The 72,089-nt window shown below is 44.5% G+C and overlaps 2 protein-coding genes across 3 annotated transcripts in view; both read right to left on the minus strand.

Annotated features, from left to right (window-relative positions):
• Positions 1 to 11,429: 11,429 nt before the first annotated feature.
• Positions 11,430 to 51,581, minus strand: LOC139391096 (tetraspanin 17). Its single transcript, XM_071138614.1, has 9 exons — positions 51,045 to 51,581; positions 38,662 to 38,712; positions 24,463 to 24,609; positions 23,055 to 23,225; positions 19,802 to 19,927; positions 19,615 to 19,662; positions 16,030 to 16,146; positions 11,712 to 13,814; positions 11,430 to 11,551 (listed from the first exon to the last, which is right to left on the minus strand). Exons 1-8 carry the CDS (start codon positions 51,141 to 51,143, stop codon positions 13,749 to 13,751), a joined length of 825 nt encoding a protein of 274 aa, XP_070994715.1. The 5' UTR covers positions 51,144 to 51,581; the 3' UTR covers positions 11,430 to 11,551; positions 11,712 to 13,748.
• A 5,796-nt stretch (positions 51,582 to 57,377) lies between these two features.
• Positions 57,378 to 72,089, minus strand: part of LOC139390618 (synaptopodin) — an 81,712-nt gene continuing 67,000 nt past the window's right edge. Inside the window, exon 5 of one of the 2 annotated variants that reach the window (XM_071137864.1) lies at positions 57,378 to 60,370. In XM_071137864.1, coding sequence (XP_070993965.1) covers positions 59,492 to 60,370 — 879 coding nt within the window. In that variant the 3' untranslated portion in view covers positions 57,378 to 59,491. The remainder of the gene's footprint in view (positions 60,371 to 72,089) is intronic. The other variant, XM_071137865.1, reaches the window with a different exon arrangement.

Genomic DNA, 72,089 nt, shown 5'->3' on the forward strand with positions numbered 1-72,089 from the left:
GTCTCTCTCAGTGATAGACCATGGTTTATCACATAGTCTATGACGGTGGCTCTTATTTCATCAGTGACAACAGCTCTACTCTCCTTTGAACACCACCACACATTCTTACTCCTCTCCCCCTACCCCTCCTTCTCTTCCCTGGTCCAACTACTCCTCTCCCACTTCTCTCCCTGGTCCAGCTACTCCTCTGCCTGGTCCAACTACTACTAATGTCTTAAATGAGTCAACCTACCCAGAGTCAGGTCAACTTATGGATACCATTTTAATGTCTTAAATGAGTCAAACTATCCAGAGTCAGGTCAACTTATGGATACCATTTTAATGTCTTAAATGAGTCAAACTACCCAGAGTCAGGTCAACTTATGGATCCCATTTTAATGTCTTAAATGAGTCAAACTACCCAGAGTCAGGTCAACTTATGGGATACAATTTTAATGTCTTAAATGAGTCAAACTACCCAGAGTCAGGTCAACTTATGGATACCATTTTAATGTCTTAAATGAGTCAAACTACCCAGAGTCAGGTCAACTTATGGGATATCATTTTAATGTCTTAAATGGGTCATACTGTATTTCTAAAGTATTATGGGAGATCCATTACTTTCTTTTTGGACTATACTCCCTGTCTAAACCCAGAGGAACACGCCGTTCCATAGAAGCCTTTATACTTCCTGTCTAAACCCAGAGGAACACGTCGTTCCATAGAAGCCTTTATACTTCCTGTCTAAACCCAGAGGAACACGCCGTTCCATAGAAGCCTTTATACTTCCTGTCTAAACCCAGAGGAACACGCCGTTCCATAGAAGCCTTTATACTTCCTGTCTAAACCCAGAGGAACACGCCGTTCCATAGAAGCCTTTATACTTCCTGTCTAAACCCAGATGAACACGCCGTTCCATAGAAGCCTTTATACTTCCTGTCTAAACCCAGAAGAAAATGCCGTTCCATAGAAGCCTTTATACTTCCTGTCTAAACCCAGAGGAACACGCCGTTCCATAGAAGCCTTTATACTTCCTGTCTTAACCCAGAGGAACACGGCGTTCCATAGAAGCCTTTATACTTCCTGTCTAAACCCAGAGGAACACGCCGTTCCATAGAAGCCTTTATACTTCCTGTCTAAACCCAGAGGAACACGCCGTTCCATAGAAGCCTTTATACTTCCTGTCTTAACCCAGAGGAACACGGCGTTCCATAGAAGCCTTTATACTTTCTGTCTAAACCCAGAGGAACACGCCGTTCCATAGAAGCCTTTATACTTCCTGTCTAAACCCAGAGGAACACGCCGTTCCATAGAAGCCTTTATACTTCCTGTCTTAACCCAGAGGAACACGCCGTTCCATAGAAGCCTTTATACTTCCTGTCTAAACCCAGGTGAACACACCGTTCCATAGAAGCCTTTATACTTCCTGTCTAAACCCAGAGGAACACGGCGTTCCATAGAAGCCTTTATACTTCCTGTCTTAACCCAGAGGAACACGGCGTTCCATAGAAGCCTTTATACTTCCTGTCTTAACCCAGAGGAACACACCGTTCCATAGAAGCCTTTATACTTCCTGTCTAAACCCAGGTGAACACACCGTTCCATAGAAGCCTTTAAACTTCCTGTCTAAACCCAGAAGAACACAGCGTTCCATAGAAGCCTTTATACTTCCTGTCTAAACCCAGAGGAACACGCCGTTCCATAGAAGCCTTTATACTTCCTGTCTTAACCCAGAGGAACACGGCGTTCCATAGAAGCCTATATACTTCCTGTCTAAACCCAGGTGAACACGGCGTTCCATTCGAAGCCTATATACTTCCTGTCTAAACCCAGGTGAACACACCGTTCCATAGAAGCCTATATACTTCCTGTCTAAACCCAGAGGAACACGCCGTTCCATAGAAGCCTTTATACTTCCTGTCTTAACCCAGAGGAACACGCCGTTCCATAGAAGCCTTTATACTTCCTGTCTAAACCCAGAGGAACACGCCGTTCCATAGAAGCCTATATACTTCCTGTCTTAACCCAGAGGAACACGGCGTTCCATAGAAGCCTTTATACTTCCTGTCTAAACCCAGAGGAACACGCCGTTCCATAGAAGCCTTCATACTTCCTGTCTAAACCCAGAGGAACACGCCGTTCCATAGAAGCCTATATACTTCCTGTCTAAACCCAGATGAACACAGCGTTCCATAGAAGCCTTTATACTTCCTGTCTAAACCCAGAGGAACACGCCTTTCCATAGAAGACCTTTATACTTCCTGTCTTAACCCAGAGGAACACGGCGTTCCATAGAAGCCTATATACTTCCTGTCTAAACCCAGGTGAACACGGCGTTCCATTCGAAGCCTATATACTTCCTGTCTAAACCCAGGTGAACACACCGTTCCATAGAAGCCTATATACTTCCTGTCTAAACCCAGATGAACACGGCGTTCCATTCGAAGCCTTTAGAAGCCATACACTTCCAAATGAGAATGGGGAATTCCATTTGGAACATAATTGAAGTAGATTTGTGTGGATGGAAGCAGCTGAGCTGGAGAGACGGTCTGTATTATAGATCCACCAGCCTTCAGAGGAAGAATAAAACATTTCATCTGATGGATTGACTGGTGGGGAATCAGTATGGAAAGAAAATATATATTTCATTATTTCTCTTGAATGAAAGATGGAACACAGCACTTTCCTGTTAATGTCAGTTGTGATTTATCTTTGGAATCAGTTCTGTAATACCACGCCGATCTAGAATCAAGACCAACACAGGACACTAGCTTTCTCTCCCTCCCGCACAGATGGTCAGGAACGCATTCCAAAGAGGTCCATATTCCCTATTTGGTGCACCGGTTTGTGTCAAGAATTACAAAGCTGCTGGGTTTTTCCACACTTAAGTTTTTTTTGTGTGAATCAAGAATGATCCACCACCCAAAGGACATCCAGCCAACTTAGCACAACTGTGGGAAGCATTGGAGTCAACATGGGCCATGATCCCTGTGGAACGCTTTGACACATTGTAGAACTAAATATGAGGAAGGTGTTCTTAATGTTTTGTACACTCAGTGTATATATGACTTATAGCAGTGCGTGAATACATTTTCCTATGGGTGGCCCTAGCAGAATTTAAACCATCATAGTCGCCTTCTGATTCTGGTAGCCCTACAGAAAATGATCTGCTCTGGACTGGTAGCCCTACAGGAAATGATCTGCTCTGGACTGGTAGCCCTACAGAAAATGATCTGCTCTGGACTGGTAGCCCTACAGAAAATGATCTGCTCTGGACTGGTAGCCCTACAGAAAATGGTCTGCTCTGGACTGGTAGCCCTACAGAAAATGATCTGCTCTGGACTGGTAGCCCTACAGAAAATGATCTGCTCTGGACTGGTAGCCGTACAGAAAATGATCTGCTCTGGACTGGTAGCCCTACAGAAAATGATCTGCTCTGGACTGGTAGCCCTACAAGAAATGATCTGCTCTGGACTGGTAGCCCTACAGGAAATGGTATACTCTGGACTGGTAGCCCTACAGGAAATGATCTGCTCTGGACTGGTAGCCCTACAAGAAATGATCTGCTCTGGACTGGTAGCCCTACAGGAAATGATCTGCTCTGGACTGGTAGCCCTACAAGAAATGATCTGCTCTGGACTGGTAGCCCTACAGGAAATGATCTGCTCTGGACTGGTAGCCCTACAAGAAATGATCTGCTCTGGACTGGTAGCCCTACAGGAAATGATCTGCTCTGGATTGGTAGCCCTACAGGAAATGATCTGCTCTGGACTGGTAGCCCTACAGGAAATGGTCTGCTCTGGACTAGTAGCCCTACAGGAAATGGTCTACTCTGGACTGGTAGCCCTACAAGAAATGATCTGCTCTGGACTGGTAGCCCTACAGGAAATGATCTGCTCTGGACTTGTAGCCCTACAGGAAATGGTATACTCTGGACTGGTAGCCCTACAGGAAATGATCTGCTCTGGACTGGTAGCCCTACAGGAAATTATCTGCTCTGGATTGGTTGGCCAATAGGAAATTATATGTTTTGGACTGGTTGGCCAATAGGAAATGATCTGTTCTGGCTGGCCTATAGGAAGTGATCTGTTCTGGATTGGTTGGCCTATAGGAAATGATATGTTCTGGACTGGTTGGCCTATAGGAAATGAATGTGTATCTCGTGAAAAATATCAATCTGGTCTTTCCAATTCTGAAATGATCTCATGTTGATGTAAGATATAATTGTTGCAGTTCCTCCCGCCTGTATACTTTAGTCAAAGGGCAGGACATCTTGTACATAAACCGTAATAATACTGTGGATGTGTTTGTTAAAGAGAGGCATATCAAATAGGGGTATCTACAGTATGTAACAGGTTAGGTTATGATACCACTTGCCTCTGCAGACAAATGTATTTCCATTGCTTTGTTTATTTACATGACATGAATTAATGCCATTGGCCACGCTTGCAGCAAGGAGATCGCGACTGATATTTCTGGTACCTGTAAGATTATTGGGGAAAAAATAAAAAGATTGTCTCACAGTTAACAACATGAATACCTATATTTCTGAATTGGCAAGTGGAAGCATAACTAACCCTGTTACACCTAGGAACAAACAATAACGTTCATCTACTCAAATACATAAAAAAAAATACAAAAATATAAAGTCTTGAGCCGAGCCTGAGGGAGAGAAGGGAGAAAATGATGCAGGAATGCATGGTGTAGAGGTCAGGTCAGACATGTTAGTTGGGTATCCTGCAGCGTGTTCCATTTTTCCTCACTTTCCACACTTCCAAATGGTGTTCATTCTGGTTCAGATCTGTAATGGCGCTGGAGAGAATGGCTGCCGTTTCATTTGGCTCTTAACCAACCGCGTGGTACTTTTCTTTTCTTTGCTTCCCCCCCCCCCCCCCCCCACATTGTTTGTAACTTATTTTGTACAGAATGTTTCTGCTTACCGTTTCGTTTGACCGAAAAAAGCTTCGGGACAACAGAACAGCTATTACTCGCCTTGAATTGGACAAATCATTGTTCTTTAATGAGTCGGACGAGAGGGACTTACTCCAGACACCAGAACAGGCATTCAACGCCGTCATTAGCATGAGAAAGAGACGTAAAGAGATATCACGGGAGGAGATCGGGGTGACTAGTGAGGATCCGCCGGCGAGTGGCTAATCTGCCTTTTCCATCAGTCCTATTGGCCAACGTACAATCGCTGGATAATAAATTGGACGAACTAAAAGCACTTATATCCTATCAACAAGAAATTAAAAACTGAAATATCTTATGTTTCACCGAGTCGTGGCTGAACGACGACATTACCATACAGCTGGTGGGTTATACACTGCCACGGCAGGATAGAACAGGCTCTGGTAAGACAAGGGGTGGCAGTCTATGTATATTTGTAAAACAGCTGGTGCACGATATCTAAGGAAGTCTCAAGGTTTTGCTCACCTGAGGAATAGTATCTCATGATAAGCTCTAGACCACACTATCTAACTAGAGAGTTTTCATCTGTATTTTTCGTAGCTGTCTACATACCACCACAGACCGAGGCTGGCACTAAAACCGCACTCAATGAGCTGTATTCCACCATAAGCAAACAGGAAAACGCTCATCCAGAGGTGGCGCTCCTAGTGGCCGGGGACTTTAATGCAGAGAAACTTACAGTTGAAGTTGTAAGATCACATACATTTAGGTTGGAGACATTAAAACTCATTTTTCAACCACGCCACAAATGTCTTGTTAACAAACTATAGTTTTGGCAAGTCGGTTAGGACATCTACTTTGTGCATGACACCAGTCATTTTACCAACAATTGTTTATAGACAGATTATTTCACTTATCTGTATCACAAATCAAGTGGGTCAGAAGTTTACATACACTAAGTTGACTGTGCTTTTAAACAGCTTAGAAAATTCTAGAAAAGTATGTCATGGCTTTAGAAGCTTCTGATAGGCTAATTGACATAATTTGAGTCAATTGACGGTGTTCCTGTTGATGTATTTCAAGGCCTACCTTCAAACTCAGTGCCTCTGCTTGACCTAATGGGAAAATCAAAAGAAATCAGCCAAGACCTCAGAAAAACAATTGTAGACCTCCACAAGTCTGGTTCATCCTTGAGAGCAATTTCCAAACGCCTGAAGGTACCACGTGCATCTGTACAAACAATAGTACGCAAGTATAAAAACTATGGGACCAAGTAGCCGTCATACTGCTCAGGAAAGAGACGTGTTCTGTCTCCTAGAGATCAAAGTGCTTTGGTGCGAAAAGTGCAAATCAATCCCAGAACAACAGCAAAGGATCTTGTGAAGATGCTGGAGGAAACAGGTACAAAATAATCTACAGCCACAGTAAAATGAGTCCTATATCGACATACTGTAACCCGAAAGGCCACTCAGCAAGGAAAAAGCCACTGCTCCAAAACCGACATAAAAAAGCCAGACTACGGTTTACAACTGCATATGGGGACAAAGATCGTACTTTTTGGAGAAATGTCCTCTGGCCTGATGAAACAAAAATAGAACTGTTTGGCCATAATGACCATTGCTATGTTCTGAGGAAAAAGGGGGACCCTAGACCCACTCTAATTTGCATACCGCCTCAACAGATCCACAGATGATGCAATCTCTATTGCACTCCACACTGCCCTTTCACACCTGGACTAAAGGAACACCTATGTGAGAATGTTATTCATTGACTACAGCTCAACGTTCAACACCATAGTGCCCTCAAAGCTCACCACTAAGCTAAGGACCCTGGGACTAAACACCTCCCTCTGCAACTGGATCCTGGACTTCCTGACGGGCCGCCCCCAGGTGGTAAGGGTAGGTAACAATACATCCGCCAAGCTGATCCTCAACATGGGGGCCGCTAAGGGGTGAGTGCTCAGTCCCCTCCTGTAGTCCCTATTCACTCATGACTGCACGGCCAGGCACGACTCCAACACCATCATTAAATTTGCCGATGACCCAACAGTTGTAGGCCTGATCACTGACAATGACGAGACAGCCTATAAGGAGGTCAGAAACCTGACCGTGTGGTGCAAGGACAACAACCTCTCCCTCAACGTGATCAAGATAGATGGTTGTGGACAACAGGAAAAGGAGGACCGAGCACACCCCAATTCTCATCGATGGGGCTGTAGTGGAGCAGGTTGAGAGCTTCAAGTTCCTTGGCGTCCACATCACCAACAAACTAACATGGTCCAAACACACCAAGACAGTTGTGAAGAGGGCATGACAAAACCTATTCCCCCTCCGGAGACTGAAAAGATTTGGCATGGGTCCTCAGATCCTCAAAAGTTCTACAGCTGCACCATCAAGAGCATCCTGACTGGTTGCGTCACTGCCTCGTAAGGCAACTGCTTGGCCTCCAACCGCAAGGCACTACAGAGTGTAGTGCATACGGCCTAGTACATCACTGGGGCCAAGTTTCATGCCATCCAGGAACAATTTTTTTGTATTTTTCTTAAAACTGCATTGTTGGTTTAGGGCTTTATGCATTTCACTGTAAGCTCTACACCGGTTGTATTCGGCATATGTGACAAATACAATTTGATTTGCTTTGAATACATGATTGAAAAGACGGGCCAGTAGGAGGCACTCTTTCCTCTGGTCTAAAAAAATATCCCAATGCCCCAGGGCAGTGATTGGGGACACTGTGTAGGGTGCCGTCTTTCGGATGGGACGTTAAAACGGGTGTCCTGACTCTCTGAGGTCATTAAAGAACCCATGGCACTTATCGTAGGAGTAGGGGTGTTAACCCTGGTGTCCTGGCTAAATTCCCAATCTGGTCACCTAATAATCCCCAGTTTACAATTGGCTCATTCATCCCCCTCCTCTCCCCTGTAACTATTCCCCAGGTCGTTGCTGCAAATGAGAACGTGTTCTCAGTCAACTTACCTGGTAAAATAACGGATAATTCTATATTTTTTTTTAAATAAATACATCTCTGTAGTTGTTTTTTTTCTTTAACCTCAAAGTCCTCTTTAATAAAGCATTTTCACACAAACAAACCTACGTGACCAAACAAAGACTGTGTCTGTCAAAAACATTGTTTATATTTCCGCCTTGGCTTAATTTAAAGATCCCTTAGAAACAAACAGTGATCGGACTCTTCTCTATAGAGGCTTTTCTGTTGGATGTGTGCAAAACGCAATGTAACCTCCAAAGACAACCACCCCACAGGTTTCTATTGGGTAGTCTTTGGAGGTTCTATTTGGTAGTCTTTGGAGGTTCTATTTGGTAGTCTTTGGAGGTTCTATTTGGTAGTCTTTGGAGGTCCTATTTGGTAGTCTTTGGAGGTCCTATTTGGTAGTCTTTGGGGGTTATATTTGGTAGTCTTTCGAGGTCCTATTTGGTAGTCTTTGGAGGTTCTATTTGGTAGTCTTTGGAGGTTCTATTTGGTAGTCTTTGGAGGTCCTATTTGGTAGTCTTTGGAGGTCCTATTTGGAAACAGTTAAACACACCCTGTCACAGAATTTAATCCATCAACCTGGTCATTTCACCAAGTGTCATCTTTTCACAGTTTCACCTTATAAAACCCTTTACTAACATCAGCCTCCACATCCTGATTCAGGAACACTTTCACCTGATCAGATTACATGACTGGGGAAGGGAGGACATGGTCCTAGATCAGCACTCCTACTCAAGAGACCTGACGCATACAGTACAACATCAGATGAGCAGAGATATTCTTTACGAGTGTCACCCTCTAGTGGCACAGCTATGACATTTCATTTCAAATAAACCAACCGTCTGGTCAAGACCACCTAGCCTTTCTCTCTTCAAACCAATAAACAGAGAGACAGACATACTGTACATGCATACAGACAGACATAATTTTGTTGACGCATCCAAACTAGCAATTGGAGGCCTGATGTTTTTCATAAGTCCTTTTTATTTAATCTGAAAAATAAGTATATTTGTAACACAATGGTACAGTGTAACAGACCGTGTCCCCCTATCGAAAGGCATCTAACTCGTTTTCAGCATCTCTGTTCAGCAATACTATCCTTTAAGACATTAACATAATGACAATCAAAACATTGCTAAAATAAAATGAATCAATTTTAGAGGTTTGTAAGGACTAACATCATGTTTATTTGTATTTATTTACATTCCAGCTGTATTAATAACAAAATGGAATTCAAGAAATTGAGAGAAATATCATTTTCAAAAATTCTATAAAAAAAATATATAAAAAAAAAAAACGAATGCTACATTAAGAATGTTACATCTTCAAAATAATAATAATAATAATAATAAGAGAAATATAATTTTGAATCATCATTAAAAGGGGAATGGCTATGACAGGCATGGTACTGTCACTGCGGTGGTAGATATTACACAACACCATTTCAAGATCAGGACAAACTTGTCAAAACATTTTGACCAAATGAACCTTAAAATCACCATACTGTAGTGTAGCTTGTCATCAGAATAGAAACTATGCTACGTCCTCAGGAAGTAGAAATAACCCTATAAAATCACCTGTATGTTGTAACTTAAGGACCTACTGTCTTCCTGTCGTGACTCTCTTATAGGTTTTAACAAACAGTAGAGATTCTCTACACCGCTCAGCGTCTTTCTGACGGGCCAAGGAACAAATCCAACCACTAGCTTTTTAAAAAGGACACCTCTCTAAAAATGAGGTAGACTCTGGAAATGTACATGTGGGGAACGTAAAGAAAATATCTTAAAAGGCTTTGAGATAAAATACAAATAAACTTTTTTTTATTTATTTTTTTAAACCCACACCAAACAGGTTAGTTAATAACAGTATGTAACCACAGACATACTTTTCATTTTATAAAACAGAGAAACACTTCAGTCATGTTCTGTGAAACACCAGACACCAGTATGTATTAGAAATCATTGATAAATGCACATGTATGATGTGAACCTAAAACACAGAGACAATGTTGTCTCTCTATAATAGATCAGTATTATCAATGAGAGGATTGTAGCTTACAGCAGGAACTCGGGTAGACCTATAGTACAGCCCCGCCTAGGTACAGTCGTGCTTTGAAATCTAGCAAATCATTCATGAAGCGACGTGGCAAGGTAAAAAATATAGATATATTTTGCAGATTCCTTTTTTTTCCTGAGATGACAATGCATATACACAGGAAGTAACAAAGGAAGTACACTGGAAGTAAAACAGGAACAGGAAGTGAAAGGAAGAAAACCAAGCACCTGAAAATGGAATGGAACTATTTGATTTCGTGTACAAAATACAAAATACAAAATAAATGTAATGATGTAACATAACAGATCTTAGGTTTATTTTTTTCACATTTCTTATTTTCACATCAGATGTGTGTTCATTGCACTGCTAAAGGGTAGTGATGACACGTTAGGGTGAAATGCATTGGAACAGGTCTAAGTAACAGATGGTAACAGACAGGGTGAATCTCAATCTTCCCTTTGGAACTCCTCCTTCAATGTGTTTTGACTGGAGAAGGAGGAGGCAAGGAGAGCGTATGGAAGGAATCAAGGAAATACAATTGAGATTCATCCGTAGGTATACATTCATGATTATGCAGGAGGCTCTGGAATGATGCTCTGGAATGATGCCATCTATCTTAGGGTGTGGCCGAAATAGCACCCTATTCCCTATATAGAGCACAACTTTTGACTAGAGGCTCCACATGGCTCCAGACAGATGCCAAGGCCCACTAAGGTTTATTCTCCACCAAGAGTCTGGATTTTCCTCCTCGATGACTTATTAAATGCAAACACATTCAAACACATTCTGATTGGACCAAGAAACCGATGGGTTGGACCAGAGTTGGCCTGCACGAATAATAAATCACTGAATTTTTTGACATCAGTACAAACGACTCGTGCAAGTTCACACTGTTGTGTGGAGCGATCGATAGAGCAGCGGAATTCAATTAAAGGAGGAAGTGGTCAGGCAAACTGTAATATTGAACAGTGTGATTCTGGGACACAAACCTAGGAGAAAATATGAAACATCACAAGGTATCATGTTGTAAGGCCATCACGATCAAAAGGACAAAACAAACTCAACAACCTATGGCTTTTTGTTTTTTTTAAATACTAAAGCAGAATTTCAAATGAAATGAAAGACCCAGCGTAGTAAAAAGAGTCTGTTTTGGTGGGTTGGCGTTTTGGCCTGCCTGGTGACCAAGAAAGAGTTCCCGAAACTCTCTGCCAATAACAGCTAGTTTTCCGTTTCCCCCTCCACACTCAGACCCAGACAGTCCTAGCTAAATTCTTGCTTGAAAAATTGCTCTTTGCTAAGAAGCATTTTTTTTATATATATATATATATATATATATATATAAAATATATATATATTTTTTAAACAAATTTAATGAAAAACAAAATCACAGTAAGGTATTTCATTTATACCCTGAACTTATTTGACAAGAGATAAAAAAAAAAAACAGCTGAATTAGACCTTTAAAACAAACATCCTGTTCTAATGTCAGAATAATATTTTATTTTTTTTGCATAAAAACCTAGCCTGACACACAAACTGGTTTCTCTCCTATTCAGGCAAACCATCGTTCAAGGCTACTTGACGAACGACGCAAACACCCAGAGCTCATGCTGCTGAACTACAGCATTAAAGAGCTCTGACACGCAGGGTAGTAAAGCCCATGCTGCTGAACCACAGCATTAAAGAGCTCTGACACGCAGGGTAGTAAAGCCCATGCTGCTGAACTACAGCATTAAAGAGCTCTGACACGCAGGGTAGTAAAGCCCATGCTGCTGAACAACAGCATTAAAGAGCTCTGACAAGCAGGGTAGTACATGGTAATACAGCTAAGAATCAAGCCTGTTACTACAACAGCAGCCCAACCAGGAAGGATTCCCCCAAGAGGAGTAACACTACAGCTCCTACACATAGGCCTTGTACACACCACAGGAAGAGCGAGACAGTGGTAAGGTATATATCTAAGGGACCTTAACGAGTGGAGCAATAACTGTGTACAAGAGCTGACATTTTGGAGAGCGGCCAGACAGAAGCTGCAGGGAATATATTCATGCGAGACATAATTTAAAATCCCCAAATCCCAATAAATACAATTCAATTCAAACCATATACTGCTACAAATCTGATAACGTGCTTCAAATGTACTGGTATGCTATGGTGTAAACTCTGTATTGACAAGGTAATAACGCAAGTTAAAAAATAAAAAACATGAATATGGCACAACCACCACTTTATCAGTTCTAATAAAGATCAGAATAATAATATGGATTTAATTTCACCATGTAAGCTTTAGACCTGGTTACAAATAACATACTAATAGATTTGAAAACATTTTGTTAACTTTTTCCCCAAATTCCCAGATTTCCAGAAATCCTGGTTGTGGAAGAGTTCCTAGAAATCAGGAAGGAATAAACAGGAAATACGGAATCCTACAACCAGGATTTCTGGGAAACATGGGAAATGTACCAGGAAGTCTACTTACTCATATCAATCCTCCAAGATACAATGATGAAGCAGCCTTCATGTTATATTGAGAAAATGTGTTACTATTTATACATGAAGATATTAAACAAGTATTTGTTATTCTATACAAACTAGTTAAAAAAAACAGTCCAACTAAGACAGATAGACAACAAACACACCAACAAACACTAGGAGAAAAAAAACTAAGAGAGGAGAAAAGTACAAATCCAGACAGACCAGACAAATCAGACAGATCAGAATAACAACTAGGGTGTCAGGTAATTCAAGCTTCCAAAAGGTAGTGGTGGGAGTCCAGAAGAGAGACAGAATAAACACGTACAAACGTCGCCTCGACGTCAGTATAACGTAGATTTAACGTTAGTATAAGGTTAAAGGTTAGATCAAGTAAAAGCCTACTATCCCCATGTGCTTCAGGGATGCCGGGAGAGAAAAATCCTCTCCGTATGTCTGTCTGTTTGATTAAACTCAAAACATCGACAGACAAAAGAAAATACCATTTTTTTTTATGTTAAAACATGCTGTTCAACAAACAGCTGGTTAAAGACATGCATCTGTAGCAAGGCCTTGCTAACGCCAGACTTGCCATCTTGTGAATTTTCCCCTAACATGAAGAGAGCTTAATGTCTTTCAGTGGTCATAGGATAACGGGAAAGAAATGCCATCCTGTCAGCCAGCCGGTAGGTCAGTCAGCAACCCACTCTATACTGTACAGAAGACAGAAAGGCTGTACAAGTGGGATAGGAGGTATCCAACAAGCAGCCCTGGAAGGTCTTTCTGAAGGGCTGTTTTGAAATCCTAGTGGAAGTAGGGTTGAAAGTGACACCAGGTGAAATAGACGGACGGGCAGGTCCAGAGGTAAACAGCTCTTTGTGTTTTCACCTCTCAGCCTGGCAGGTCCAGAGGTAAACAGCTCTTTGTGTTTTCACCTCTCAGCCTGGCAGGTCCAGAGGTAAACAGCTCTTTGTGTTTTCACCTCTCAGCCTGGCAGGTCCAGAGGTAAACAGCTCTTTGTGTTTTCACCTCTCAGCCTGGCAGGTCCAGAGGTAAACAGCTCTTTGTGTTTTCACCTCTCAGCCTGGCAGGTCCAGAGGTAAACAGCTCTTTGTGTTTTCACCTCTCAGCCTGGCAGGTCCAGAGGTAAACAGCTCTTTGTGTTTTCATCTCTCAGCCTGGCAGGTCCAGAGGTAAACAGCTCTTTGTGTTTTCACCTCTCAGCCTGGCAGGTCCAGAGGTAAACAGCTCTTTGTGTTTTCAGCTCTTATCGGTCAGTGGGAGGTGAGCTGGATGTTGGGGGTCAAAGGTCAGAGTACTCCCTCCCCCTCAGGGTCCTGGCATCACCAGTTGGCCTTCACGGCCTTGACGTCACTCACCAGGTTCTGAGCCAGGCAGATCCCAAATATCTAAACAGGAAATGACATCACAGGTTAGCTCTGACATAAAGCTAACTGACATCTGAAGCATAGGTTCTCTGATTTGGAATGACACTCAAGGAGAAGGATGTAATCAAGATTCTCGCCAGCAGATGGCAGTCTAAACAGTCTAAACTCCAAGCAGGGTTTCCGTTAGGAAAATGTGGTGCAGGACAACATGACCGGGAAGAATTTAATTTAACGGCCATTTGAGAAATTTACCAGACCCATATGCATTGGGTGCATAACCCATTAGGACGTCCAACCACAGTGCCAGAAAAATCACATTTAGATTATGGTAATAGCTCTTAAGAGAATATGCAAATTATGCAATGAAGCAGCCCAATAAAACGTCATTTTCAAACATTTGCCAAAATGATATTCGAGGGAAAACAGCATTCTAAACAGCACACCTGATAGAGGTTCCATATGTGACAGAGATAGAAATCTCTGAGGCAGCAACTAGGACGGGTTGTTGCCAGGCAGCAACTAGGACGGGTTGTTGCCAGGCAGCAACTAGGACGGGTTGTTGCCAGGCAGCAACTAGGACGGGTTGTTGCCAGGCAGCAACTAGGACGGGTTGTTACCAGGCAGCAACTAGGACGGGTTGTTACCAGGCAGCAACTAGGATGGGTTGTTACCAGGCAGCAACTAGGACGGGTTGTTACCAGGCAGCAACTAGGACGGGTTGTTACCAGGCAACAACTAGGACGGGTTGTTGCCAGGAAACAATTAGGATGGGTTGTTAATATGACCAGGATTGTGCCTTTGGCTCCTGGACGACGAAAGAAAGTTGGTATGAAAACCAATAGAACAGGAGAAAATGGCAGAGTGGTGGATCCAATAGGGAAGTAAATGGAAATACATTGGCCACAATGATATCATTACTACTGTCTATACAGAAAGAAACAAAATCATTCACAACACTTCCGGACCCAAAAATAAATCGAGGATCATCATTGTTTAAAAAAATTTGCTGTGGATTGTTTCAAATCACAAGCTCATAGACGTCTCCCTATTGGTCAGCACAAGTGTGCAACGCTGTCATCAAGGCAAAGGGTGGCTACTCTGAAGAATCTCAAATATAAAATATATTTAGATTTATTTAACATTTTTTTGGGTTACTACATGATTCCATATTTGTTATTTCATAGTTTTGATGTCTTCATTATTATTTTACAATGTAGAAAATAGTACAAATAAATAAAAACCCTGGAATGAGTAAGTGTGTCCAAACTTTTGACTGGTACTGTACTTGTGCATTCGGAAAGTATCCAGACCCCTTCACTTTCTACACATGTTGTTGGCTTTACAGCCTTATTCTAAAAACGATTCAACTGTTTTTTTCCCCCCCTCATCAATCTATGACATCACAATACTCCATAATGACATCACAATAATCCATAATGACATCACAATACTCCATAATGAGAAAGCGAAAAGAGGCTAGAGGTTTTTGCAAATTGATTAAAAATACCTTATTTACATAAGTATTAAGACCCTTCGCTATGAGACCCTTTGCTAAATTGATCATCCTTGAGATGTTTCTACAACTTGATTGGAGTCCACTTGTAGTAAATTCAATTGATTGGACATGATTTGGAAAGGCACACACCTGTAAGGTCCCACAGTTCACAGTGCATGTGAGAGCACAAAAACTTGTTTTTGCTTTGTCATTACGAGGTATTATTTTGTAGTACGATAAGGACAATGTTTTATTGAATCCATTTTAGAATAAGGCTGTAACATAACAAAATGTGGAAAAAGTCAAGGGGTCTGAATACCTTCTGAATGCACTGTATTGGCCTATAGAGAGAATCAGCAAACTCGCCCCGTAAAAAGACAAGTCAACAAATAAGATACAAGATAACTAACAAAAATACACACAGGCCAATTTAATTCCAATAAATTATGCATATTAACCTATAGACTAATAAGCATGATGGTCAAATATATTTCCATCGACTGGCATTTCCATCAAATTATAAAAAGCATTATTTGGGGATTTATTTTGTCAGGTCAACAGTTTTATTTATCTGCTTTTCATATAATTTTTTGAGGCCAAAAAGTCGGTAATTGTCGGCTAACGGAAACCCTGACTTCCAGCCATGACGGTGACTGCAAATGCAGACATGATCTGATTCACACAAAAGCTGACTCTCTAAATATACATTTGTTAAATAATGTGTCTGGGGGTCCTCCTTACCTGTAAAAGTGCAATGCCCACAAAGATCCCAGCTACAATGATCAGGTTGTCCTGAAGCCACCTCTCAAACTGACCCACACAACCCTTGGTATGGATGTACTTCTGCTGGTCCAACTCCTGAGAGGATAAATTAGATAAATGTTTTAAATACAGTGTTTCTCCAACCAACAGTTTGGAGAAAAAGCTTTTTTTAAACATTGAGTTAGCCAAACCAGACCAAACCAAGCCAAACCAAACCAAACCAAACCAGACCACTGACTACGACTCATAGAACACGAAGGATAACAAATACCAGATGACTCCCAAATGGCACCCTGTTTCCCATGGGACCTAGTTGAAAGAAGTGCACTATAAAAGGGAATAGGGTGCCATTTAGTTACTGGTTTCTCCTTTTCATTCCCTTTTCATGTATTTCTGGGATGGGGCGGCAGGTAGCCTAGTGGTTAGAGTGTAGAGGCGGCAGGTAGCCTAGTGGCTAGAGTGTAGGGGCGGCAGGTAGCCTTGTGGTTAGAGTGTAGGGGCGGTAGGTAGCCTAGTGGTTAGAGTGTAGGGGGGACAGGTAGCCTAGTGGTTAGAGTGTAGAGGCGGCAGGTAGCTTAGTGGTTAGAGTGTAGGGGAACATCTAGCTGTTTAGCTGCTGGAACATCTAGCTGTTTAGCTGCTGGAACATCTAGCTGTTTAGCCGCTGGAACATCTAGCTGTTTAGCTGCTGGAACATCTAGCTGTTTAGCCGCTGGAACATCTAGCTGTTTAGCCGCTGGAACATCTAGCTGTTTAGCCGCTGGAACATCTAGCTGTTTAGCCGCTGGAACATCTAGCTGTTTAGCCGCTGGAACATCTAGCTGTTTAGCCGCTGGAACATCTAGCTGTTTAGCCGCTGGAACATCTAGCTGTTTAGCCGCTGGAACATCTAGCTGTTTAGCCGCTGGAACATCTAGCTGTTTAGCCGCTGGAACATCTAGCTGTTTAGCCGCTGGAACATCTAGCTGTTTAGCCGCTGGAACATCTAGCTGTTTAGCCGCTGGAACATCTAGCTGTTTAGCTGTTGGAACATCTAGCTGCTGGAACATCTAGCTGTTTAGCTGCTGGAACATCTAGCTGTTTAGCTGCTGGAACATCTAGCTGTTTAGCTGCTGGAACATCAAACGACAGTTGGAAACAAGAGGAAATGTTGACAGTTTAAAATCGAGAGACTAACTTAGATAATTTAGCTATTTGAATTCGAATCTAAGGAACTATTTTAAGTATACACAAAACTACCTTCATACTTCCATACCGCTAGTCACAGTCACTCGCATTTTGTAACAAAGCGCAGCAAGTCTAAGCCCGGCCCGGCACAAATCAATTGAGGTCAGACTCCCTCGAGTCATATGTGTGTGTCTTATTTTTTTCATCAAACATTTCGCTTAAAGCATCAGACGGCTGTGTCTATATATGGAAAAAGAACAGACGACTCTCGGTCGACCATGATTTTGGTTGGTCGGGGACAGCCCTAGTGTGTGTACACTGTGGATGAAGCTGTGTGTGTTTACACTGTGGATGAAGCTGTGTGTGTGTGTGTGTACATTTTGGATGAAGCTGTGTGTGTGTGTGTGTGTGTGTGTGTGTGTGTGTGTGTGTGTGTGTGTGTACACTGTGGATGAAGCTGTGTGTGTGTGTACAGTGTGGATGAAGCTGTGTGTGTGTGTGTACACTGTGGATGAAGCTGTATGTGTGTGTACACTGTGGATGAAGCTGTATGTGTGTGTACACTGTGGATGAAGCTGTGTGTGTGTGTACACTGTGGATGAAGCTGTGTGTGTGTGTACATTGTGGATGAAGCTGTGTGTGTGTGTGTGAACACTGTGGATGAAGCTGTGTGTGTGAACACTGTGGATGAAGCTGTGTGTGTGTGTACACTGTGGATAAAGCTGTGTGTGTGTACACTGTGGATGAAGCTGTGTGTGTGTGTGTATACTGTGGATGAAGCTGTGTGTGTGTACACTGTGGATGAAGCTGTGTGTGTGTACACTGTGGATGAAGCTGTGTGTGTGTGTACACTGTGGATGAAGCTGTGTGTGTGTACACTGTGGATGAAGCTGTGTGTGTGTACACTGTGGATGAAGCTGTGTGTGTGTACACTGTGGATGAAGCTGTGTGTGTGTACACTGTGGATGAAGCTGTGTGTGTGTGTGTACACTGTGGATGAAGCTGTGTGTGTGTGTACACTGTGGATGAAGCTGTGTGTGTGTGTACACTGTGGATAAAGCTGTGTGTGTGTGTACACTGTGGATAAAGCTGTGTGTGTGTGTACACTGTGGATGAAGCTGTGTGTGTGTACACTGTGGATAAAGCTGTGTGTGTGTACACTGTGGATAAAGCAGTGTATTTTGTTCCGTTTCCATATAAAAGTCTACTGAAGGTCCTGTTCAGCTCCAACGACAAAGAGGGTCTGACCCATAAAGGTTGTCTTTTTCTCTCAACAGAGACACTCCACCAAGGATTCCCTTGTTCCAAAGCTAAAACCTGGAAACCAACTCTCCACCAATGGGAGGTAACGGAATCCCTGGCCGTCCAATGAAATGTTTCCGATGGTGACAGTGAACTTCCCCTAGAGCAATTTCCATTTCAGTTTTTTTTTTCTTGATCTCTGCTATTCTCTTCCTCTCTCTTTCCATCTCTCGCTCTCTCCGTCTCTCTCTCCCCCCTCCCACCCCCGAAACACTACACAAACAAAGTACAGCTCATAGCTTGTTTCAATAGATTTTCATAGCAAAGCCTACAAGCCTGTACAGCCTACAAGCCTTGGAAAACTATCAAATGGGGGGGGGGGGCTACGCTACATAACAGTACGCATAGCAACAGTACTCAGAGCAACAGTACGCAGAGCAACAGTACGCAGAGCAACAGTACGCAGAGCAACAGTACGCAGAGCAACAGTACGCAGAGCAACAGTACGCAGAGCAACAGTACGCATAGCAACAGTATGCATAGCAACAGTACGCATAGCAACAGTGCTCTGGTGGAGAGCTGTATGAGTGCACACACCCACACCCCCACACACCCACACACAGGAGGGAGGCATAACCCACTGAATCCCCAATTATAGAGTGTAGTGCTGTGATGCTTCCCAGGGCTATAACTGGAGACTAATCAGCACTGTTAGAGAAACACCCTGTTATTAAGGAAGAGAGGACAGAGGAGAGGAGCCTGAACGCTAGCTAGCTAGGAAGTGTTGAGGACAGGGGAGAGGAGCCTGAACGCTAGCTAGCTAGGAAGAGAGGAGGACAGAGGAGAGGAGCCTGAACGCTAGCTAGCTAGGAAGAGAGGAGGACAGAGGAGAGGAGCCTGAACGCTAGCTAGCTAGGAATAGATGAGGACAGAGGAGAGGAGCCTGAATGCTAGCTAGCTAGGAAAAGAGGAGTAAAAGAGGAGAGGAGCCTGAACGCTAGCTAGCTACTTAACCCCTAACTACCATGCCTGGCTAGATGTTCAGAGGAAAGGTTGAAATGTCCGCCGCCTCTCTCCCTCTCTCTCTGGATAACGACCAGCATGGTTTGAAAGACTGATTGGGTCTGATTGGAAAAACACAAGAGAAAAACCAACCCCTTGAATTCTCACGTCGTAGCCACACTGTGTGTTAAGGACGTCTTCCTGAAACGAATGAAAGCAAAACTATCATGAGAACAGAAGAACGTGGGTTTTCCATTACGATCTGTAGAATATGTTTAATGTGTTAAACTGAATTAAGTCTGAGGTTTATAATGTTCTGTAGCCCAATAAGGCATCTCACGGCAGGGTCTTTGACGCAGCAGGAGAAGGGGACTCCACAGCGCTCTCTACTGGGGTTAAACTCAGTGCAGTTGAAGTAGATATTCAGGTTCCAGTCATTAGGACCGTGGGCTCCACAGCACGACCACTAAAACACACACACACACACACACAGACAGGTATAAGGCTTTATCACATGTTATAAGCATCGTTGAGCCCTTATAAAGTCTTACGACAACCAAGTCTGCTATGATAAAGAGGCTGGCTCTGGTTGGCTTCAGTATATGCACAGTTATCCAATCAAGGTTAAGGCACTAGCTGCCAGTACAGTCCAGTTAAAGGTACGAGACATGCTGCCAGTCCAGTCCAGTTAAAGGTACGAGACATGCTGCCAGTCCAGTTAAAGGTACGAGACATGCTGCCAGTCCAGTTAAAGCTACGAGACATGCTGCCAGTCCAGTCCAGTTAAAGGTACGAGACATGCTGCCAGTACAGTCCAGTTAAAGCTACGAGACATGCTGCCAGTCCAGTCCAGTTAAAGGTACGAGACATGCTGCCAGTCCAGTTAAAGGTACGAGACATGCTGCCAGTCCAGTTAAAGGTACGAGACATGCTGCCAGTCCAGTCCAGTTAAAGGTACGAGACATGCTGCCAGTCCAGTTAAAGCTACGAGACATGCTGCCAGTACAGTCCAGTTAAAGGTACGAGACATGCTGCCAGTACAGTCCAGTTAAAGCTACGAGACATGCTGCCAGTCCAGTTAAAGGTACGAGACATGCTGCCAGTCCAGTCCAGTTAAAGGTACGAGACATGCTGCCAGTCCAGTTAAAGCTACGAGACATGCTGCCAGTCCAGTCCAGTTAAAGCTACGAGACATGCTGCCAGTCCAGTCCAGTTAAAGGTACGAGACATGCTGCCAGTCCAGTCCAGTTAAAGGTACGAGACATGCTGCCAGTCCAGTTAAAGGTACGAGACATGCTGCCAGTCCAGTTAAAGCTACGAGACATGCTGCCAGTACAGTCCAGTTAAAGGTACGAGACATGCTGCCAGTACAGTCCAGTTAAAGCTACGAGACATGCTGCCAGTCCAGTTAAAGCTACGAGACATGCTGCCAGTACAGTCCAGTTAAAGGTACGAGACATGCTGCCAGTCCAGTTAAAGGTACGAGACATGCTGCCAGTCCAGTTAAAGGTACGAGACATGCTGCCAGTCCAGTTAAAGGTACGAGACATGCTGCCAGTACAGTCCAGTTAAAGGTACGAGACATGCTGCCAGTCCAGTTAAAGGTACGAGACATGCTGCCAGTCCAGTTAAAGGTACGAGACATGCTGCCAGTACAGTTAAAAGGTACGAGACATGCTGCCAGTCCAGTTAAAGGTACGAGACATGCTGCCAGTCCAGTTAAAGGTACGAGACATGCTGCCAGTCCAGTTAAAGGTACGAGACATGCTGCCTGTACAGTTAAAAGGTACGAGACATATCATATAGTACTACTGACATATCCCTGTGAACTCTATAACAAATAGTACTACTGACATATCCCTGTTACAGTGCCTTGCGAAAGTATTCGGCCCCCTTGAACTTTGCGACCTTTTGCCACATTTCAGGCTTCAAACATAAAGATATAAAACTGTATTTTTTTGTGAAGAATCAACAACAAGTGGCACACAATCATGAAGTGGAACGACATTTATTGGATATTTCAAACTTTTTTAACAAATCAAAAACTGAAAAATTGGGCGTGCAAAATTATTCAGCCCCTTTACTTTCAGTGCAGCAAACTCTCTCCAGAAGTTCAGTGAGGATCTCTGAATGATCCAATGTTGACCTAAATGACTAATGATGATAAATACAATCCACCTGTGTGTAATCAAGTCTCCGTATAAATGCACCTGCACTGTGATAGTCTCAGAGGTCCGTCAAAAGCGCAGAGAGCATCATGAAGAACAAGGAACACACCAGGCAGGTCCGAGATACTGTTGTGAAGAAGTTTAAAGCCGGATTTGGATACAAAAAGATTTCCCAAGCTTTAAACATCCCAAGGAGCACTGTGCAAGTGATAATATTGAAATGCAAGGAGTATCAGACCACTGCAAATCTACCAAGACCTGGCCGTCCCTCTAAACTTTCAGCTAATACAAGGAGAACACTGATCAGAGATGCAGCCAAGAGGCCCATGATCACTCTGGATGAACTGCAGAGATCTACAGCTGAGGTGGGAGACTCTGTCCATAGGACAACAATCAGTCGTATATTGCACAAATCTGGCCTTTATGGAGGAGTGGCAAGAAGAAAGCCATTTCTTAAAGATATCCATAAAAAGTGTCGTTTAAAGTTTGCCACAAGCCACCTGGGAGACACACCAAACATGTGGAAGAAGGTGCTCTGGTCAGATGAAACCAAAATTGAACTTTTTGGCAACAATGCAAAACGTTATGTTTGGCGTAAAAGCAACACAGCTGAACACACCATCCCCACTGTCAAACATGGTGGTGGCAGCATCATGGTTTGGGCCTGCTTTTCTTCAGCAGGGACAGGGAAGATGGTTAAAATTGATGGGAAGATGGATGGAGCCAAATACAGGACCATTCTGGAAGAAAACCTGATGGAGTCTGCAAAAGACCTGAGACTAGGACGGAGATTTGTCTTCCAACAAGACAATGATCCAAAACATAAAGCAAAATCTATAATGGAATGGTTCAAAAATAAACATATCCAGGTGTTAGAATGGCCAAGTCAAAGTCCAGACCTGAATCCAATCGAGAATCTGTGGAAAGAACTGAAAACTGCTGTTCACAAATGCTCTCCATCCAACCTCACTGAGCTCGAGCTGTTTTGCAAGGAGGAATGGGAAAAAATTTCAGTCTCTCGATGTGCAAAACTGATAGAGACATACCCCAAGCGACTTACAGCTGTAATCGCAGCAAAAGGTGGCACTACAAAGTATTAACTTAAGGGGGCTGAATAATTTTGCACGCCCAATTTTTCAGTTTTTGATTTGTTAAAAAAGTTTGAAATATCCAATAAATGTCGTTCCACTTCATCATTGTGTCCCACTTGTTGTTGATTCTTCACAAAAAAATACAGTTTTATATCTTTATGTTTGAAGCCTGAAATGTGGCAAAAGGTCGCAAAGTTCAAGGGGGCCGAATACTTTCGCAAGGCACTGTAACTCTAAAACATCTAGTACTACTGACATATCCCTGTGTTAACTCTATAACATCTAGTACTACTGACATATCCCTGTGTTAACTCAATAACATAATACTACTCACATATTCCTGTGTGAAGTCTATGAGGTTCTGCAGGTCGATGTCGTCGCGGTAAGCCTTGACGTTGTTGTTGATGAAGAAGTTGAGCTGGTCTTTGATCCAGTCTTTGAACACAAAGGCCAGGATGCCTGCTGTCAGCTCTAAGAAGAAGATCAGACCCAGGAACACTGAGAACTAGAACACAGAGAGAGAACATCAGAACAGGATAGGAGCCAGGAGCCATCCCTTCCCTTTCTCCTCTTCTGTAGGCTGGCCAACCAGGAGCCATCCCTTCCCTTTCTCCTCTTCTGTAGGCTGGCCAACCAGGAGCCATCCCTTCCCTTCCTCCTCTTCTGTAGGCTGGCCAACCAGGAGTCATCCCTTCCCTTTCTCATCTTCTGTAGGCTGGCCAACCAGGAGCCATCCCTTCCCTTTCTCCTCTTCTGTAGGCTGGCCAACCAGGAGTCATCCCTTCCCTTTCTCCTCTTCTGTAGGCTGGCCAACCAGGAGCCATCCCTTCCCTTTCTCCTCTTCTGTAGGCTGGCCAACCAGGAGCCATCCCTTCCCTTTCTCCTCTTCTGTAGGCTGGCCAACCAGGAGCCATCCCTTCCCTTTCTCCTCTTCTGTAGGCTGGCCAACCAGGAGCCATCCCTTCTCTTTCTCCTCTTCTGTAGGCTGGCCAACCAGGAGCCATCCCTTCCCTTTCTCCTCTTCTGTAGGCTGGCCAACCAGGAGCCATCCCTTCCCTTTCTCCTCTTCTGTAGGCTGGCCAACCAGGAGCCATCCCTTCCCTTTCTCCTCTTCTGTAGGCTGGGCAGTCAGGAGTTAATGGACAGAGTAGTGGAGGTAATAGCCACTGAGAGTGACAGCTAACTATGAGGCCCAGTTTGTCTCTGTCACTCAGACTCCATTGTCAAAGTTGAACCTGACATAACTTCTCCGAATGATGTCATTGTTTTTTCCCCCTCCAGATATTTACCCCCATGCTTAGGTTTGTGTACTCAATAATGGATGTGTATAAACGAGTGGTTTATTATTTCCCATCTAGATCAATACCAATCCTAGTTGTTCATTTACAGTAAGTAGCCAACTGCTATGAATGACCTCAACTTTCAGATCAAACGAAGCCAGAGTTATTTTTGTGAATCAAACTAGGATGTACCTCCCTCCCTCCCTCTCCTCTTCCCTCCTCTAAGTAATACCTAAATGAAGACCTAAAAAGGTGTGAACCAAGGTGTAAATTACTGAACTGCAAACCCAAAGGTGTGGATAGCAGAGCAGAAAGTAGAAATGAACCATACGAGGTTTCGATGTGGTATCGTCCAAGGCACACAGTCTCACCACCCCACAGAGAGATTCAACTAAGTAAGCCTGTGTGAGGAAGAAAGAGTTGAACTCTCTTAAGGAGAAATAATATTTATTTCAAACTCACAAATTTGAGTAGCAAGGTGTTTTCCCGTAGCGCTCCGATGCAACCAGCGAATCCCAGGATGAACATGACTCCTCCCACTACGATGAACAGCCACACGGGGTCGAAGCCTCCCAGGTCTGTTATGGAGGCCATGTTGGACAGCACCCCCTGCAGGACAGGAGGACCAAGGTGTTATTACAGATGTACAGCACCCTAACCTCCCAGGTCTGTTATGGAGGCCATGTTGCACAGCACCCCCTGCAGGACAGGAGGACCAAGGTGTTATTACAGATGTACAGACAGACAGCACCCTAACCTCCCAGGTCTGTTATGGAGGCCATGTTGGACAGCACCCCCTAGAGGACAGGAGGACCAAGGTGTTATTACAGATCTACAGCACCCTAACCTCCCAGGTCTGTTATGGAGGCCATGTTGGACAGCACCCCCTGCAGGACAGGAGGACCAAGGTGTTATTACAGATCTACAGCACCCTAACCTCCCAGGTCTGTTATGGAGGCCATGTTGAACTGCACCCCCTAGAGGACAGGAGGACCAATGTGTTATTACAGATGTACAGCACCCTAACCTCCCAGGTCTGTTATGGAGGCCATGTTGGACAGCACCCCCTGCAGGACAGGAGGACCAAGGTGTTATTACAGATGTACAGACAGACAGCACCCTAACCTCCCAGGTCTGTTATGGAGGCCATGTTGGACAGCACCCCCTGCAGGACAGGAGGACCAAGGTGTTATTACAGATCTACAGCACCCTAACCTCCCAGGTCTGTTATGGAGGCCATGTTGGACAGCACCCCCTGCAGGACAGGAGGACCAAGGTGTTATTACAGATGTACAGACAGACAGCACCCTAACCTCCCAGGTCTGTTATGGAGGCCATGTTGGACAGCACCCCCTAGAGGACAGGAGGACCAAGGTGTTATTACAGATCTACAGCACCCTAACCTCCCAGGTCTGTTATGGAGGCCATGTTGGACAGCACCCCCTAGAGGACAGGAGGACCAAGGTGTTATTACAGATCTACAGCACCCTAACCTCCCAGGTCTGTTATGGAGGCCATGTTGGACAGCACCCCCTGCAGGACAGGAGGACCAAGGTGTTATTACAGATCTACAGCACCCTAACCTCCCAGGTCTGTTATGGAGGCCATTTTGAACTGCACCCCCTAGAGGACAGGAGGACCAAGGTGTTATTACAGATGTATAGACAGACAGCACCCTAACCTCCCAGGTCTGTTATGGAGGCCATGTTGAACTGCACCCCCTAGAGGACAGGAGGACCAAGGTGTTATTACAGATGTATAGACAGACAGCACCCTAACCTCCCAGGTCTGTTATGGAGGCCATGTTGGACAGCACCCCCTGCAGGACAGGAGGAACAAGGTGTTATTACAGATCTACAGCACCCTAACCTCCCAGGTCTGTTATGGAGGCCATGTTGGACAGCACCCCCTGCAGGACAGGAGGACCAAGGTGTTATTACAGATGTACAGCACCCTAACCTCCCAGGTCTGTTATGGAGGCCATGTTGGACAGCACCCCCTGCAGGACAGGAGGAACAAGGTGTTATTACAGATCTACAGCACCCTAACCTCCCAGGTCTGTAATGGAGGCCATGTTGGACAGCACCCCCTGCAGGACAGGAGGACCAAGGTGTTATTACAGATGTACAGACAGACAGCACCTAACCTCCCAAGTCTGTTATGGAGGCCATGTTGGACAGCACCCCCTGCAGGACAGGAGGACCAAGGTGTTATTACAGATGTACAGCACCCTAACCTCCCAGGTCTGTTATGGAGGCCATGTTGGACAGCACCCCCTGCAGGACAGGAGGACCAAGGTGTTATTACAGATGTACAGACAGACAGCACCCTAACCTCCCAGGTCTGTTATGGAGGCCATGTTGGACAGCACCCCCTGCAGGACAGGAGGAACAAGGTGTTATTACAGATCTACAGCACCCTAACCTCCCAGGTCTGTTATGGAGGCCATGTTGAACTGCACCGCCTAGAGGACAGGAGGACCAAGTTGTTATTACAGATGTACAGACAGACAGCACCCTAACCTCCCAGGTCTGTTATGGAGGCCATGTTGGACAGCACCCCCTGAAGGACAGGAGGACCAAGGTGTTATTACAGATGTACAGACAGACAGCACCCTAACCTCCCAGGTCTGTTATGGAGGCCATGTTGGACAGCACCCCCTGCAGGACAGGAGGACCAAGGTGTTATTACAGATATACAGCACCCTAACCTCCCAGGTCTGTTATGGAGGCCATGTTGGACAGCACCCCCTGCAGGACAGGAGGACCAAGGTGTTATTACAGATGTATAAACAGACAGCACCCTAACCTCCCAGGTCTGTTATGGAGGCCATGTTGAACTGCACCCCCTAGAGGACAGGAGGACCAAGGTGTTATTACAGATGTACAGACAGACAGCACCCTAACCTCCCAGGTCTGTTATGGAGGCCATGTTGAACTGCACCCCCTCGTGGACAGGAGGACCAAGGTGTTATTACAGATCTACAGCACCCTAACCTCCCAGGTCTGTTAGCGACACCATGTTGAACTGCACCCCCTAGAGGACAGGAGGACCATGAGGTTAATTCATATGTGTTTTTTTACCACTGAAAGCATAAGACCCCAAAAGTAAAAAGTAAGAAATGGCGGTGATAGATCTGTAAGAAAGCTGTGTTGTGCAACGTCTTCTTTGGCATGATATAATACAATACAACACCACACCTTACTGTCGGAGAGACACTAGGCATTCCACTGCCTTTCCCTTCCAGGACAATAAACACAGACAGACAGCCCTCCCCCTGCTTCCCCCTAAAACCCTGCTTTCCCCTAACACCCTGTTTCCCCCTAACACCCTGCTTCCCCTAACACTCTGCTTCCCCCTAACACTCTGCTTCCCCCTAACACTCTGCTTCCTGCTTCCCCCTAACTTCCTGCTTCCCGCTAACACCCTGCTTCCCCCTAACACCCTGCTTCCCCCTAACACTCTGCTTCCCCCTAACACTCTGCTTCCCCCTAACACCCTGCTTCCCCCTAACACTCTGCTTCCTTCTTCCCCCTAACACTCTGCTTCCCCCTAACACTCTGCTTCCCCCTAACACTCTGCTTCCCCCTAACACTCTGCTTCCTGCTTCCCCCTAACTTCCTGCTTCCCCCTAACACCCTGCTTCCCCCTAACACCCTGCTTCCCCCTAACACTCTGCTTCCCCCTAACACTCTGCTTCCCCCTAACACCCTGCTTCCCCCTAACACCCTGCTTCCCCCTAACACTCTGCTTCCCCCTAACACTCTGCTTCCCCCTAACACTCTGCTTCCCCCTAACACTCTGCTTCCCCCTAACACTCTGCTTCCCCCTAACACTCTGCTTCCTGCTTCCCCCTAACACCCTGCTTCCCCCTAACACCCTGCTTCCCCCTAACACTCTGCTTCCTGCTTCCCCCTAACACTCTGCTTCCTGCTTCCCCCTAACACCCTGCTTCCCCCTAACACCCTGCTTCCCCCTAACACTCTGCTTCCTGCTTCCCCCTAACACCCTGCTTCCCCCTAACACCCTGCTTCCCCCTAACACTCTGCTTCCCCCTAACACCCTGCTTCCCCCTAACACCCTGCTTCCCCCTAACACTCTGCTTCCCCCTAACACTCTGCTTCCCCCTAACACTCTGCTTCCCCCTAACACTCTGCTTCCCCTAACACCCTGCTTCCCCCTAACACTCTGCTTCCTGCTTCCCCCTAACACCCTGCTTCCCCCTAACACTCTGCTTCCTACTTCCCCCTAACACCCTGCTTCCCCCTAACACTCTGCTTCCTACTAACACTCTGCTTCCCCCTAACACTCTGCTTCCCCCTAACACTCTGCTTCCCCCTAACACTCTGCTTCCCCCTAACACTCTGCTTCCCCCTAACACTCTGCTTCCCCCTAACACTCTGCTTCCCCCTAACACCCTGCTTCCCCCTAACACCCTGCTTCCCCCTCTAAACCCTGTGGCTGGGTACTGGTCAACTTCAGGTGACATCCTCTCTCACTCTAGCTGCCCAATTCACATTCTGCCCTGAAGACATCCTTTCTCTTTCCCCTGAATTTATGCTGCAGTAGTTTGTGTCAGGGGTCAAGGGTCAGTCGGTTATTTCTGGAGAATTTCTCCTGTCTTACCCGGTGTCCTGTGTGAATTGAAGTATGCTCCCTCTCTTTCTCGCTCACTCTTTTTTGGGACAATGCCTCAGGACTACCTGGCATGATGACTCCTTGCTGTCCCCAGGCCACCTGGCCGTGCTGCTGATCCAGAATCAACTGTTCTGCCTGCGGCTATGGAATCCTGACCTGTTCACCGGACGTGCTACCTGTCCCTCCAGACGTGCTACCTGTCCCAGACATGCTGTTTTCAACTCTCTAGAGACAGCAGGAGTGGTAGAGATACTCTTAATGATCGGCTATGAAAAACCAACTGACATTTACTCCTGAGGTGCTGACTTGCTGCACCCTCGACAACCACTGTGATTATTATTATTTTACCATGCTGGTCATTTATGAACGTTTGAATATCTTGGCCATGTTCTGTTATAATCTCCACCCGGCACAGCCAGAAGAGGACTGGCCACCCCTCAGAGCTCGGTTCCTCTCTAGGTTTCTTCCTAAGTTCTTGTCTTTCTAGGGAGTTTTTCCTAGCCACCGTGCTTCTTCTACACCTGCATTGCTTGCTGTTTGGGGTTTTAGGCTGGGTTTCTGTACAGCACTTTGAGATATCAGCTGATGTACGAAGGGCTTTATAAATACATTTGATTGATTGATTGATTGATTGACATTGGAATTTGGCTGCTGGTGGCATTCTGAGCTCTAGTTTCTCCATTCTGTAGCCTTCTCAGGTGTTGTGTAATCCAAAAAAGAAACTGGGCCATGATCCTTGACCTCAACCTGAGGCTACGGCACCACAGAATCATCTATGGCACAGATTCCTCTTGTGGTTCATATGATCCTTTTATGTTGTGGTTACACAGGAAACTGGAGACCTTCTACAAAAGGCTCTTTGTTGTCAAGCTAACCTTGACCTACAAAATACTGTAGTATGACTTAGATCTTATGCATGACTTAATGTATTAAGAAAAAGCAACCTGTTGGAACATGAATTCAGTATGAATCCTAACATCATCCTAACAGCATTACAAAACAGCAGACCGTTTCCACATTGGCAATTAACATCTTGACTGGTCCATTTCCAGCTAATTAATGACCTAATTGACCATTTAGGAATTGTTAACCTGTAATGAGGTTCTGAATGTATCCCACTTTCAACACATCACAGAACAACATCTTCTACCTGACCTTCAGTTTATTGGGATTGACAGAAAGAGAGAGGGGGGGGGGGGGTGTAGAGCGAGGGAGAAGAAAGAGAGACGGGGGGTGTAGAGAGAAGAAGATTGAGAGAGCGAGAGATGAAGGTAGAGGTAGACAGAGAGAGAGCAGAGGACAGAAAGAGAGACTGAGGTTAGAGACAGAGAGGGGCAAAGAAATGTTATTACCCAGACTGACATTAAAATATGTCATCTAATCTGTAGTTACAGTGCCTTGCGAAAGTATTCGGCCCCCTTGAACTTTGCGACCTTTTGCCACATTTCAGGCTTCAAACATAAAGATATAAAACTGTATTTTTTTGTGAAGAATCAACAACAAGTGGGACACAATCATGAAGTGGAACGACATTTATTGGATATTTCAAACTTTTTTAACAAATCAAAAACTGAAAAATTGGGCGTGCAAAATTATTCAGCCCCCTTAAGTTAATACTTTGTAGCGCCACCTTTTGCTGCGATTACAGCTGTAAGTCACTTGGGGTATGTCTCTATCAGTTTTGCACAAAACAGCTCGAGCTCAGTGAGGTTGGATGGAGAGCATTTGTGAACAGCAGTTTTCAGTTCTTTCCACAGATTCTCGATTGGATTCAGGTCTGGACTTTGACTTGGCCATTCTAACACCTGGATATGTTTATTTTTGAACCATTCCATTGTAGATTTTGCTTTATGTTTTGGATCTTTGTCTTGTTGGAAGACAAATCTCCGTCCCAGTCTCAGGTCTTTTGCAGACTCCATCAGGTTTTCTTCCAGAATGGTCCTGTATTTGGCTCCATCTATCTTCCCATCAATTTTAACCATCTTCCCTGTCCCTGCTGAAGAAAAGCAGGCCCAAACCATGATGCTGCCACCACCATGTTTGACAGTGGGGATGGTGTGTTCAGCTGTGTTGCTTTTACACCAAACATAACATTTTGCATTGTTGCCAAAAAGTTCAATTTTGGTTTCATCTGACCAGAGCACCTTCTTCCACATGTTTGGTGTGTCTCCCAGGTGGCTTGTGGCAAACTTTAAACAACACTTTTTATGGATATCTTTAAGAAATGGCTTTCTTCTTGCCACTCTTCCATAAAGGCCAGATTTGTGCAATATACGACTGATTGTTGTCCTATGGACAGAGTCTCCCACCTCAGCTGTAGATCTCTGCAGTTCATCCAGAGTGATCATGGGCCTCTTGGCTGCATCTCTGATCAGTCTTCTACTTGTATGAGCTGAAAGTTTAGAGGGACGGCCAGGTCTTGGTAGATTTGCAGTGGTCTGATACTCCATCCATTTCAATATTATCGCTTGCACAGTGCTCCTTGGGATGTTTAAAGCTTGGAAAATCTTTTTGTATCCAAATCCGGCTTTAAACTTCTTCACAACAGTATCTCGGACCTGCCTGGTGTGTTCCTTGTTCTTCATGATGCTCTCTGCGCTTTTAACGGACCTCTGAGACTATCACAGTGCAGGTGCATTTATACGGAGACTTGATTACACACAGGTGGATTGTATTTATCATCATTAGTCATTTAGGTCAACATTGGATCATTCAGAGATCCTCACTGAACTTCTGGAGAGAGTTTGCTGCACTGAAAGTAAAGGGGCTGAATAATTTTGCACGCCCAATTTTTCAGTTTTTGATTTGTTAAAAAAGTTTGAAATATCCAATAAATGTCGTTCCACTTCATGATTGCGTCCCACTTGTTGTTGATTCTTCACAAAAAAATACAGTTTTATATCTTTATGTTTGAAGCCTGAAATGTGGCAAAAGGTCGCAAAGTTCAAGGGGGCCGAATACTTTCGCAAGGCACTGTATCTGCTGTCAGACATACCGCGTCCTAGATACAAAGACATAACTAATATGTCTGATGGTGATCGCTGTCTCTCAAATGTAAAGCATATGGTTTCTCATTGTGGTAGTGGTTGTTGTGTGAGGGTCCGGTACACACAATGACAATTCCCCATATTTTAAAAGTAATGTCATTGTAATCTAAATGTAAAATTAGACTTTTCTATTTAGCCAGCCGTAGCTGTTAACTAACAAGGTTCTTTATTATTGAGGGAAAACAGGGTAAAGTCACAGTGCTGGGCTGAAGGGAGGTCAGGGTAAAGTCACAGTGCTGGGCTGAAGGGAGATCAGGGTAAAGTCACAGTGCTGGGCTGAAGGGAGGTCAGGGTAAAGTCACAGTGCTGGGCTGAAGGGAGGTCAGGGTAAAGTCACAGTGCTGGGCTGAAGGGAGATCAGGGTAAAGTCACAGTGCTGAAGGAAGATCAGGGTAAAGTCACAGTGCTGGGCTGAAGGGAGTTCAGGGTAAAGTCACAGTGCTGGGCTGAAGGGAGTTTAGGGTAAAGTCACAGTGCTGGGCTGAAGGGAGTTTAGGGTAAAGTCACAGTCCTGGGCTGAAAGGAGATCAGGGTAAAGTCACAGTGCTGGGCTGAAGGGAGGTCAGGGTAAAGTCACAGTGCTGGGCTGAAGGGAGATCAGGGTAAAGTCACAGTGCTGGGCTGAAGGGAGATCAGGGTAAAGTCACAGTCCTGGACTGAAGATGATATCAGGGTAAAGTCACAGTGCTGGGCTGAAGATGAGATCAGGGTAAAGTCACAGTGCTGGGCTGAAGATGATATCAGGGTAAAGTCACAGTGCTGGGCTGAAGATGATATCAGGGTAAAGTCACAGGGCTGGGCTGAAGATGATATCAGGGTAAAGTCACAGTGCTGGGCTGAAGGGAGGTCAGGGTAAAGTCACAGTGCTGGGCTGAAAGGAGATCAGGGTAAAGTCACAGTGCTGGGCTGAAGGGAGATCAGGGTAAAGTCACAGTGCTGGGCTGAAGGGAGATCGGGGTAAAGTCCCAGTGCTGGGCTGAAGGGAGATCAGGGTAAAGTCACAGTGCTGGGCTGAAGGGAGGTCAGGGTAAAGTCACAGTGCTGGGCTGAAGGGAGATCAGGGTAAAGTCACAGTGCTGGGCTGAAAGGAGATCAGGGTAAAGTCACAGTGCTGGGCTGAAAGGAGATCGGGGTAAAGTCCCAGTGCTGGGCTGAAGGGAGATCAGGGTAAAGTCACAGTGCTGGGCTGAAGGGAGGTCAGGGTAAAGTCACAGTGCTGGGCTGAAGGGAGATCAGGGTAAAGTCACAGTGCTGGGCTGAAAGGAGATCAGGGTAAAGTCACAGTGCTGGGCTGAAAGGAGATCAGGGTAAAGTCACAGTGCTGGGCTGAAGGGTTACAAAAGCAGCCCGACTCTGATTCATTTTCAACTAATTGGTCTTTTGACCAACAAGATCAGGTCTTTTGGGGAACATATGAATATTGGGCTGCCTGTGTAAACGCAGCCTTGGACACACAGATACCTCTGCAGTAGGAGCTGAAGAAATATATGTCCATGTATATACACAGCTCTGGATAGTATACCACTACATGGGCATGGATAATCCAATGCCTGAAGACATGTAAGCATTAAAATAGATTTTTCCAATCTCTCAGGTAGCCTCTCAAAAAAAACATAGGCCTATTTTAAGTCTAAATTAAATTATCTGGTGACATTTCTCAATACAATGATATACTATGACATTTGAAATTCCTAAAATATATATATTTTTTAAACATTTGACTGTAGTTTTGGTGTCTTGAGCTACTACTGTCTACTGCTGCCTATTATTCCCCCCAGGCTACCCTGACGTCAGTATGTATCTAACCCCCCAGGCTACCCTGACATCAGTATGTATCTAACCCCCCAGGCTACCCTGACATCAGTATGTATTATTCCCTCCAGGCTACCCTGACATCAGTATGTATTATTCCCTCCAGGCTACCCTGACATCAGTATGTATCTAACCCCCCAGGCTACCCTGACATCAGTATGTATCTAACCCCCCAGGCTACCCTGACATCAGTATGTATTATTCCCTCCAGGCTACCCTGACATCAGTATGTATCTAACCCCCCAGGCTACCCTGACATCAGTATGTATTATTCCCTCCAGGCTACCCTGACATCAGTATGTATTATTCCCTCCAGGCTACCCTGACATCAGTATGTATCTAACCCCCCAGGCTACCCTGACATCAGTATGTATTATTCCCTCCAGGCTACCCTGACATCAGTATGTATCTAACCCCCCAGGCTACCCTGACATCAGTATGTATCTAACCCTCCAGGCTACCCTGACATCAGTATGTATCTAACCCTCCAGGCTACCCTGACATCAGTATGTATCTAACCCTCCAGGCTACCCTGACATCAGTATGTATCTAACCCTCCAGGCTACCCTGACATCAGTATGTATCTAACCCTCCAGGATACCCTGACGTCAGTATGTATCTAACCCCCCAGGCTACCCTGACATCAGTATGTATTATTCCCCCCAGGCTACCCTGACATCAGTATGTATTATTCCCTCCAGGCTACCCTGACATCAGTATGTATTATTCCCCCCAGGCTACCCTGACATCAGTATGTATTATTCCCTCCAGGCTACCCTGACATCAGTATGTATTATTCCCTCCAGGCTACCCTGACGTCAGTATGTATTTAACCCTCCAGGCTACCCTGACATCAGTATGTATCTAACCCTCCAGGCTACCCTGACATCAGTATGTATCTAACCCTCCAGGCTACCCTGACATCAGTATGTATTATTCCCTCCAGGCTACCCTGACATCAGTATGTATTATTCCCTCCAGGCTACCCTGACATCAGTATGTATTATTCCCCCCAGGCTACCCTGACGTCAGTATGTATTTAACCCTCCAGGCTACCCTGACATCAGTATGTATTATTCCCCCCAGGCTACCCTGACATCAGTATGTATTTAACCCTCCAGGCTACCCTGACATCAGTATGTATCTAACCCTCCAGGATACCCTGACGTCAGTATGTATCTAACCCTCCAGGCTAACCTGACATCAGTATGTATTATTCCATCCAGGCTACCCTGACATCAGTATGTATTATTCCCCCCAGGCTACCCTGACGTCAGTATGTATCTAACCCTCCAGGCTACCCTGACATCAGTATGTATCTAACCCTCCAGGCTACCCTGACATCAGTATGTATTTAACCCTCCAGGCTACCCTGACGTCAGTATGTATTATTCCCTCCAGGCTACCCTGACATCAGTATGTATTATTCCCTCCAGGCTACCCTGACATCAGTATGTATTTAACCCTCCAGGCTACCCTGACGTCAGTATGTATTATTCCCTCCAGGCTACCCTGACATCAGTATGTATTATTCCCTCCAGGCTACCCTGACGTCAGTATGTATCTAACCCTCCAGGCTACCCTGATATCAGTATGTATTTAACCCTCCAGGCTACCCTGACATCAGTATGTATTATTCCATCCAGGCTACCCTGACATCAGTATGTATTATTCCCTCCAGGCTACCCTGACATCAGTATGTATTATTCCCTCCAGGCTACCCTGACATCAGTATGTATCTAACCCTCCAGGCTACCCTGACATCAGTATGTATTATTCCCTCCAGGCTACCCTGACATCAGTATGTATTTAACCCTCCAGGCTACCCTGACGTCAGTATGTATTATTCCCTCCAGGCTACCCTGACATCAGTATGTATTATTCCCTCCAGGCTACCCTGACGTCAGTATGTATCTAACCCTCCAGGCTACCCTGACGTCAGTATGTATCTAACCCTCCAGGCTACCCTGACATCAGTATGTATTATTCCCTCCAGGCTACCCTGACATCAGTATGTATTATTCCCTCCAGGCTACCCTGACATCAGTATGTATCTAACCCTCCAGGCTACCCTGACGTCAGTATGTATTTAACCCTCCAGGCTACCCTGACATCAGTATGTATCTAACCCTCCAGGCTACCCTGACATCAGTATGTATTATTCCCTCCAGGCTACCCTGACATCAGTATGTATTATTCCATCCAGGCTACCCTGACGTCAGTATGTATTATTCCCCCCAGGCTACCCTGACATCAGTATGTATTATTCCCCCCAGGCTACCCTGACATCAGTATGTATTTAACCCTCCAGGCTACCCTGACATCAGTATGTATTATTCCCTCCAGGCTACCCTGACATCAGTATGTATTTAACCCTCCAGGCTACCCTGACATCAGTATGTATTATTCCCCCCAGGCTACCCTGACATCAGTATGTATCTAACCCTCCAGGCTACCCTGACATCAGTATGTATTATTCCCTCCAGGCTACCCTGACATCAGTATGTATTATTCCCCCCAGGCTACCCTGACATCAGTATGTATCTAACCCCCCAGGCTACCCTGACATCAGTATGTATTATTCCCTCCAGGCTACCCTGACATCAGTATGTATTATTCCCTCCAGGCTACCCTGACATCAGTATGTATCTAACCCTCCAGGCTACCCTGACATCAGTATGTATTATTCCCTCCAGGCTACCCTGACATCAGTATGTATCTAACCCCCCAGGCTACCCTGACATCAGTATGTATTTAACCCTCCAGGCTACCCTGACATCAGTATGTATTATTCCCTCCAGGCTACCCTGACATCAGTATGTATCTAACTCTCCAGGCTACCCTGACGTCAGTATGTATCTAACCCTCCAGGCTACCCTGACATCAGTATGTATCTAACCCTCCAGGCTACCCTGACATCAGCATGTATCTAACCCTCCAGGCTACCCTGACATCAGTATGTATCTAACCCTCCAGGCTACCCTGACATCAGTATGTATTATTCCCTCCAGGCTACCCTGACATCAGTATGTATCTAACCCTCCAGGCTACCCTGACATCAGTATGTATTATTCCATCCAGGCTACCCTGACATCAGTATGTATCTAACCCTCCAGGCTACCCTGACATCAGTATGTATTATTCCCTCCAGGCTACCCTGACATCAGTATGTATTATTCCCTCCAGGCTACCCTGACATCAGTATGTATTATTCCCTCCAGAATACCCTGACATCAGTATGTATCTAACCCTCCAGGATACCCTGACATCAGTATGTATTTAACCCTCCAGGCTACCCTGACATCAGTATGTATCTAACCCTCCAGGCTACCCTGACATCAGTATGTATTATTCCCTCCAGGCTACCCTGACATCAGTATGTATTATTCCCTCCAGGCTACCCTGACATCAGTATGTATCTAACCCTCCAGGATACCCTGACATCAGTATGTATCTAACCCTCCAGGCTACCCTGACATCAGTATGTATCTAACCCTCCAGGCTACCCTGACATCAGTATGTATCTAACCCTCCAGGCTACCCTGACATCAGCATGTATCTAACCCCCCAGGCTACCCTGACATCAGTATGTATCTAACCCCCCAGGCTACCCTGACATCAGTATGTATCTAACCCTCCAGGATACCCTGACATCAGTATGTATCTAACCCTCCAGGCTACCCTGACATCAGTATGTATCTAACCCTCCAGGCTACCCTGACATCAGTATGTATCTAACCCTCCAGGCTACCCTGACGTCAGTATGTATTATTCCCTCCAGGCTACCCTGACATCAGTATGTATTATTCCCTCCAGGCTACCCTGACATCAGTATGTATCTAACCCCCCAGGCTACCCTGACATCAGTATGTATTTAACCCTCCAGGCTACCCTGACATCAGTATGTATTATTCCCTCCAGGCTACCCTGACATCAGTATGTATTATTCCCTCCAGGCTACCCTGACATCAGTATGTATTATTCCCTCCAGGCTACCCTGACATCAGTATGTATTATTCCCTCCAGGCTACCCTGACATCAGTATGTATCTAACCCTCCAGGCTACCCTGACATCAGTATGTATCTAACCCTCCAGGCTACCCTGACATCAGTATGTATTATTCCATCCAGGCTACCCTGACATCAGTATGTATCTAACCCTCCAGGCTACCCTGACATCAGTATGTATTATTCCCTCCAGGCTACCCTGACATCAGTATGTATTATTCCCCCCAGGCTACCCTGACATCAGTATGTATCTAACCCTCCAGGCTACCCTGACATCAGTATGTATTATTCCATCCAGGCTACCCTGACATCAGTATGTATTATTCCCTCCAGGCTACCCTGACATCAGTATGTATTATTCCCCCCAGGCTACCCTGACATCAGTATGTATCTAACCCCCCAGGCTACCCTGACATCAGTATGTATTATTCCCTCCAGGCTACCCTGACATCAGTATGTATTATTCCATCCAGGCTACCCTGACATCAGTATGTATCTAACCCCCCAGGCTACCCTGACATCAGTATGTATTATTCCCTCCAGGCTACCCTGACATCAGTATGTATTATTCCCTCCAGGCTACCCTGACATCAGTATGTATTATTCCCTCCAGGCTACCCTGACATCAGTATGTATCTAACCCTCCAGGCTACCCTGACATCAGTATGTATTATTCCCTCCAGGCTACCCTGACGTCAGTATGTATTATTCCCTCCAGGCTACCCTGACATCAGTATGTATTATTCCCTCCAGGCTACCCTGACGTCAGTATGTATCTAACCCTCCAGGCTACCCTGACATCAGTATGTATCTAACCCCCCAGGCTACCCTGACATCAGTATGTATTATTCCATCCAGGCTACCCTGACATCAGCATGCTATTCCCCCAATTCAAATAGCATCTACAGGTGCTCAGATAAGAGAGTTTCAACAATACCTGACACAGATCAATGCAAAATATTCACCAGAAAAGCCATGACCAGTTCGATCACGGTGAAAAATCAGACTTATCTTCTGCTGTTAGCCAAACAACCAGATAAAAGCAGCATGTTTGCTTTTACTTTTTATTTTTTTAAAGATATTTTGTTTAGAATTTGGACTATCCGGATACCTGAAAAAATGTCATGAAAATATTTGCATAATAAATGTTTCTTACCTTCTCGGCCCATGCCCACAGTCCTATGCCCAGGAAGGCTGCTCCCAGTAGCTGTTGAATAAAACACAGAAAGTTACCTGACATACAAACACTACACATATTCCATCACAGTAAACTGACTGTACACATAACCACTACATTAGCAAAAGTATGTGGACACCTGCTCGTCAAACATTTAATTCTAAAATCATGGGCATTAATAAGGAGTTATTAATGGTCCCCCCTTTGCTGCTATAACAGCCTCCACTCTTCTGGGAAGGTTTTCCTCTAGATGTTGGAACATTGCTGCTATAACAGCCTCCACTCTTCTGGGATGTCTTTCCACTAGATGTTGGAACATTGCTGTGGGGACTTGCTTTCATTCAGCCATGAACATTAGTGAGGTCGGGCACTGATGTTGGGTGATGAAGCCTGGCTCGCAGTTGGCTTTCCAATTCATCGCAAAGGTGTTCGATGGGGTTGAGGTCAGGGCTCTGTGGAGGCAGTCAAGTTCTTCCACAAAACCATTTCCGTACAGACCTCGGTTTGTGCACGGAGGCATTGTTATTCTGAAACAGGAAAGGGCCTTGCACAAACAGTTTTCACAAAGTCGTCTAGAATGTCATTGTATGTTGGGCGCAGGTAGCATTCTCCTGGCATCTGCCAAACTCAGATTCGTCCATTGGATTGTCAGATGGTGAAGCATGATTCATCACTCCATAATCCAATGGCGGTGAGTTTTACACCAGTCTAGCCGATGCTTGGCATTGAGCATGGTGATCTTAGGCTTGTGTGTGGCTGCTCGGCCATGGAAACCCATTTCATGAAGCTTCAGACAAACAGTTCTTGAGCTGACGTTGCTTCCAGAGGCAGTTTGGACCTCAGTAGTGAGTGTTACAACCGAATATAGAAGATTTTTACGCTCTTCAGCACTCGGCGGTCCTGTTATGTGAGGTTATGTAGCCTACCACCTCTCGGCTGAGCCGTTGTTGCTCCTACATGTTTGCAATTCGTAATAACAGCACTTACAGTTGACCGGGGCAGGTCTAACAGGGAAGACATTTTGCAAACTGACTTGTTGGAAAAGTGGCATCCTATGATGGTGCAACGTTGAAAGTTACTGAGCTCTTCAGTAAGGCCATTCTACAGCCAATGTTTGTCTATGGAGATTGCATGGCAGTGTGCTCAATTGTATACACTTGTCAGCAACAGGTGTGGCTGAAATAGACAAATACACTAATTTGAAAGGGGTGTCCATATACTTTTGTATATATAGTTGTTAGCAGTTGATGTTACTCTTCAGTAACACAGACCCCAAAGAAAAATAGGTTTATTCAAAGAGAACAGTACAGTACAGTATAGTTCAGTACCGTAGAGTCCGATACAGTACAGTATAGTTCAGTACCGTAGAGTCCAATACAGGACAGTATAGTTCAGTACCGTAGAGTCCGATACAGTACAGTATAGTATAGTTCAGTACCGTAGAGTCCAATACAGTACAGTATAGTATAGTTCAGTACCGTATAGTTCAGTACCGTAGAGTCCGATACAGTACAGTATAGTTCAGTACCGTAGAGTCCAATACAGGACAGTATAGTTCAGTACCGTAGAGTCCAATACAGTACAGTACAGTATAGTTCAGTACCGTAGAGTCCAATACAGTACAGTATAGTATAGTTCAGTACCGTATAGTTCAGTACCGTAGAGTCCGATACAGTACAGTATAGTTCAGTACCGTAGAGTCCAATACAGGACAGTATAGTTCAGTACCGTAGAGTCCAATACAGTACAGTACAGTATAGTTCAGTACCGTATAGTTCAGTACCGTAGAGTCCGATACAGTACAGTTCAGTACCGTAGAGTCCAATACAGGACAGTATAGTTCAGTACCGTAGAGTCCAATACAGGACAGTGTAGTTCAGTACCGTAGAGTCCAATACAGTATAGTATAGTTCAGTACCGTAGAGTTCGGTACACTACAGTAAAGTATAGTTCAGTACCCTAGAGTCCGATACAGTACAGTAAAGTATAGTTCAGTACCGTAGAGTCCAATACAGGACAGTATAGTTCAGTATCGTAGAGTTCAGTACACTACAGTAAAGTATAGTTCAGTACCGTAGAGTCCAATACAGGACAGTATAGTTCAGTACCGTAGAGTCCAATACAGGACAGCATAGTTCAGTACCGTAGAGTTCGGTACACTACAGTAAAGTATAGTTCAGTACCGTAGAGTCCAATACAGGACAGTATAGTTCAGTACCGTAGAGTTCGGTACACTACAGTAAAGTATAGTTCAGTACCGTAGAGTCCGATACAGTACAGTATAGTTCAGTACCGTAGAGTTCGGTACACTACAGTAAAGTATAGTTCAGTACCGTAGAGTCCAATACAGGACAGTATAGTTCAGTACCGTAGAGTTCGGTACACTACAGTAAAGTATAGTTCAGTACCGTAGAGTCCGATACAGTACAGTATAGTTCAGTACCGTAGAGTTCGGTACACTACAGTAAAGTATAGTTCAGTACCGTAGAGTCCAATACAGGACAGTATAGTTCAGTACCGTAGAGTCCAATACAGTATAGTATAGTTCAGTACCGTAGAGTTCGGTACACTACAGTAAAGTATAGTTCAGTACCGTAGAGTCCAATACAGGACAGTATAGTTCAGTACCGTAGAGTCCAATACAGTATAGTATAGTTCAGTACCGTAGAGTCCAATACAGTACAGTATAGTTCAGTACCGTAGAGTCCAATACAGTACAGTATAGTTCAGTATCGTAGAGTCCGATACAGTACAGTACAGTATAGTTCAATACCGTAGAGTCCAATACAGTAGAGTATAGTTCAGTACCGTAGAGTCCAATACAGTATAGTATAGTTCAGTACCGTAGAGTTCGGTACACTACAGTAAAGTATAGTTCAGTACCGTAGAGTCCAATACAGGACAGTATAGTTCAGTACCGTAGAGTCCAATACAGTATAGTATAGTTCAGTACCGTAGAGTCCAATACAGTACAGTATAGTTCAGTACCGTAGAGTCCAATACAGTATAGTATAGTTCAGTACCGTAGAGTCCAATACAGTAGAGTATAGTTCAGTACCGTAGAGTCCGATACAGTACAGTAGAGTATAGTTCAGTACCGTAGAGTCCGATACAGTACAGTATAGTTCAGTACCGTAGAGTCCGATACAGTAGAGTATAGTTCAGTACCGTAGAGTCCGATACAGTACAGTATAGTTCAGTACCGTAGAGTCCAATACAGTACAGTATAGTTCAGTACCGTAGAGTCCAATACAGTATAGTATAGTTCAGTACCGTAGAGTCCAATACAGGACAGTATAGTTCAGTACCGTAGAGTCCAATACAGTATAGTATAGTTCAGTACCGTAGAGTTCGGTACACTACAGTAAAGTATAGTTCAGTACCGTAGAGTCCAATACAGGACAGTATAGTTCAGTACCGTAGAGTTCGGTACACTACAGTAAAGTATAGTTCAGTACCGTAGAGTCCGATACAGTACAGTATAGTTCAGTACCGTAGAGTTCGGTACACTACAGTAAAGTATAGTTCAGTACCGTAGAGTCCAATACAGGACAGTATAGTTCAGTACCGTAGAGTCCAATACAGTATAGTATAGTTCAGTACCGTAGAGTTCGGTACACTACAGTAAAGTATAGTTCAGTACCGTAGAGTCCAATACAGGACAGTATAGTTCAGTACCGTAGAGTCCAATACAGTATAGTATAGTTCAGTACCGTAGAGTCCAATACAGTACAGTATAGTTCAGTACCGTAGAGTCCAATACAGTACAGTATAGTTCAGTACCGTAGAGTCCGATACAGTAGAGTATAGTTCAATACCGTAGAGTCCGATACAGTAGAGTATAGTTCAATACCGTAGAGTCCAATACAGTAGAGTATAGTTCAATACCGTAGAGTCCGATACAGTAGAGTATAGTTCAATACCGTAGAGTCCGATACAGTACAGTATAGTTCAGTACCGTAGAGTCCGATACAGTACAGTAGAGTATAGTTCAGTACCGTAGACTCCGATACAGTACAGTATAGTTCAGTACCGTAGAGTCCGATACAGTAGGGTATAGTTCAGTATCGTAGAGTCCGATACAGTACAGTATAGTTCAGTACCGTAGAGTCCGATACAGTACAGCAGAGTATAGTTCAGTACCGTAGAGTCCGATAGAAGTACAGTAGAGTATAGTTCAGTACCCTAGAGTCCGATACAGTAGAGTATAGTTCAGTACCGTAGAGTCCAATACAGGACAGTATAGTTCAGTACCGTAGAGTTCGGTACACTACAGTAAAGTATAGTTCAGTACCGTAGAGTCCAATACAGTATAGTATAGTTCAGTACCGTAGAGTTCGGTACACTACAGTAAAGTATAGTTCAGTACCGTAGAGTCCAATACAGGACAGTATAGTTCAGTACCGTAGAGTCCAATACAGTATAGTATAGTTCAGTACCGTAGAGTCCGATACAGTACAGTATAGTTCAGTACCGTAGAGTCCAATACAGTACAGTATAGTTCAGTACCGTAGAGTCCGATACAGTACAGTACAGTATAGTTCAGTACCGTAGAGTCCGATACAGTACAGTATAGTTCAGTACCGTAGAGTCCGATACAGTAGAGTATAGTTCAGTACCGTAGAGTCCAATACAGGACAGTATGGTTCAGTACCGTAGAGTCCAATACAGTACAGTATAGTTCAGTACCGTAGAGTCCAATACAGTATAGTATAGTTCAGTACCGTAGAGTCCAATACAGGACAGTATGGTTCAGTACCGTAGAGTCCAATACAGTATAGTATAGTTCAGTACCGTAGAGTTCGGTACACTACAGTAAAGTATAGTTCAGTACCGTAGAGTCCAATACAGTATAGTATAGTTCAGTACCGTAGAGTCCAATACAGTATAGTATAGTTCAGTACCGTAGAGTTCGGTACACTACAGTAAAGTATAGTTCAGTACCGTAGAGTCCAATACAGGACAGTATAGTTCAGTACCGTAGAGTCCAATACAGTATAGTATAGTTCAGTACCGTAGAGTCCAATACAGCACAGTATAGTTCAGTACCGTAGAGTCCAATACAGTAGAGTATAGTTCAATACCGTAGAGTCCGATACAGTACAGTATAGTTCAGTACCGTAGAGTCCGATACAGTACAGTAGAGTATAGTTCAGTACCGTAGAGTCCGATACAGTACAGTATAGTTCAGTACCGTAGAGTCCGATACAGTAGAGTATAGTTCAGTACCGTAGAGTCCGATACAGTACAGTATAGTTCAGTACCGTAGAGTCCGATACAGTACAGCAGAGTATAGTTCAGTACCGTAGAGTCCGATACAGTACAGTACAGTATAGTTCAGTACCGTAGAGTCCGATAGAAGTACAGTAGAGTATAGTTCAGTACCCTAGAGTCCGATACAGTACAGTATAGTTCAGTACCGTAGAGTCCGATACAGTACAGTACCGTAGAGTTTAATACAGTACAGTATAGTTCAGTACCGTAGAGTCCGATACAGTACAGTAGAGTATAGTTCAGTACCGTAGAGTTTAATACAGTACAGTATAGTTCAGTACCCTAGAGTCCGATACAGTACAGTATAGTTCAGTACGGTAGAGTCCGATACTGTACAGTACAGTATAGGTCAGTACCGTAGAGTTTAATACAGTACAGTATAGTGGGCAAAAAACACACATTTCTTCACACAGGGTCGTGGGGTGAGACAGGGATGCAGCTTAAGCCCCACCCTCTTCAATATATATATCAACGAATTGGCGCCTGACAAGGCTAAATAGATTTTTATTGATGTATTATATTAAGTTAAAATAAGTGTTAATTCAGTATTGTTGTCATTATTACAAATAATAAAAAATAAAAATTATTTTTTTTATTTTTTTAAAATCGGCAGATTAATCGGTATCGGCTTTTTTGGTCCTCCAATAATCGGTATCGGTGTTGAAAAATCATGATCGGTCGACCTCTACTCGGGAGTACACCAGAGTGAGTCCAGGTGAGGTATTAGCTGGAGATCAGATGTTAGTGTAGTCCCATCAAACTAATCCAGTTGGATTAGCGGGATAGAGAGCAGTTGAGTGAGCGTTTCTCTCTCTCTACATCGCTCTCTCCCTCCATCTCTCTCGCACTCCCCCATCTCTCTCTCTCTCTCTCTCGCTCTCCCTCCATCTCTCTCTCGCTCTCCCTCCCTCCATCTCTCTCTCGCTCTCCCTCCATCTCTCTCTCTCTCTCTCCCCCCATCTCTCTCGCTCTCCCTCCATCTCTCTCTCTCTCTCTCTCCCTCCATCTCTCTCTCTCTCCCTCCATCTCTCCCTCCCTCCATCTCTCTCTCTCTCGCGCTCCCTCCTCTCTCGCGCTCCCTCCTCTCTCACGCTCCCTCCATCTCTCCACCTCTCTTTCCATCTCTCATGTTTGGGTGTATGTATCATAATCACACTGCGGCTAGGGATTCCATCCTATCTCCATGTGGACAGTAGGATTATAGACAGTTGGGGGAGAAGCTCTCCTTTAATCCATATGATCCTGTTATCCTACGCCTCAGAGTGTGAGTGTGTGTTAACCTCAGTTTACCCAACCTTAACCCTAGGCTACACAACCAGTCCCATGCTCATCTCAGTGCTTTAAATAAACTAGGGAAGGGCCTACATACTAGACACTTTCAGCAACAGATGAATGAATGACCTTTCAAAGCCAACCACTTTCATTGGTTATATACTCTGCTGGTGATACGACACACACACAAAAAGATTCAAACATTCCCAATTCACCACATCTCATACTGTGTAATCAACGTAGTGGATGTGTTGTGTGGTTTGTTGCAACAAACCACACAACTGCCTTTCCCAGGGACTAGACTACATTAAGATATTTACAGAGTTGTATAATGTTATAGTAGAGACCTGATATTTACAGAGTTGTATAATGTTATAGTAGAGACCTGATATTTACAGAGTTGTGTAATGTTACAGTAGAGACCTGATATTTACAGAGTTGTGTAATGTTACAGTAGAGACCATAAGGTTCATGCAGATAACATTCAGGCTGCTCAGAAACTCTGAGCCTCCATCTTCTTAATCATCTGGTAATTACAACCCTGTAAGGTTCGCAGAACATCTGAGAAGTGGAGTGAAAAACGTGATTAATTACGACGTGGATAAGAGACAGTCGGCTAATTATGTTTACAAGCTAGATGAGTGGTTCTCAACTGGTTTATCCTCGGCACCCAAAATACAATCTGGAGAAAACGCTTTTAGTTACGCTACATTGATAGTAAATGTAGCAATTACATAACAACAAGGGAACAACATTCTCACCTCTTTCATTGTCAATAATAAAATGTTGCCCAAATTCTTGCCGAAGAATATTAAACTCACTGGCTTGAGACCAAAAAAATAAAAAATCTACCAAAATACCCTTGCCGATAGTTCTGTTTGAAGACAATTTGTTCCGAGATGAAATGATTTACAATCGTAAATTAACAATTATACACACTAACTTCATCATTCAAACAAATGTTATGTTTTTACTCAAAAAAACGCGACCCACCAGCTGAGAATCGCTGAGCTAGACAGGTAGGTGTTATTTCTGGAAGTCAACAACTAACCAAAATGACCATTAGAAAGAAATCTGGAGGCCTAGTAGGTCTCAAGTTAGCTAGCCTACTTCCTTATAGGTCTAGCAGTTAGCCTAGCAGCATATTGGAGGACTGTCGTTCATATTCCATTCACCCAGTTCAATGTAACATTGATAAGTTTAGGATACTAAATTATACTTTAATGTTCCCTATACCCATAAGGTTGCTACAACCTAGACTACAAAAGGAGTTTCTATTGGACAAATTCAAAGATGTCCCGTCTCCTTCTGTTTAAGAAACATTTGCAATAAAAATCAGAGGAATGAATGCACCCCTGAAGCAACGCACACACAGTTCAAATCAAATTGTATTGGTCACATGCGCCGAATGCAACAGGTGTAGCCTCTACAGTGAAATGCTAACTTACGTCCCAACAAAGCAGAGCTGAAAAAAATATACATTCTTTGAGTTAAAAGGAAATAGTATAAAAATAACATGGCTATATACAGGAAGTACCAGGTAATAACAAGGTTATATACAGGGAGTACCAGGTAATAAAAAGGTTATATACAGGGAGTACCAGGTAATAACATGGCTATATACAGGAAGTACCAGTACCTAGTCAATGTTCAGGGGTACGAGGTAGTTGAGGTACATGTGGGAAGGGGTAAGTGACTAGGCAATCAGGATAGACAATAAAAAGAGTAGCAGCAGTGTATGAAAGACTGTCTATGTGTGAGTGTGTGTGTCGTCAAAATGCATGTGTGTGTGTGTGTGTGTGTCACAGGAGGTTGGTGGCACCTTAATTGGGGAGGATGAGCTCGTGGTAATGGCTGGAGAGGAATTAGGGGAATGGTATCAAATGCATTAAAAAAAAAATGGTTTCCATGTATTTGACGCCAATCTATTTGCTTCGTTCCAGACATTATTATGAGCCGCCCTTCCCTTAGCAGCCTCCACTGCTGTGTGTTTGCATGTATGTGTGTGTAGGTAGAGTCTAGTGAGTGTGTGGGTAGAGTCCAGTGAGTGTGTGGGTAGAGTCTAGTGAGTGTGTAGGTAGAGTCTAGTGAGTGTGTAGGTAGAGTCCAGTGAGTGTGTAGGTAGAGTCTAGTGAGTGTGTAGGTAGAGTCCAGTGAGTGTGTGGGTAGAGTCTAGTGAGTGTGTGGGTAGAGTCTAGTGAGTGTGTAGGTAGAGTCTAGTGAGTGTGTAGGTAGAGTCTAGTGAGTGTGTAGGTAGAGTCTAGTGAGTGTGTGGGTAGAGTCTAGTGAGTGTGTGGGTAGAGTCTAGTGAGTGTGTGGGTAGAGTCTAGTGAGTGTGTGGGTAGAGTCTAGTGAGTGTGTGGGTAGAGTCTAGTGAGTGTGTAGGTAGAGTCTAGTGAGTGTGTGGGTAGAGTCTAGTGAGTGTGTGGGTAGAGTCTAGTGAGTGTGTGGGTAGAGTCTAGTGAGTGTGTGGGTAGAGTCTAGTGAGTGTGTGGGTAGAGTCTAGTGAGTGTGTAGGTAGAGTCTAGTGAGTGTGTAGGTAGAGTCTAGTGAGTGTGTGGGTAGAGTCTAGTGAGTGTGTGGGTACAGTCCAGTGAGTGTGTAGGTAGAGTCCAGTGAGTGTGTAGGTAGAGTCTAGTGAGTGTGTGGGTAGAGTCTAGTGAGTGTGTAGGTAGAGTCTAGTGAGTGTGTGGGTAGAGTCTAGTGAGTGTGTAGGTAGAGTCTAGTGAGTGTGTGGGTAGAGTCTAGTGAGTGTGTAGGTAGAGTCTAGTGAGTGTGTAGGTAGAGTCTAGTGAGTGTGTGGGTAGAGTCTAGTGAGTGTGTGGGTAGAGTCCAGTGAGTGTGTAGGTAGAGTCCAGTGAGTGTGTAGGTAGAGTCTAGTGAGTGTGTGGGTAGAGTCTAGTGAGTGTGTAGGTAGAGTCTAGTGAGTGTGTGGGTAGAGTCTAGTGAGTGTGTAGGTAGAGTCTAGTGAGTGTGTGGGTAGAGTCTAGTGAGTGTGTAGGTAGAGTCCAGTGAGTGTATGGGTAGAGTCCAGTGAGTGTGTGGGTAGAGTCCAGTGAGTGTGTGGGTAGAGTCCAGTGAGTGTGTAGGTAGAGTCTAGTGAGTGTGTGGGTAGAGTCCAGTGAGTGTGTGGGTAGAGTCTAGTGAGTGTGTAGGTAGAGTCTAGTGAGTGTGTGGGTAGAGTCTAGTGAGTGTGTGGGTAGAGTCTAGTGAGTGTGTAGGTAGAGTCTAGTGAGTGTGTGGGTAGAGTCTAGTGAGTGTGTGGGTAGAGTCTAGTGAGTGTGTGGGTAGAGTCTAGTGAGTGTGTAGGTAGAGTCTAGTGAGTGTGTAGGTAGAGTCTAGTGAGTGTGTGGGTAGAGTCTAGTGAGTGTGTGGGTAGAGTCTAGTGAGTGTGTGGGTAGAGTCTAGTGAGTGTGTAGGTAGAGTCTAGTGAGTGTGTGGGTAGAGTCTAGTGAGTGTGTGGGTAGAGTCTAGTGAGTGTGTAGGTAGAGTCTAGTGAGTGTGTGGGTAGAGTCTAGTGAGTGTGTGGGTAGAGTCTAGTGAGTGTGTGGGTAGAGTCTAGTGAGTGTGTGGGTAGAGTCTAGTGAGTGTGTGGGTAGAGTCTAGTGAGTGTGTGGGTAGAGTCTAGTGAGTGTGTGGGTAGAGTCTAGTGAGTGTGTGGGTAGAGTCTAGTGAGTGTGTGGGTAGAGTCTAGTGAGTGTGTGGGTAGAGTCTAGTGAGTGTGTGGGTAGAGTCTAGTGAGTGTGTAGGTAGAGTCTAGTGAGTGTGTGGGTAGAGTCTAGTGAGTGTGTGGGTAGAGTCTAGTGAGTGTGTGGGTAGAGTCTAGTGAGTGTGTGGGTAGAGTCTAGTGAGTGTGTAGGTAGAGTCTAGTGAGTGTGTGGGTAGAGTCTAGTGAGTGTGTAGGTAGAGTCTAGAGAGTGTGTAGGTAGAGTCTAGTGAGTGTGTGGGTAGAGTCTAGTGAGTGTGTGGGTAGAGTCTAGTGAGTGTGTGGGTAGAGTCTAGTGAGTGTGTAGGTAGAGTCTAGTGAGTGTGTGGGTAGAGTCTAGTGAGTGTGTGGGTAGAGTCTAGTGAGTGTGTAGGTAGAGTCTAGTGAGTGTGTGGGTAGAGTCTAGTGAGTGTGTGGGTAGAGTCTAGTGAGTGTGTGGGTAGAGTCTAGTGAGTGTGTGGGTAGAGTCTAGTGAGTGTGTAGGTAGAGTCTAGTGAGTGTGTGGGTAGAGTCTAGTGAGTGTGTGGGTAGAGTCTAGTGAGTGTGTGGGTAGAGTCTAGTGAGTGTGTGGGTAGAGTCTAGTGAGTGTGTGGGTAGAGTCTAGTGAGTGTGTGGGTAGAGTCTAGTGAGTGTGTGGGTAGAGTCTAGTGAGTGTGTGGGTAGAGTCTAGTGAGTGTGTAGGTAGAGTCTAGTGAGTGTGTGGGTAGAGTCTAGTGAGTGTGTGGGTAGAGTCTAGTGAGTGTGTGGGTAGAGTCTAGTGAGTGTGTGGGTAGAGTCTAGTGAGTGTGTGGGTAGAGTCTAGTGAGTGTGTAGGTAGAGTCCAGTGAGTGTGTGGGTAGACATTGTAACATTGCAAAAATCTGAAACTTTCTGTCCAAAAATGATGACGTTCATATTTGCACGGCACGGTGGAGATCACACAAAAAACTAAACATTTTCCACAGGTCAGAGAGGCAGACTGCAAAGTTTAGACAAACCCCAAATGTTGCAAACCAAATCCTAGTCTAATAGCATGGGGAAATATTATCTAGACACGTTTTACTATGGGAGATTAAGTTTATAAATTGACTGGCTGGAATGTGGGACAGTGGAATAGAATTATTAAATCTAATAGAACTGTTCACAGGTATTACCTGAATAATTCAGGGATTGTGGCACTATAACTCCCTGCTATCACCCAATCAGCACCCAAACAACCAGTTTTATAATTACTACTTAGGCTTGCAACATGAAATAATGTCCCTGGCTAGTAGCCTATCAGCTCTTTGTGTGTGACCATGACAGTGTTGCTGACAATGGACTCAGTGGCTACTGTGTACTGTACACTAGCTCACTGTCTAAGCGATGCTTTAAGAGGTGTGTATGGGCGGAGTAGGTTAGCTCAGAGTGAGAGTGGCTATTGTATGAGGTTAACAGTCACGGATAGGACAGGCATTAAGGCAGTAGAGTACAGAGACAGTTAGCTAGCTGTCTGACTCCAATAGCCCAACACACATAGGCCTATACACACCCAAACCTACCCTACAAACAGCTATTCATCAGAACTATGGGGAGCACCCACCCACAGTGTAAGTTACTACCTACTATTGTTGGCATTCTGCTGTCCTACATTACTATCACATTAGGGCTGCTGGGAACCACACAATATACTTCACACAAAAAGGCACAATAATGCCCAATGAGTCAAATATTAGCAGATGGATGATTGATCATAAAACAGTTATATATATATATATATATATATGAGAGAGAGAGAGAGGAAATTGGAAAATTGACCGTTTCAAATTAACAAATCACTCATAATGGTGGGATGCATACATTACGTATGACACATTCACCTGGCAGATGATCACTGTCAAGAAAGGTAGCTAGCATCACCAAATTAATAATAGGAAATGATCTAAAGTGATCACTATCTAATGGGACTAACTTACTGAACAGTATTTTAGGATTTATTCGATAAAGAACATCGGAATATAGTTTTAGGGCTAGGCGATCGAGCATAGTTTTAACTTGTTTAGTTCATTTGTCTCTTTCGGGCAGCACTAGAAAAACTCTTGTTTAGAATAATTACATGCAGGTGTGAAATACAAAAATGTCAGCTACTTACCCAAAATATGATGTTAAATCCAAACAAGAAGTATTTGACACTGCAGCTCACTTCGGCTCCTTTAAAATGCTGGCGTTTTTGACTGCTAACGTTACTCATCCTGTAAACGTCGAGGCTAACTAGCTAGCTAGCCAACAATGTAGACGCCACTGGTTAGTTAGCTAACCTACAATCACGACAATGACAAACGAACTACTATTTGTGTAACACACAAGCTAACTATCTCCATAAAACAACTTTGAGAAGAAAGAAAATTCAGCTAGCTAGCCAGCCAAATCACAAATACATCGCCGGCTAGCTAGTTAGCCTACTAGCTAACAACAGATCCAAAAACACTTTTGGATGTGTAAACAAAATACACATTCACCTGCGGTTCAACGTACAACGTTACTCTCCATAACTAAACAAAGCTGGAAATAAAAATAAATCCAAAGAATTACTTTGTTTTGTTGATGATATAAATATAGTCGATTTCTCCCGTTCATAGCATTTGGTTGTTTTACATTTCACCTTTTCTTGTTGACAACAACCGTCGTTGTCATATGAACTGAGCTGAAGAAACCCATCTGGACAAGTTGTATATCTAGAGCGAGACCTGCACTGGGGTTATTCGGGGAACAGCACTGCTGCTTTTCCCCCCCACTGGTGCAGTACACAGACCAAACAGAACAATGGTGAATAATGAACAGACCCCTCTGAAAACAATTTAGCTATTTGTACAACATAAATAACGTACCAATAATAATATGTACCAAGTAAGAGGCACTGGTAATTCTTGCATTTGTTATTTGACAGTTTAAAATGTTACTTAAAAAAAAAAATCATGACATGTAAACCTTGTACAACTACTAAACTAAAACAACAAAAAATTAAGCAATACATAATAAGACAAAAATGTGCAGCTATTAACAACTTTAAATATATGTTGTGTGGGGGGGGGGGGATTGTGCTGTGGCTGTGAGCCTATCAGTGATAGTCTGGCTAACACTTAACACGGGGTCTGGAAGGAATGGCTCTTTGACCTTGTCGGCACAATGCATCTATAATGAAGGGGGATGTGATTTTACTGCTTGGCTCTCTGTGTTTATTCTCACTCAAACACCCACAAAGCACAGCCACACACAGTCCCCCGCTTCCAAACACAGCCGCACACAGTCCCCCGCTTCCAAACACAGCCACACACAGTCCCCCGCTTCCAAACACAGCCACACACAGTCCCCCGCTTCCATAACAACGGTTGGATATTTTTTCAAACCCCCCCCCCCCCCAAAAAAAAATGTATTTGATTTGAAACAACAAGTCTCAATCCCTTGAGGCAAAGAAAACATTTGAGAGAACCAATCAAACCCGTCGATCAATTTCTGAGCGTTGATTGCATTTAACAAATGGCCTCCATTCCAGAGTGTCACAGCTTTCCCAGTGCTGTGAGTCACTGTGGGTTGTGTCAGCCAGTCAGTGTCACAGCTTTCCCAGTGCTGTGAGTCACTGTGGGTTGTGTCAGCCAGTCAGTGTCACAGCTTTCCCAGTGCTGTGAGTCACTGTGGGTTGTGTCAGCCAGTCAGTGTCACAGCTTTCCCAGTGCTGTGAGTCACTGTGGGTTGTGTCAGCCAGTCAGTGTCACAGCTTTCCCAGTGCTGTGAGTTACTGTGGGTTGTGTCAGCCAGGCTATATCAGTGATTCCTGACCTGTCCATATCTGACCTGTGTTGTACTGCAACCTGGTGTTATGTTAGATTACTACAGATGGAGATACTGGACATTAAAACTCCCCTCTTTAGTCCTACAGATGGCAGTCTATGCATGTCTTTAAATCACCAATAATTATACCTCCTTTCAGTTGCATGTGTATAGCTGCCCAATATGTAGGCTACATCAAATCAAATTTCCATACGTCAGTATCCCCAAGATGATGTGTAGCTACTGTCTGGCTATGTTCTCATGACAAAATGAGTTATTAAAATAGACACAGCAATACTCTAGGATTTCCTGAGGCTAACTTTGGGCTCCCGAGTGGCACAGTGGTCTAAGGCACTGTATCTCAGTGCTAGAGGCATCACTACGGACATCCTGGTTGGAATCCAGTCTTAATCACAACCGGCTGTGATTGGTAGTATAGGGCGGCGAGTCCCATAGGGTGGAGAGTACCATAGGGTGGAGAGTCCCATAGGGTGGAGAGTCCCATAGGGTGGAGAGTACCATAGGGTGGAGAGTCCCATAGGGTGGAGAGTCCCATAGGGTGGAGAGTCCCATAGGGTGGAGAGTCCCATAGGGTGGAGAGTCCCATAGCGTGGAGAGTACCATAAGATGGAGAGTCCCATAGGGTGGAGAGTCCCATAGGGTGGAGAGTCCCATAGGGCGGAGAGTCCCATAGGGTGGAGAGTACCATAGGGTGGAGAGTACCATAGGGTGGAGAGTCCCATAGGGCGGCGAGTCCCATAGGGTGGAGAGTCGCATAGGGTGGAGAGTCCCATAGGGTGGAGAGTCCCATAGGGCGGCGAATCTCATAGGGTGGAGAGTCCCATAGGGTGGAGAGTACCATAGGGTGGAGAGTACCATAGGGTGGAGAGTACCATAGGGTGGAGAGTCCCATAGGGTGGAGAGTCCCATAGGGTGGAGAGTCCCATAGGGTGGAGAGTACCATAGGGTGGAGAGTACCATAGGGTGGAGAGTCGCATAGGGTGGAGAGTCCCATAGGGTGGAGAGTCCCATAGGGCGGCGAATCCCATAGGGTGGAGAGTACCATAGGGTGGAGAGTACCATAGGGTGGAGAGTACCATAGGGTGGAGAGTCCCATAGGGTGGAGAGTCGCATAGGGTGGAGAGTACCATAGGGTGGAGAGTCCCATAGGGTGGAGAGTCCCATAGGGTGGAGAGTCCCACAGGGTGGAGAGTCCCATAAGGTGGAGAGTCCAATAGGGTGGAGAGTCCCATAGGGTGGAGAGTCCCATAGGGCGGCGATTCCCATAGGGTGGAGAGTCCCACAGGGCGGCGAGTCCCATAGGGTGGAGAGTCCCATAGGGTGGAGAGTACCATAGGGTGGAGAGTACCATAGGGTGGAGAGTCCCATAGGGTGGAGAGTCCCATAGGGTGGAGAGTCCAATAGGGTGGAGAGTCCAATAGGGTGGAGAGTCCCATAGGGTGGAGAGTCCCATAGGGTGGAGAGTCCCACAGGGTGGAGAGTCCCATAGGGTGGAGAGTCCGATAGTGTGGAGAGTCCCACAGGGCGGCAAGTCCCACAGGGTGGAGAGTCCCATAGGGTGGAGAGTCCCATAGGGCGGCGAGTCCCACAGGGTGGAGAGTCCCACGGGGCTGCGAGTCCCACAGGGTGGCGCACAATTGTCTGGGTAGGCTGTCATTGTAAATAAGAATTTGTTCTTAAAAACCTACTGTGTAGTTCTTGAAATGTGAATAAAGTCAGTGGATGTTTAACTCTAGAATCAATATAGTTTGTTGTCACTAGCTGGCTGTGCGAATGAAAGATTTCCCTCATGAATACATTCACCTGCGTCCCAAATGACATTCTCTATTCCCTATATGGTGCACTGCTTTAGACCAGAAATCTACGGGTCATGGCCAAAAGTAGTGCACTATTTAGGAAATAGGGTTATATTTAAGATGCAGAAAATATGATCTCTTATAGACACCAGTGAGATAGCTGAAGGGGCGCAGAAAGCCCAGTGGTCTGCCGGACAGACTTGCGTTTGCTTGTTATCTGCTATCTGTATTGATTTTCTCTTGGTGGCTGCTGGTGTGCTGAATTAAATGATTCTGAGTTAGTATGTCGTCATAGTCCTTTTCCCCTGTCATATACTATAAAAGACTATGAGCATGGATATGAACCGTGGTAACTGTGTAGCATTATGTGTCGTTACAGAACACCATGAATTTAGGTATTCCCAGATTAGCCTGTTCAAAATCTACATAGTCTTCTTCCTGTTGTAACATCCCAGATTAGCCTCTACCACATCTACATAGGCCCTTCCTGTTGTAACATCCCAGATTAGCCTCTACCACATCTACATAGGCCCTTCCTACTGCTGTCATGTAACTGAAGAGTTTAGTGAGCTGAAGTGGAAAGAGACAGAGATACAGAGACCACACACACAACATTGATATAATTAGTGTCAGCACTTTTATTGTGTTGTGTGTTCCGTTATTTAAATAACACAGAATTAAGGAGGGGTACATGAGACCTATTTTTGATACACACACAAACACAACATCATTGATTGTTAATCATATTACTAAACCTGTGTCCCAAACTCAAGAACCCCCCCCCCCCCCTTTTGTTAAAATACTAATTACAATCAACACTTGGGATTGGGGGGGGGGGGCTCTCAGGGGAGGGGGGTTTACTCAAGGCTGAAACAAACCCACAGTGGCTCCTGTGTTGATTGGCAGGAGGGAGACTCTCAGGGGAGGGGGGTTTACTCAAGGCTGAAACAAACCCACAGTGGCTCCTGTGTTGATTGGCAGGAGGGAGACTCTCAGGGGAGGGGGGTTTACTCAAGGCTGAAGCAAACCCACAGTGGCTCCTGTGTTGATTGGCAGGAGAGACACTCTCAGGGGAGGGGGGGTTTACTCAAGGCTGAAGCAAACCCACAGTGGCTCCTGTGTTGATTGGCAGGAGAGAGACTCTCAGGGGAGGGGGGGTTTACTCAAGGCTGAAACAAACCCACAGTGGCTCCTGTGTTGATTGGCAGGAGGGAGACTCTCAGGGGAGGGGGGTTTACTCAAGGCTGAAACAAACCCACAGTGGCTCCTGTGTTGATTGGCAGGAGGGAGACTCTCAGGGGAGGGGGGTTTACTCAAGGCTGAAACAAACCCACAGTGGCTCCTGTGTTGATTGGCAGGGGGGGAGACACTCAGGGGAGGGGGGTTTACTCAAGGCTGAAACAAACCCACAGTGGCTCCTGTGTTGATTGGCAGGAGAGAGACTCTCAGGGGAGGGGGGTTTACTCAAGGCTGAAACAAACCCACAGTGGCTGCATCAGAAATGCCACCATAGCTCTATATTGTGTTGTTGATATATTGTTGATTTTTCACCGTTCGTAGCATTTGGATGTTTTTTGCATTTCACCTTTCCTGTTGTGAATGTTCTGACGACAATCTTCGCCGTCACAAGGAAAACCAAGTAGCTAAATGCTAAATGTGTTTACTCTGAATAGGGTGCCATTTAAGACAAATACATGTCAGTGAGAAGGTTATTCCTGCTTACCCAAGGTGCCAAGTCTCCATAATACCAGCTGTTCCTGTCAGTCAGAGATTCAACACACAAGGGTCATATTCATTAGAGCACACTGTAGCAAAACGCTGTGCAATGGAAAACAAATCCTTATTGGACAAGCTCAGGTAGTCAGTCCCTTTTTTTCTTCTGTTTGGGTGTCTAATGAATGCAGCCCACATGTGACGAGTCAGTAATCTGCTGATGCAGCGGTCACATAGAGTCCAATGTGTTTAGGGGACCGGGATACAAGTCCAACACTCTAACCACTAGGCTACCCTGTGTTTAGGGGACCGGGATACAAGTCCAACACTCTAACCACTAGGCTACCCTGTGTTTAGGGGACCGGGATACAAGTCCAACACTCTAACCACTAGGCTACCCTGTGTTTAGGGGACCGGGATACAAGTCCAACACTCTAACCACTAGGCTACCCTGTGTTTAGGGGACAAGGATACAAGTCCAACACTCTAACCACTAGGCTACCCTGTGTTTAGGGGACAAGGATAGAACCACTCCTGTATTTCCTGTGGTCCTGTTCTGTTTGTGATCCGCTACGGGGCCGGAGGGAGAGATGTGGAATGACGTCGGTGGCCTTGGTGACCCCCCCCCCTCCACCACCCACCCCCGCCTGCCTTGAAATACAATGCCTCCAGAGGGTTGAAGTGGAACGTTTACATTTACTGATAAAACATTTTTGTTATAACTGTATAACATAAACAGGCTATTACAATGTGTTGTGTTTAGCGTGTGGCGGCGGTCTCAGACTGTTACTATGACATTTATGGAGAACAGCGTGGTGTCGTGTGTGAATGACACCTGTTTCAGCCAATCAAAGTCAGTCCAATACGGTGTGTGCCAATAGGAACGTGGAATGAATCAAAGAAGTGCAAAATCAAGTGAAACTTGATTAAATACAAAAATCTAAAGCAAACTGAAATGTGCACGTGCATTTAGAGTATTGTATGCGGAATACAGGGCCTTGCTTCAGCAAGAGTTTGGTCACTTAAACAAACCTACTCTTATCGTCCGATCTCAACCTAACATCTAACATCAACATTCTCTCAACCATCTCTTGTGGAATGCCTTCTTTTTTAAAATTAATCTTTCCTATTGGCTACCTTGATCGTTGTGGTACGCACAGATGTTTGTCCCTACAACATTAGTGACAACAAAACCTTGGTTTCCTATCGATCTCTCCGAAGGTAGTATTTCTAAATACTGTATTTGTTGTCATTTTGATGTCCCCAGCCATTGTTCGTTTTGTTTTCGGTGCCCGGACAGTAGACATATCAGTATTAGAAACGATAACATTGTGTCCCATTGGTTAACTTATACTGTAAACCTACACAAACTTCCTCTTTTGTCTGTCTCTGTCTCTCTTCTACCTTTCTACCTGCCAATCTGTACATTAATTTGAAACAAAGCTGTACACAAAACAACATACAGTAACTGTATATATAGTATATAGAGGGGATAGATGCATTATTGCACTGCGATAGATAAAGACTGCATAGGAAGTTTTGTTGTTTTCCTGTTCACTAAAAAGGATGTACTGTAGTGTACGTTTGTTGTTTCCCTGTTCACTAAAAAGGATGTACTGTAGTGTACGTTTGTTGTTTCCCTGTTCACTAAAAAGGATGTACTGTAGTGTACGTTTGTTGTTTCCCTGTTCACTAAAAAGGATGTACTGTAGTGTACGTTTGTTGTTTCCCTGTTCACTAAAAAGGATGTACTTGTAGTGTAGTGTATGTTTTTTGGGCCATTTATGATGCTATCAATATCACAATTAACACCAATGTTCCTTAACTCTTTGCATAGTAATGTTATGGAATGGTAGAGAAACTACAATGTACCCAGAACCATCTATAAAATGTAAATATATGGCTCTGACTGTACCCATTCTATCTCTACGTACTCATTCAGAGGGAAGAGTATAGTCCATCTTTGTTTTCAAAAATCTACTAACTATCAAGCCAACATTCAAAGGGATTTGTTTGATGAAAGCATAGTCCAGCAAACTGTAATATTATATTACAAAACTCCTATACCTGCCTCCCTGTAGACACTACTACTACGGTACTGAAACTGACCCATCAATAATCTCTGTCTATATCCCAAATGACACTCTATTCCCTATACAGTGCACTACTTTCGACCAGGTTCCATAATGCTCGGGTCAAAATTAGTGCACTATATACTGTAGAGAATAGGGTTCCATTTTGAATTACAGTCTCTCTCTCTCTCTCTCCCCAGTTTGACCTGTGTCAGATCTGCAAACATCATGTGGTTTAACTGCATTCCTTTCTACTCCAATGTATACCCTGCAATATTAAAACACATGTATATATATATACGGAATAACTGCAAAGGGCCTATCTACGCCCTCACAATATTAATGTCTTATGTGGGGGATGAAAAGTGTAACACTGTTTGAAAACACTGCATCATTCCAGATATTATCTTTGGTATTTTTCTTCTATCCCTTAGATTTTATTATAGGGGGGGGTACAAATTAGAATAAACTATTATTTAGAGTAAACATATGTAAGCTACTGTAATAATTGTATTTTTCATGGAACGTTTGTCGTAGTCAAATGCAAGTAAGCTAGTTTTACATTTCAGCAATTCCTGAATAAAATACATTTAGTTTTTTCAACGACAAGGTCCAAATATAAAATTGTAGACAGGTCGCTTTGGATTTTAGAATTACTTAAATGTACTTTTTTTTGTGAAATAAATGTATAAAGTATTTTTATAAAACGTAAGAATGAGAGGCAGAGGCAACAGTGAATTGTCCCTTCTATCTCCTCTCAGTAATCCCACTGTTGAGCTAGCTCTGAGCTTGATGGTTCTGGACTCTATAGCCAGCCAGCCAAATCAGTGGGTTTTAGTTGACTTTAGAATCACCAGACAGGTTGCTTCTATGTCCCAGCTGCATTGTAAAGGCATCAGGTTCTTTACTGTGTGGTCACCATTATTTTCCCTTACTCCTGGATGCTCTAAAGCAACAAACACACAAGATCAGTTCCTTTAAAAGTCCTTTCCATATCTCACCTGAGGCAAGCTCTGAGCCCTCCATCTTAGATGCTCCTATACATCAATGAAATTAAAAATTACCCAAAACCCACCAGTCCCCGTATCAATGTCCTCTCTGGGTTTTCTTCTTCTCTTATTGGGTAAGCTCAGTGGTCCTTTCTCTTGACCCTCTCTCCCCGGCTCCCCCTATAGGTCGGTGCCAACACTACCCCTCTTCACCCTCAGGCTGCCGCCCCAGCCCCGGGGACAGGTGTTGTGGGTACGCTGCAGTCCTGGAGACCTCAGCCCAGAGTCCTCCGACTCCACCGAAGCATCCGAGTCAGTGAGGGACCTGGTGTTGTAGAGCCTTACTGGGGACCGGATCACCCCTGTAGGGGTGGGAGGAGGGCTGGCGAAGGGGGGAGACTGGCACCCCATGGCCCTGGGCTGGTAGGGGCTGAAGGGGGGTTTGGAGCTGCTGTAGTGGTGCTGGTGGTCGTAGCCCTGGTGGTGCTGGTGGGTGGTGTTGTCACCTAGTGGGGAGATTGGGAGGTTGTGGCCGCTCAGAGCACCTGGTGACGGGCTGTTTTTACGTTTGGCGGCGTTGATGATGTTCTTGGCTAACAGGCGATGGTTTGCCTTGGAGTTGTTGGGGCTGACGATGGGAGACTGGCATCTGGAACCCCAGGGAGGGGATAGGGGTGAGGGGGAGAGAGGAGAGGTGATGGTGCCTTGGTGAGAGGGTCTGGAAGAGGAAGAGTTGGGGATGGTGGTGGAGAAAGGCTTGGTTGTCTGGTTGATGTTAGGGGATTGACAGCGGGACCCCCAGGGAGGTACAGACGATATAGGTGAGGTGGTAGTGGCTGGTTTAGGCCTGGATAAAGAGGCTGTGGAGAAGGGTTTGGTGGTTTGGTTGACTACCGTGGGTGACTTGCACCTTGTCTCCCACGGTGGGGAGGCAGGGGAGGTGGCTGTCGCCTGGTGGGGCCTGGAAGTGGGGGGTCCCTCTGGGCTGCTGAACCGACGGGTGAACTGCGGTGTCCTGGTGGGGGTGGTGGTGGGGGTCGGAGGGGACTCCTTCCTCATCTGTGGAGAGAGATTAAAAGTACAGAAACATGAATGGGAGACACCCTAGATTAACATTATCATGGTAAAGAGATATGAATGTGAGGCACCATGATAATGTTAATCTAGATTAAAGAGACATGAATGTGAGACTCCATGATAATGTTAATCTAGATTAAAGAGACATGAATGGGAGACACCATGATAATGTTAATCTAGATTAAAGAGACATGAATGGGAGACACCATGATAATGTTAATCTAGATTAAAGAGACATGAATCTAAGGCACCATGATAATGTTAATCTAGATTAAAGAGTCATGAATGTAAGGCACCATGATAATGTTAATCTAGGGTATAAGGCACCATAATAATGTTAATCTAGGGTATAGAGGCATTAATGTAAGGCACCATGATAATGTTAATCTAGGGTATAGAGGCATTAATGTAAGACACTATGATAATGTTAAATGAGGGAAGAGGTGTTTTTTGATTGACAGGGCAGTAAGAAGTTAAATCTACAACAGACCAAACAAAACAGCACCGGTAACACTTAGTGTGTAGGCTACAGAATGACCTCAGAACATTGTTGTATTCTTGTTGTATTTATTAAGGATCCCCAGGGGAGCCCCGGGGGGTTAAGGATCCCAAGGGGAGCACCGGGGGGTTAAGGATCCCCAGGGGAGCACCGGGGGGTTAAGGATCCCCAGGGGAGCCCCGGGGGGTTAAGGATCCCCAGGGGAGCACCGGGGGGTTAAGGATCCCCAGGGGAGCACCGGGGGGTTAAGGATCCCCAGGGGAGAACCGGGGGGTTAAGGATCCCCAGGGGAGCCCGGGGGGTTAAGGATCCCCAGGGGAGCCCCGGGGGTTAAGGATCCCCAGGGGAGCACCGGGGGGTTAAGGATCCCCAAGGGAGCCCCGGGGGGTTAAGGATCCCCAGGGGAGCCCCGTGGGGTTAAGGATCCCCAGGGGAGCCCCGGGGGGTTAAGTATCCCCAGGGGAGCCCCGGGGGGTTAAGGATCCCCAGGGGAGCACCGGGGGGTTAAGGATCCCCAAGGGAGCACCGGGGGGTTAAGGATCCCCAAGGGAGCCCCGGGGGGTTAAGGATCCCCAAGGGAGCACCGGGGGGTTAAGGATCCCCAAGGGAGCCCCGGGGGGTTAAGGATCCCCAAGGGAGCACCGGGGGGTTAAGGATCCCCAAGGGAGCACCGGGTGGTTAAGGATCCCCAGGGGAGCACCGGGGGGTTAAGGATCCCCAGGGGAGCACCGGGGGGGTTAAGGATCCCCAGGGGAGCACCGGGGGGTTAAGGATCCCCAGGGGAGCCCGGGGGGTTAAGGATCCCCAGGGGAGCCCCGGGGGGTTAAGGATCCCCAGGGGAGCACCGGGGGGTTAAGGATCCCCAAGGGAGCCCCGGGGGGTGAAGGATCCCCAGGGGAGCCCCGTGGGGTTAAGGATCCCCAGGGGAGCCCCGGGGGGTTAAGGATCCCCAGGGGAGCCCCGGGGGGTTAAGGATCCCCAGGGGAGCACCGGGGGGTTAAGGATCCCCAAGGGAGCACCGGGGGGGGTTAAGGATCCCCAAGGGAGCCCCGGGGGGTTAAGGATCCCCAAGGGAGCACCGGGGGGTTAAGGATCCCCAAGGGAGCCCCGGGGGGTTAAGGATCCCCAAGGGAGCACCGGGTGGTTAAGGATCCCCAGGGGAGCACCGGGGGGTTAAGGATCCCCAGGGGAGCACCGGGGGGGGGGGTCAAGGATCCCCAGGGGAGCACCGGGGGGTCAAGGATCCCCAAGGGAGCACCGGGGGGTTAAGGATCCCCAGGGGAGCACCGGGGGGTTAAGGATCCCCAAGGGAGCACCGGGTGGTTAAGGATCCCCAGGGTTAAGGATCCCAGGGGATCCAGCAACAGTAATAGAGTTAAATGCATGGTGTTGTACAGCTTGGTGATACACATTTCATGAGAGAAGCCTTTCACAAGAGCTCCTTGCACATACTGCAACATATGGTATACACACGTGGTGTATACAGTGGTGTAAAGTACTTAAGTAAAAATACTTTAAAGTAGTACTTAAGTCATTTTTTGGGGTATCTGTACTTTACTTTATATTCTTGACAACTTTTACTTCACTACATTCCTAAAGAAAATAATGTACTTTTTATTCCATTCATTTTCCCTGACACCCAACAGTACTCGTTACATTTTGAAAGGAAAATGGTCCAATTCACACACTTATCAAGAGAACATCCCTGGTCATCCCTAATGCCTGATCTGGAGGACTCACTAAACAGAGAACATCCCTGGTCATCCCTACTGCCTCTGATCTGGCGGACTCACTAAACAGAGAACATCCCTGGTCATCCCTACTGTCTGATCTGGAGGACTCACTAAACACAAATGATTAGTTTGTAAATTATGTCTGAGTGTTGGAGCGTGCCCCTGGCTATCCGTGAATAAAAACATCTAAATAAATTGTGCCATCTGGTTTACTTAATATAAGGAATTGTAAATGGTTTATACTTTAACTTTTGATACTTAAGTACATTTTAGTAGTATATTTAAAGTATATATTAAAACCAAATACCTGTAGACTTTTACTCAAGTAGTATTTTACTGGGTGACTTTCACTTTTATTTGAGTCATTTTGTATTAAGGATATCTTTACTTTTACTCAAGTATGACAATTGAGTACTTTTTCTACCACCGGGTCTATTTAAGGAATATATAGTGAACTCTCCATTTAAAACGTTTGAATATATTGATCATGATCTACGGAGGAATTTAGCTCTATTCATTCAGCTCACAAGCTTGGCTACCTAACTGTTTTCAACAATGCTACATGGTTTCCTTGACATGAAAACAACAAGTCGGGCTGAAAACAGACTGCATAGCAACCCAGACTATCAGCTCAAATCTGTGTGTGTGTGTGAGCTTCCTTATTAACCAAACAGGATACCTGGTCTCCAGTGTCCCTCTCACGTTACCACAGTTTGGCCAAGCTGAGGTGACTAACCTTTATGGAGATCTGCTGCTCTCTAGGCTCCTGAAGAGCTTGGTAGATATCCTGTTCTCTAGGCTCCTGAAGAGCTTGGTAGGTCTGCTGTTGTCTAGGCTCCTGAAGAGCTTGGTAGGTCTGCTGTTGTCTAGGCTCCTGAAGAGCTTGGTAGATATGCTGTTCTCTAGGCTCCTGAAGAGCGTGGTAGGTCTACTGTTCCCTAGACTCCTGAAGAGCTTGGTAGATATGCTGTTCCCTAGGCTCCTGAAGAGCGTGGTACTCTAGGTCTGCTGTTCCCTAGGCTCCTGAAGAACATGGAACTCTAGGTCTGCTGTTTCCTAGACTCCTGAAGAGCGTGGTAGACTCCTGAAGAGCGTGGTAGGTCTGCTGTTCCCTAGGCTCCTGAAGAGCGTGGTACTGTAGGTCTGCTGTTCTCTAGGCTCCTGAAGAGCGTGGTACTGTAGGTCTGCTGTTCTCTAGGCTCCTGAAGAGCGTAGTACTCTAGGTCTGCTGTTCTCTAGGCTCCTGAAGAGCGTGGTAGGTCTGCTGTTCTCTAGACCTATGTTGGCTTTGGTACTGTAGGTCTGCTTTTACAAGAGAGTTTCTTATAATGTTATGGTCTCACAGGCTTTGCTGATACCTGGCAAAGACTCCTGGGGAGCCTTCTTTTCACCTTGAACTAGTGTTGATCAGATTCAGAGTACGACACTGATCTACGGTCAGTATTGTACTTTTCAACCCCTACTGGTTATATTTAGTATTTGGCATGGGCAGGCTGATCCTAGATCTGTGCCTATTTTGCCCTAAGGACAACATGAACTTTGAGCAAATGTTATCTGGATGTGCTGTTACCCTGCCTAGGCTCTTCGGGAGCTTTGTTTTACCCTTGAACCAGTGTAACTCTGAAGTCACCCCCTATACAAATCAAATTGAATCTAAATGTATTTATCGCATACACGTTTTTGCTTATGTTATTGCCGGTGCAGCAAATTGCTTATGTTTCCAGCTCCAAAAGTGCAGTAATATCTAGCAAAACAATAACAATACACAGATCATCCATACGTTTAAAAAGACAAATCAGAAAGAGCAATGTCAGAGTCAAGAATATTAATACATGTACAGTGCATTGCAAAAGTATTCATCCCCCTTGGCATTGTTACCATTTTGTTTCATTACAACCTGTAATTTAAATAGATTTTTAATTGGATTTCATGTAATGGACACAAACTAGTCCAAATTGGTGAAGTGAAATTTTAAAAAAGAACTGCATATGTAATTCACCCCCTTTGCTATGAAGCCCCTGAATAAGATCTGGTGCAACCAATTACCTTCAGAAGTCACATCATTAGTTAAATAAAGTCCACCTGTGGGAAATCTTAGTGTCACATGATCTGTCACATGATCTCAGTATAGAGATATATATATATATATATACACCTGTTCTGAAAGGTCCCAGAGTCTGCAACACCACTAAGCAAGGGGCACCACCAAGCAAGCGGCACCATGAAGACCAAGGAGCTCTCCAAACAGGTCAGGGACAAAGTTGTGGATAAGTACAGATCAGGGTTGGGTTATAAAAGAATATCAGAAACTTTGAACATCCCACGGAGCACCATTAAATCCATTATTAAAAAATGGAAAGAATATGGCACCACAACAAACCTGCCAAGAGAAGGCCGCCCACCAAAACTCACAGACCAGGCAAGGAGGGCATTAATCAGAGAGGCAACAAAGAGCCCAAAGATAACCCTGAAGGAGCTGCAAAGCTCCACAGCGGAGATTGGAGTATCTGTCCATAGGACCATTTTAAGTTGTACACTCCACAGAACTGTGCTTTACGGAAGAGTGGCCAGAAAAAAAAGCCATTGCTTAAAGAAAAAAATAAGCAAACACATTTGGTGTTCGACAAAAGGCATGAGGAAGACTCCCCAAACATATAGAAGAAGGTACTCTGGTCAGATGAGACAGAAATGTTGCTTTTTAGCCATCAAGGAAAACGCTATGTCTGGCGCAAACCCAACACCTCTCATCACCGCCAGAACAACATCCCCAGTGAAGCATGGTGGTGGCAGCATCATGCTGTGGGGATGTTTTTCATCGGCAGGGACTAGGAAACTGGTCAGAATTGAAGGAATGATGGATGGCGCTAAATACAGGGAAATGTACAGGACAATGACCCTAAGCACACTGCTAAAGCAACACTCGAGTGGTTTAAGGGGAAACATTTAAGTGTCTTGGAATGGCCTAGTCAAAGCCCAGACCTCAATCCAATTGAGAATCTGTGGTAGGACTTAAAGATTGAAGTACCCCAGTAGACTGTACACCAGCGGAACCCATCCAACTTGAAGGAGCTGGAGCAGTTTTGCCTTGAGGAATGAGAAAAAATTCCAGTGGCTAGATGTGCCAAGCTTATAGAGACATACCCCAAGAGACTTGCAGCTGTAATTGCTGCAAAAGGTGGCTCTACAAAGTATTGACTTTGGAGGGGGGGGGGGGGTGAATAAGGTTATGCATGCTCAAGTTTTCTGTTTTTCTGTCTTATTTCTTGGTTGTTTCACAATAAAAAAATATTTTGCATCTTCAAAGTGGAAGGCATGTTGTATAAATCAAATGATACAAACCCCCCCCAAAAAATCTATTTTAATTCCAGTTTTAAGGCAACAAAATAGGAAAAATGCCAGGGGGTGAATACTTTCGCAAGCCACCCACCGTATGTGAATGGTGTGTATAGACAGGATAGACTGATCTCAGGACAGTTTTGACTGTTTGCGTTCTACTCCATCATGGTGAAGGTTAGGATTTGGAAAGAGTAGGCTGATCCTAGATCTGTACCTAGGCCCTAAGGGTAACTCTTGCAGAAAGATTGTAGCTTCCATCAATGTAATTGTCTGCATAATTTCCAATCACTCATATTTTTTTTGTAAATATATCAAATATATATTTTTAAGTATATTTTCTATTATTATTTTCCCCTAACCCTACCACCCTCCCCTAATTGGAGTAAACTAATGGACAACAACACTTAGGCTTCTACTTCCAGCTTCTACATATTATACTGAATAAAAATATAAACGCAACATATAAAGTGTTGGTCCCGTGTTTCACGAGCTGAAATAAAAAGATCCTCAGAAATGTTCCATACTGCACAAAAAAACGTATTTATCTTACATTTTGTGCACAAATGTGTTTACATCCCTGTTAGTGAGCATTTCCCCTTTGCCAAGATAATCCATCCACCTGACCAGGTGTGTCACGTCAAGAAGCTGATTAAACGGCACGATCGTTACACAGGTGGCAGACAGTGTGTATTAGTGTGGGTTTGCTGATGTCAGTCAATGTTGTGAACAGATGGCGGTGGGGTTATGATGTGGACATTGTGTGACCAACAGAAATCCATTGATCAGGGCCTAATCAATTGATTTCAATTTATGGATTTTCTTTTATGAACTGTAACTCGGTCAAATCTTTGACATTTTTTTTTGCATATTACGTTTAAATATTGTTTTCCGGTGTATGTACATTTTACGGACACAGTAGATTTTTACATTAGTTAGTTATCATTAGTTAGTTATTAGTTAGTTATTAGTTCTCTTTCGTGTGTTTTTAAGTCCCATCCTATAGCTTCACTCAACCCCTCTCATAGATCTCTGAACACCATCCAGTATTGATTTCTATTTTGCCACGTATAGTTCCTCTGTCAAGTACTTTTGCTTCCTCTTTCAAAACAGTGTTCGTCTTTATGTACAGCTGTTCATTTTACATTATTAATAGGAGGAAAATCCTTACGATTAACTTCGGTTAGTGGAGATGGAGGAGACTGAAATGAAAACTTGACTCCATTTGTAACATGTTTCAGTAAAAATAATTTGGTTTCTATGTTGAAGATTAGAACCATTTTTGGTGCATTTTCGCACATATTCCATCCATTACTTACTCTGTGTCTCTGTGGTACAGTTTTTATTTCCGTCTATCTGTACTGTTAGTTCCTCTTATTATTTTTGTTAATATGAACTATTTTGACTGAAATTCATTGTTTTAAATATGAGGTTTGAATTGCATGGCCTCTAAAGGCACATTTAAAAGTGTCCCATACAATAAGGGGACCTTCTGTACCTATGTTATGTTGGGAAAAAATCTGTCTAGAAATTCTTCTGTCCAAGTTAAAAACAAGTTATCAACCAATAGGCTTTGATTAAATGTCCAATATCCCCGCCCACGTGAAAAATCTGTAAGAGTAATGTATGCGCCAATTATTTGATGGTCCGACCGCATTCTGTCACCTATCAACACTTTTTTAACGTTTGGTGCCAGCGAGAATTAAATAAGAAAGTAGTCCAGACTACTAGCTTGATTGAGCGTCCGCCACATATATTTCACCAGGTCAGGCTGATTTCTACCTGGAGTGTTTTCATGCTAGGCAAGAAAGGCCAATGGGTCATACCATTCTTTTGAAGGTAGGGGCCATGGGTAATACCATTTGTCTGAATGCTTTTAACTCTGAGAGGCTTTTAGAAAGCTAAGACCCTTCCTTCACAAAAAAAAAAAAAACAGATTGTGGAATGCAGTGTAATCACTCATATTGTACAGGGTGTTTCCTTTATCTTCAGAGAGAATCTTTTAAAAGGCCTTATTGTCTGTTTTGCATTGATGTACGTATACTGTTGTGTACTCTGCCAGCTCTTCGACTGTTAAACTGGGTGTTAGCCTTCAGGAAAAAAGCATTCATTCTGTGTCTATACACTGCTTTCAAAGGTTTATACTGTATATACTGTACTCGATACCATCTACTGTATCTTGCCTATGCTGCTCTGTACCATCACTCATTCATATATCCTTATGTACATATTCTTATCCCCTTACACTGTGTACAAGACAGTAGTTTTGGAATTGTTAGTTAGATTACTTGTTGGTTATTACTGCATTGTCGGAACTAGAAGCACAAGCATTTCGCTACACTCGCATTAACATCTGCTAACCATGTGTATGTGACAAATAAAATTTGATTTGATTTGATTTGATTTTGATTTGATTTGATTTTCCTGCAGAGATATACATTTGTTCAGTGTACTATATGCTTCAGTAAACTACGACAACAGAAGAGTCAGAGCAGAAAAATAACCAAACGTTTAAGGTACAATACAAGTAGATGAATGGAAAACAGCAGGAAAGAAGAAACAGAAGGAAATAAGGAAAAAGTAGAAAGACAAAACAAAAGGAAGCAGGTCACAGGAAAACAGAAAGGATACAGCTTTAACCAGGAGAGAAACAGAAAGCAGAAGGCTTTAACCAGGAGAGAAAGAGAAAGGATACAGCTTTAACCAGGAGAGAAAGAGAAAGCAGAAGGCTTTAACCAGGAGAGAAAGAGAAAGCAGAAGGCTTTAAACCAGGAGAAACAGAAAGCAGAAGGCTTTAACCAGGAGAAACAGAAGGCAGAAGGCTTTAACCAGGAGAGAAACAGAAAGCAGAAGGCTTTAAACCAGGAGAGAAACAGAAAGCAGAAGGCTTTAATCAGGAGAGAAACAGAAAGCAGAAGGCTTTAATCAGGAGAGAAACAGAAAGCAGAAGGCTTTAAACCAGGAGAGAAAGAGAAAGCAGAAGGCTTTAACCAGGAGAGAAACAGAAAGCAGAAGGCTTTAAACCAGGAGAAACAGAAGGCAGAAGGCTTTAATCAGGAGAGAAACAGAAAGCAGAAGGCTTTAAACCAGGAGAAACAGAAGGCAGAAGGCTTTAAACCAGGAGAAACAGAAGGCAGAAGGCTTTAATCAGGAGAGAAACAGAAAGCAGAAGGCTTTAAACCAGGAGAGAAACAGAAAGCAGAAGGCTTTAAACCAGGAGAAACAGAAGGCAGAATGCTTTAACCAGGAGAGAAAAAGAAAGCAGAAGGCTTTAACCAGGAGAGAAACAGAAAGCAGAAGGCTTTAAACCAGGAGAAACAGAAGGCAGAAGGCTTTAAACCAGGAGAAACAGAAGGCAGAAGGCTTTAATCAGGAGAGAAACAGAAAGCAGAAGGCTTTAAACCAGGAGAGAAACAGAAAGCAGAAGGCTTTAAACCAGGAGAAACAGAAGGCAGAAGGCTTTAACCAGGAGAGAAAAAGAAAGCAGAAGGCTTTAACCAGGAGAGAAACAGAAAGCAGAAGGCTTTAAACCAGGAGAAACAGAAGGCAGAAGGCTTTAATCAGGAGAGAAACAGAAAGCAGAAGGCTTTAAACCAGGAGAGAAACAGAAAGCAGAAGGCTTTAATCAGGAGAGAAACAGAAAGCAGAAGGCTTTAAACCAGGAGAGAAACAGAAAGCAGAATGCTTTAAACCAGGAGAGAAACAGAAAGCAGAAGGCTTTAATCAGGAGAGAAACAGAAAGCAGAAGGCTTTAAACCAGGAGAGAAACATAAAGTTTATAGATGCAGAAAGAGAAAGCAGAAGGCTTTAACCAGGAGAGAAAGAGAAAGCAGAAGGCTTTAACCAGGAGAGAAACAGAAAGCAGAAGGCTTTAATCAGGAGAGAAAGAGAAAGCAGAAGGCTTTAACCAGGAGAGAAACAGAAAGCAGAAGGCTTTAAACCAGGAGAAACAGAAGGCAGAAGGCTTTAATCAGGAGAGAAACAGAAAGCAGAAGGCTTTAAACCAGGAGAGAAACAGAAAGCAGAATGCTTTAATCAGGAGAGAAACAGAAAGCAGAAGGCTTTAATCAGGAGAGAAACAGAAAGCAGAAGGCTTTAAACCAGGAGAGAAACATAAAGTTTATAGATGCAGAAACAGAAAGCAGAAGGCTTTAAACAGGGAGAGAAACAGAAAGCAGAAGGCTTTAAACCAGGAGAGAAACAGAAAGCAGAAGGCTTTAAACTAGGAGAGAAACAGAAAGCAGAAGGCTTTAAACCAGGAGAGAAACAGAAAGCAGAAGGCTTTAATCAGGAGAGAAACAGAAAGCAGAAGGCTTTAAACCAGGAGAGAAACAGAAAGCAGAAGGCTTTAAACCAGGAGAGAAACAGAACGCAGAAGGCTTTAATCAGGAGAGAAACAGAAAGCAGAAGGCTTTAAACCAGGAGAGAAACAGAAAGCAGAAGGCTTTAAACCAGGAGAGAAACAGAAAGCAGAATGCTTTAAACCAGGAGAGAAACAGAAAGCAGAAGGCTTTAAACCAGGAGAGAAACAGAAAGCAGAAGGCTTTAACCAGGAGAGAAAGAGAAAGCAGAAGGCTTTAACCAGGAGAGAAACAGAAAGCAGAAGGCTTTAAACCAGGAGAAACAGAAGGCAGAAGGCTTTAATCAGGAGAGAAACAGAAAGCAGAAGGCTTTAAACCAGGAGAGAAACAGAAAGCAGAATGCTTTAATCAGGAGAGAAACAGAAAGCAGAAGGCTTTAATCAGGAGAGAAACAGAAAGCAGAAGGCTTTAAACCAGGAGAGAAACATAAAGTTTATAGATGCAGAAACAGAAAGCAGAAGGCTTTAAACAGGGAGAGAAACAGAAAGCAGAAGGCTTTAAACCAGGAGAGAAACAGAAAGCAGAAGGCTTTAAACTAGGAGAGAAACAGAAAGCAGAAGGCTTTAAACCAGGAGAGAAACAGAAAGCAGAAGGCTTTAATCAGGAGAGAAACAGAAAGCAGAAGGCTTTAAACCAGGAGAGAAACAGAAAGCAGAAGGCTTTAAACCAGGAGAGAAACAGAACGCAGAAGGCTTTAATCAGGAGAGAAACAGAAAGCAGAAGGCTTTAAACCAGGAGAGAAACAGAAAGCAGAAGGCTTTAAACCAGGAGAGAAACAGAAAGCAGAAGGCTTTAAACCAGGAGAGAAACAGAAAGCAGAAGGCTTTAAACCAGGAGAGAAACAGAAAGCAGAAGGCTTTAACCAGGAGAGAAACAGAAAGCAGAAGGCTTTAAACTAGGAGAGAAACAGAAAGCAGAAGGCTTTAAACCAGGAGAGAAAGAGAAAGCAGAAGGCTTTAACCAGGAGAGAAACAGAAAGCAGAAGGCTTTAAACCAGGAGAAACAGAAGGCAGAAGGCTTTAATCAGGAGAGAAACAGAAAGCAGAAGGCTTTAAACCAGGAGAAACAGAAGGCAGAAGGCTTTAAACCAGGAGAAACAGAAGGCAGAAGGCTTTAATCAGGAGAGAAACAGAAAGCAGAAGGCTTTAAACCAGGAGAGAAACAGAAAGCAGAAGGCTTTAAACCAGGAGAAACAGAAGGCAGAATACTTTAACCAGGAGAGAAAAAGAAAGCAGAAGGCTTTAACCAGGAGAGAAACAGAAAGCAGAAGGCTTTAAACCAGGAGAAACAGAAGGCAGAAGGCTTTAAACCAGGAGAAACAGAAGGCAGAAGGCTTTAATCAGGAGAGAAACAGAAAGCAGAAGGCTTTAAACCAGGAGAGAAACAGAAAGCAGAAGGCTTTAAACCAGGAGAAACAGAAGGCAGAAGGCTTTAACCAGGAGAGAAAAAGAAAGCAGAAGGCTTTAACCAGGAGAGAAACAGAAAGCAGAAGGCTTTAAACCAGGAGAAACAGAAGGCAGAAGGCTTTAATCAGGAGAGAAACAGAAAGCAGAAGGCTTTAATCAGGAGAGAAACAGAAAGCAGAAGGCTTTAAACCAGGAGAGAAACAGAAAGCAGAATGCTTTAAACCAGGAGAGAAACAGAAAGCAGAAGGCTTTAATCAGGAGAGAAACAGAAAGCAGAAGGCTTTAAACCAGGAGAGAAACATAAAGTTTATAGATGCAGAAAGAGAAAGCAGAAGGCTTTAACCAGGAGAGAAAGAGAAAGCAGAAGGC

Source organism: Oncorhynchus clarkii, chromosome 31 (genome assembly GCF_045791955.1).
Source record: "Oncorhynchus clarkii lewisi isolate Uvic-CL-2024 chromosome 31, UVic_Ocla_1.0, whole genome shotgun sequence".
Classification (NCBI taxonomy): Eukaryota; Metazoa; Chordata; class Actinopteri; order Salmoniformes; family Salmonidae; genus Oncorhynchus; species Oncorhynchus clarkii.

Coding starts and splice junctions, on each gene's coding strand:
- LOC139391096 (XM_071138614.1), bottom strand. CDS start 51,143: ATGAGTAACGTTAGCAGTCAAAAACGCCAGCATTTTAAAGGAGCCGAA. Junction 19,928..23,054: donor TAGACTTCACACAGGAATAT/GTGAGTAGTATT, acceptor TGTGTGTTTTAG/TGGTCGTGCTGTGGAGCCCA. Junction 19,663..19,801: donor GCTGCGTCAAAGACCCTGCC/GTGAGATGCCTT, acceptor CATTCGTTTCAG/GAAGACGTCCTTAACACACA.